The sequence below is a fragment of the Polypterus senegalus genome, chromosome 9 (assembly GCF_016835505.1).
Source record: "Polypterus senegalus isolate Bchr_013 chromosome 9, ASM1683550v1, whole genome shotgun sequence".
NCBI classification, from domain to species: Eukaryota; Metazoa; Chordata; class Cladistia; order Polypteriformes; family Polypteridae; genus Polypterus; species Polypterus senegalus.
The window spans coordinates 128,835,235-128,898,727 of record NC_053162.1 but is presented as its reverse complement, the minus strand read 5'-3'; the positions used below and the strand labels follow the sequence as shown (position 1 = coordinate 128,898,727).

Genomic DNA, 63,493 nt, shown 5'->3' with positions numbered 1-63,493 from the left:
CTGCGGCACTGGATTGTGCACTTTTGTGAATATAAATAATTGTAAATAAACGTGTGTGTGGTGATCAACATCATGTCTACCTGTCTGTGTCCGGGCTGTACCCCACACTGTACATCAATAAATCATTCTTAAAGAAATTTTAAAAATCACAGCATCATTCATTTGTAATTCAAAATGGGCATGCATACAAAAGGCAACTCAACTCCAAAAATCATACTCGATTCACCAATAACAACCACCACTCCATAGAAAAGTGGGTTGTAACACCAGAAAGTTTGAAAACACATCTATACACAGCTTTGAACTTTTGTTAAAAAAATCTACCAAACTTTTCACTTCTAACACCCATATCTATCTCAGAGTGCATTTCTTATATATAAATATTGTCACACACGTTAGCATGGGAGGCAGCTAAAGGGTCTAAATGAGTGCAATTCCAGGCCAGACCAGGAGGTGGCGGAGTGCACTGACATTTTTTCTCACTTTCCTTTTCACAGGAAATTCTGCCTGGCCCTAATGACGTCATGTCTGGTTCTGGACCCTTGGATGATGTCATTTCCGGTGAAGAACCCATGACCGAAGAGACTTCCTGTTCTGGCCCTTTTGATGACGTCACATTCTTTTCTGGCATTTAAAGCTGCCATATTTGACTAACCTAATCAGTTCTGTTTTGGACTCTGTTCTCAGCACATCAGTGTTAGCCATTTACCCATTTGTACAGGTGGCTGTCCCAAACCTTTTTATGACTCTTGTGTCTGCTTTTGTGACAATATATATTTATTTCAAAGAATCTACAGTACCCTTCAATGATCCTAGGGGAAAGATGGGAAAGGGACCTTTCAATTAGCATCTCAGAGTGGAACTCAGCCATACACAAAATGCAATCTAGTTTTATATGTGACAAACATTCTATAATTTAATTAAAAATCTTCCACCTATCTCATATATCTCATTTAAAATGGTCTAAAATGAACCCAAGGCAAGATCCAGCCTGTGAGCATTTCTTGGCTCAACATTACCAGGTCATATGATATAGGAATGCACTAAATTTAAAACATTTTGGACAAAATATTTACATACTTGTCAGCCTTGTTGTCACAATCACTCCGAATAACCTATTAAAAGCAATAATTGGTGTACTCCTAGTTTAAAGTGTATAGGGAAAAATCCATTGTAATACTCTACACCACACTACAGGCACACTGACTTATCTTGCTCAACTGGATGAATTTAAACCCACCTTCTATAACTTGGTGGGTAAGTGATGTTCTATATTATCTTAAATCAGAAAAAGTCAGATTATCTCTTAAAGGTTATGTCAGGCAATAATTAATTAAAGCTGTTTTAGATTAAGCATGCTGGGCCTGTGATTGACTCACTTATGCTGTTAATAGTTATGTCTTATTTAAAAACTTATTTTTTTTTTTTCTGCTTATATGTGACTCTTCCTTTTCTCTTTGTCTTGGGTGGGGACTGAATCTTGTTTTTCTTCTTTTTTCTTTTTTATTACTACCACTCTTTTGTTTTCACTGTATTGATTTTTAAGTAAATGGTTGGATTCTGTTGTTATTTGCTTGAATGACTAGTATGCTATTCTCAAACACTGCTTTTTTTTAAATAAAATAAAAGTTTCTTTCATTGTGAATTTCTTAGAAAAATACCCATAACATCCACAGCATTGTGCAAGCTAATGGTGAGCCATTCAATGACAAAGGCATGAAGAGGGCAAACAGGGCATTCTTGTCTTGTACCATGCCTTACAGTAAAATAGTCTGACATCAACATAATCTGTGTGATTTGATATTTCATGAGTAAAATGCAGTTTTTTCATTCAAGCTATGATTTTGGCACCTGCTTCAAGAGAATATAAAAAATAATCTGAATGCTGAGACATCACTAAATTAAACTCACAGTGAAGATTTAGAACTTAGTGTTCACCCTTAGTGAGCCTGGCTTGGTCCTGTTAAAGTTCTGTTAAATAGACAGTATTTAAGATATGGTAATAAGCATTTTTCAGGGCTTTGTGAAATTAGTAGTGGTAATTTTCATTGTTTTAAATATATACTGTATACAAAAATCTGTGATCTGATTGAGTCCATATTTTTCCCCCATTGTGCAAAGATATTATAGTTTCAGCAATTTCAGAATTTGTTGGTGGTTCCTCAATGCAGTTTGAAATGGTTCCTATTCTGTTAGTGTTACACCTAATCATTAAAGCTGGATTATTCCTGCATTCTTATGGATTTAGTGGTCCAAAGTTCATAAATATCCTATTTCATTTTTATAGTTTTTGGCATGTCATTAATTTTTATTACAGTTCAGCCCCTCTTGCATTTTGAGCGATAAAATTGTCTGTTCGTTTTTGCATATGTTTAATGTGAATCACCTAGTGCAGTAACAGTGGTTTAGCCTTTCTGGCAGAAAAAAATTAAATTCATTCTAGAGTTTGAGTTCTTTTTTTTTAGAGATCAGCAGTGGGTGTTTGTATATTCATCATCAAAAATTTTAAGATGAGATCACTGACATCTAATGTTCTTTTTATATGTTGCTTCTTCATTCTTGGCTTCTCTGATATGCTTTTATAGATTCAGATATAAGATATTACAAGTATAATTAGACTTTTAGCAAAGGTGTGTATGTTAAAATATTAGTATTTAACAAAGTTGTTTGCAAATAAAAGGGGATTAAAATGCCAAAGGCTGTATTGGAAAAGATCTGTAACTACAAGCTTTATAACAAATTGGGTACAAATAAACATTCTAATAACTTTATCACTGTTGTCAAGCATGTGTGTCTGTGACTCTCACGGGTTCTGTTAAGGTATGTAATGACCTGTGGGACTACCACTAATATCGTCCCCTTATCTCCCCACAACACTGAGAATCTGCCGCATGACAGTACCTGATTTTGCCCCATGAGGGCTCTTGAATCTGCCTCTTCTTCTCCAGGTAGAGTAAAGCCACTGGATTCCCGGAAGGCAGCATCAGTTATTGAAGGAAGCTGCTGCTAAACAGAAGTATATTTCTTTTGCTGCAAGCCCAAAGCCAGGGCCAATATAACCTCCATGACGGGCATTACTTTTCTTTATTTTGCTCTGTAGTACTAGGGTGTTGCACTGCGTTAGCCATTACAGATGTAATGAGAAGTCAAGCAAAATGACACCTTTTATTGGCTAACTTTAAAGATTACAATATGCAAGCTTTCAAAGCAAATCATTCCCCTTCTTCAGAAACTGCAATTGCCATCGCAAAGTTGTAGATGATGTATAGAATGTGTCAGGGATGCCAGGAGCGACGACCCGGCTGGGACGCCCTGAACGACCGGAAGAGGGTCTACACCCGCCCTGGATCACGTGCCGGCTGTACTCCCGGAAGCTCTCCGGGTGTCCCTTCTTCTCTTCCTCCCAGCACTTCCTGGTGTAGTGGAAGTGCTGAGGTCCAGGGTTCCCAAGGCATTGGGGCCCCCCCCCGGCGGTGACCACGGGCCCCTACAGGGTTGGGCTTCCAAACCCTCTACCCGTGGCCCCCAAAGCAACCAAGGTGGTGGCCCCCACGTGATCCAGGGCGGGCGTAGACCCTCTTCAGGTCCTTCAGGACATCTCGGCTGGGTCATCGCCCCTGGCATCCCTGACAAATGTCATTACCCACATTAAAGGAGCACAGTCTCCGAAGAAAAATATGTCCACTCTGCTTTTTTAATATAGTTCCTCTGAATTACAAGACCAGTCCAACCTGTCATTGGTGTGGACCCCTAAGCACTTGTAACAGTAACACTTCCACATCTGTTCCATGAATGGTGACTAGGTGTAAAAGTCTCTTTGGCGCAGCAAAAGTCAATAACCAGTTCTCCAACTGATTTATATACACTGTTTCGCCCCCCTTGTCAATACAGCCCATTAGTGCAGAAACATCTGAAAATTTCTGCTAGTGAGCTTGTGTTATAGTATCACAGCAGTCAAAGGTGTACATGTTGAAAAGAGAAGCAGACAGGACTGATCCTTGAGGGCGGTGCTACAATGTTCCTCACATCCATATCGGAGACGCATTTGTTGAGCCTCACAGACTGTGCCTCCTCCCAACAGATACATACTATACATAGGCAAATGTATGCACTTAATTGTCAGCTTAAGTGAAAAATTAAGAAAAATGTACTAAGTAATTGCAACACAAAAACTAACTTAATCAGTTTTAACGCAAAAAGATGCCGATGAAAGAAGAGAAGCAGCGGGCTGCTAGGGTGGAGAAAAGAAGAGCTGCTCAGGAAGAGTATGAAAACTATGAATGCTCAAGCCAAGTGCATTCACTGCACGTTATCGTGCAGTACGCCGTTACTGGTATACAATATTTTTGGTTTTGCTATCGGGGCGAGAATGTAGCTGTGATCTCGGAAGGTAAATATGTTCCAACGTCAAACGCTTTAACTGTATCTGATCGTGTTGTGATGTGTCTGGTGTAACTTATATGTGTGTAAATCAGTGACCGTGGGTCTTTCCTTCTGATGGCATTGCAATGTTCCTGTATACATGTTGCAACACTTTTAGATGATTGTCTCACGTATACCATATATATATATTAGTTGTCCCTCACAGCTGTGCCCACATAGTAGTGAAAATGGACAAACTATAAAAATCAATAGATGTTAGATGTGTATTTAATCGTGTTGAGTTCTGACAGGAGAGCACTTACCCCTTGTGGGGAGAAGAGCACGTGGCTGTGATACCTCTGCCGATGAGCAGGTACACTCTAAAACACACATACTGTAGTTGTGAACTCTCTATCAAAAATGTCAAATGTTACTCTTTAACAATCTCTAGGTGATAATGTCTGCTGAACAAATGGGTATCACTAGCTAAGCGGAGGCAATGTACGCTCCAACATGTGGTGAGAGGCAGAGCGACTTGAACAAAGGCTGGTGTGTGAGTGAGGCTGGCCCTGCCCAGATCCCTACTCCTGAGGTCCCGCAGCCTCTCTTGGATTCACTAAATCTACACATCTAAATCTGTTAAGTAATTCTCTCGTGAAAAGTGGACAGATATACAGACAGACAGACAGACTGATGTTTGATTTTATTTAGAGAGAGATGTGAAAAACACCTTAATGCTTTCACACCTTAACTAGTAAAACTCATTGTTATATTTCACTACGTATCTCAGTAGAGCAATATCACGTGTCATAAAGGGTTATATATATTAGAATTATGGGAGAAAATCTAATGAAATTCAGTAGTTCAAATATTCGAGAAAATAAATAAATAAATGAAATGAAACTATAGGCTAAGCGCCTCAATAGAAATTTTAACCAGGATAATTACCTGTTGTATGTTGATAAGCACATGCAAATAAGAATTTCACTGTACTCTGTATACATTATATTAATGCCCATATAAACCTATTAATGTTAAACACAATTACCCAAGTATAATTATTTCATTAATATATGCAGAATCTGCAGGTGGCTAAGGTGCAAAACACATCCTCTTCAGGGGTACAGAATGAATAAGTGTTATCCTTGAGATTAATCTTCTTGGATGTAAAGCAATGCATATAGAATATCAGTTGTTTTTTAATGTCATTAAAAGAGATTCATTTGTGTGGTAAGCCTATGATCAGAAAAATAAGAAAGATGTGTAATAATTCTTTCACAATTTTTCCTTCTCTCTTGCACTGTAAAATACTTTTCCGTTATCCGACAAATGAAGGATGTGGTCTTTGGCATAGGTTAGGCTTTGGCACGAGGGATCGGAGAGCCCTGTTTACTTAGGAACTGTCCACAAAACTGTTCCAATGCATTTTATGGCAATGGATTCAGAAACGTCTGGAATAACTTTAATGCTGGCACCAATTCTTTTTAGGAGAAGTACAGCTTCAGCCTAAAAACTGAAAAGACCTTTATGATTATTGTACCACTCACAATATTATTGCCTTTTATATTCATATCATTTCATCATTTTATTATTGGTCCATTTTATAAAAAATGTAAAAAAATGTTACCGTGCTTCTTATTTATGCTGTAGTAATGTACTGTATATTCCATAAAATATCATTTTCTAAGCCTGCTTAATCCTGAGCAGGGTTGTAAGGTAATATATATTCACCATTTTTAATTTCACATAATTTTAGGATGTTTTCATTGTAAATCTTTCACTCTTTATTTCTTTACAGAGTTTTGTAGGTTAGGATTTTGGTCAAAAGTAAAGTACGCCTCCAAGTAGCATTGGATTTGTAATGAAATTAAATTTAGTTGTTGTTGTGAGGAAGCCATTTGAGAGACATTAAAAAAGATGAAATATTAATGAAGAAAATTCTATAAATAGAAGGCATTGTAAGATTTTGACAAAGACATATGAACAATCTGGGAATATCTTTTTATTTAATAAGTGAATTTAGTAGGAAGTACTCAAGCAGCAATAGTTGGTAACTTGTTAAGGATAAATTCCACACAAACATTAGGAAGTTTTTCTTTACACAAAGAACGATTAGCTACCAAGTAGTGTGATAGACAGTAAAACTTTAGGGCCTTTTAAAACTTGGCGACATTTTTTTGAAAGAAATAATGGATAGGACTGGAAAGCTTTGTTGGGCTGAATGGCCTGTTCTCGTCCAGCTTGTTCTAATGTTCTAAAACAAATGTTGTGGGCCTGTCATGTAGAGGCTTTACATATACTGTATATGGGAGGTCAGAGCTGGTGCTACAATGACTATGTTTATGTGTCAATATTTGATCAGGACTTTCAAAATGCAACAAGGTCTGGCAGCTACGATGAACTGATAAGAACAAGAATCATTCATTTCTTTCCTTTAAATAAAATATCCCTTTATTTCTAGGACATCTGGGTGTGGAAAAATAACATTTAATGTCATAATTACCTAGAGAGGTTAAAAGTGGATTTATTTATACAAAAATATTCATATTATACTGTATATTGTGTTCGATGTTGTATTAAATAATAAAGATTTTATAATTCAGTGTTACAGGGTTGGTGTGGTAGATAGCACAGTATCATAGTGTTTCTTTTTTATTGCAACCAGTTTGTTTGTTGTGGAAAATGCAATGGAAAAGTCAAAATTAGTGCAGTGAGCTCAAGAGAGACGTCAGAAATATCCATCCATCTTCCAAATCTGCATATCCAAAGCATAGAAGCAGAGAAGCTGGAGCCAATTCTAGCAATCTTCAGAGACAAGGCAAGAAAAATCCTAGAACAGGGCGCCAGTCCATTTACAGGGTGAACACACACACACACACACACGCACACGCACACACACACACACACTCTAGCATCACCAGTCCACCTAACCTGAATATCTTTGGATTGTGGGAGGAAACCGGAGTGTCCTCAGGAAACCAACACAGACAGAGAAGAACATCCAAATGTGAGGAACACCTGAGACACAGGCCACATTCTCCTTACTGAGAGGTAGTAGTACTACCACATGGCATTTAAAACATTTCTAGGCACAATATACATTTCCTTTGAAATTTAAAAAAAAAAAAAAAAACCCAAGGAGACCATTTAGTGTCTGCATGGACAGTTACCAGTTTGTTGTGAATGGATCAGGTAATTCCTGCAACATTATGGCTCAACTTATTGGTTACACTTAAAATGCTTCAAAAGAAGATTCCTCTATTTATTCAAAAATAAAGTCACCAGGTTCATCACATATCACATTACAACAACTGTTATGTCTCATATGTCTCTAATATAGTTATAGTTACTTTCTCAAATCAAAGGCCTTCAATATTTCAGCTTTCTAACAATATAAATGATAATCTACAGGATCTTGGTGCACATGAAATAATCAAGACAAGACCTCTTCAAGGTGCCACAGCATTTTTTTTTTGTTTAATACACATAATTAAAAAAATACAGAAACATTTCAGTTTGACAGCATTATTGTTTTTTCTTTTGTTAGAAAAGGGATACATGTAAGCTGTCATTTTAAGTCAAAATGCTTTATATATCATTAAATGTCCCAAGGCTATACTTTAAATAAAAACTACTGAAACTTGCAAGACTTTCACTCTAACATTCTGTTTGTCTCCTCCAATTTTAACTTTCAAAATCAGACTGAAAGAGAAATGTTTTTCTACCAATAATTTATCAGTGCAACATTTCATATCCTTATGCACATTCCTGTTCTAGTAATTCATTCAATGCTTAGACTTTACTAGTTCTATCTTCATTAAAACATTACAATTAATGTACAGATATCCAATGCCTTCAGATTGAACTCTTTACATATGAATTGATCTTTTTGTAAAGTCAGTGGTGATAATTATATCTGTGTAAGATTCCAGGTATAGGTGAGGATTAAATAATCGATTTGCATCCTCTGGCAGTACCCATGAATTAAATGAACCATGATCTTATAAAGACATTTTGCAACCATCTCTTTTAGGTTTGGCTTTTGCTTTATATTATATGGACATTTCTAAATTGCAATGTGATGTTTACACATTTTATAAATTCCAGGTGCATTTGAAATGTTATAATGCTCCACATATTGCACAAGCTCACCCATGACACCCATGTCAATTTCTAACTTACTGGAATAATTATCATTTTACACCATTAAAGAATCAAATAACAATCTAAGGTTCTGACTCTGCTTGTTTCTGGATTTGGGGTTAGTTTTGCCACTTTACAACCCATCAAACTTACTTGACCAGTTTTTTATATCATAAATTCTGCATAGCATCTCCAAACCTCTGCCAGTCAAAAGATTCAGTGGTCTCTTTTTTTTCTATTGGGATCTTCAGAAATGACCATCTACTGAATACATTATATACTTTTTAGCATTAAACCACGCCAAAGGTCAACAGTTAATACTTCAGGAAATGTTAGTCTGCATAAGGTAAATGACACTAGCAGGCTCTCAAATATAAACCGTTTTTGTTGTAGCAAAGCAAGAAAGATACTGTATTAATGATTCTAGGCAGATCAAAGACACAAAACTGCATAATTTTGTAAATATATTGACAGTAATTTATCAGTGATGACCAGTTTGCCTCCTGTCTGGCTTCAAGAACATCTACCATGGCTTCAGGACTTAGTTTTGTTTAGTTGACCTTTGCATCCTTCGTGGCCAGCCTGCCTTCTCACGACACAATTCAGCTGTGAGAAAGAAGACCGTATAAAAAATGAGTTAAGATTTTATTATCATTTTTGTAATTTAGGAGAGAAATTTAAACCAATATTCTTGCAATTATATAAGACTCAGGTTTTAACCCTGTAACCATGAATATAGCAATCACAAAATTTTGGTTTTATATGACATCATTCACTCTAACAAAAAAAAATCATATCAGAATGAGAATCCGAATCACATTTTTTGGCCAAGTATGCACACATACAAGGAATTTGACGATTTTGGTGACTCTCCAAGTATAAGTTACATAATCGACATATACACAACTGTTAATCACACACTTGAGGTAAAAAAAAACAAGACAGAGAATGTAAATATATATATATATATATGCATGCAAAGTGCAGAGTGCAACTCAGTGCAATAAATGCTGAAATAGACACTGAAAAAAAGTATTAGCAATATATAAACAATATTATAAGACTCTGGGAGGGCCATCCTGATTAAGCTTAGTTAACCATTTGTGAGCTTGATGACCTGTTGAAAAAAATGTTCTTATATCTGATTTTTTTGGCGTATATTAATTTATAACGCCTGGCCAATGGAAGAAGTTCAAAAAGGTTGTGGCCTGGATGTGAGGGGTCAGTGATGATTTCAGATAATATTACCATGTGTGTGCATATCTTTTGTATTTCTGAACTGTAGCTTACTTATCCACATCCATTCAAGGATTTTAATTGTTATTCAAACACTTTGAGAACACAAACATATTATGTGTTGTTTAGATTTCTTAGGAACATTGATCTCTCTAGGTACAAGTGTCCATGATAAATGCATGTTTGTTTTAAATCCTGCTAAGGTCTGTTTCAGTCAAGTATCTTCTTTAATTTTATGTATAACAATAAGGTGAAAGCCGTCAATCATAGTCATAGTGTTATTAGGAGCTTTTCCATTGTTCATAGCTTGAAAATGCTTAATATGTATGTTCAGTGTATACCATGGCTATGAAAGGGATATGTTTGGGCTGCACCACCTGAAAGAGCAGAAAATTTTAAATGTAAGTGTTTTTACATATTATATATATATATACACATATATATATATACACACATGTGTGTATGTGTATGTGCATGTGTGTTTTAAGGATGAGTAATGAGACACAGAAAAAATTAGAGGCAGTACACATTCCGGATTAAATGCCCTTACCAAATCAAATCAAGAGGTTCTCAGTTGAGAAGGTATTGTAAAGGATTAGTAGGCAGCAACACTGTCCTACTACACTAGTTAAGCCTCCTGCAGGGGCTTCTGGGAGATGTAGTGTCTGCAGGAGTCTCTGCAGTAAGTAAAATTAGATGGAAGTGCTTCTCAATATGCTGGTCTAGCATTAGAATGGCTCCCAGGTCTAACCTTATAAGAACCTCTTCAGTCGCACAAGTCAGTAAAGAAGCAGTGAGAAGGGCTTCCCTGATGAAGAGGAGAAGGACGGGAAAGAGACCAGACCAGGTGAGGTAGGCTCAGTGTTATAAAGGCTATCTAGCTAGATTGCTTTGTAATGCCTAGAGTACATAGGTTTTGTTGTTTTGTTTCCATCTTTTTGTACGTGTCTTAAGTACATTATTTAGCTTCAATTTACTGGAATGGTTTTAGCATGTTGACAAAAACAACTGGCCTGAGACCCTTTAGAAATGGTGGCCTTGGTGTGATACCAATCAAACCCTGTTGTACACATATAAAGCTGTAATCAACCTTCCATGAAGAGTTTTCTTTGGAAAATATTGCTTTTGCCCAATGAAAGAAGTCAACCAAGACAACCAACCTAACTTGCGATTGAAACAAAGTGACTGATCACCTCCTGAATCTTCACAAAGCAAATTGACTATGAGTAAGAAAACACCTTAAAATACACATTTTTGTACAGGGTGCTGGTTAATATTAGGGTTGTCCTGTGACATTTGTCATAAAAAAACGGCTCTCACCTTTGAGGAAATCATCCTGAAGACAAACAACCCGAGAACAGATTTCTTTGTTCACTACATACATGCGACGAAGACTGAAGAAAAATAAATAAAAAGAGAAAGAATGTAAGAGAAAGTAAAATGACATTTTCAATCACTGAGTTTTAGGAAAATATTTTGGAATAACACCCATGTCTTTGCATATGCATATGGCCTATCTGGCCTGACCAAAACACACTGGATGATCCTGTTAAGTATACTTACATTGTGAAATTGCTCACATTATGATTACTGTGTTTAATAAAATTCTCTTGGCCTTCAGGAATTTTTCTGGTACAATTTATTATCTTTTTTATACTTTGAAATTAAGAGATATCAAAATACCGTCCTTTCTTGAGTTTAGTTAAATTTAATATTTTTTTAATATTTACTGTGAAGACATTTATTCATTAATATTTGTGTTTCAGTCTGGAAAGTACATACAGTACAAAGCATATTAATTTTCACTTTTAACCTAACATTTAGTCTTGGCTATACTACTCACTCTTATGTGCAATAGTTAATGCCAGAATATGGAGGGGTTTTACAGTACAGGTACCTTTTTATTTTCTTGGGTGTGTGGCTCCTTTTTATTTGTGTTATGTCTATAGTGTTTCTTCTTGCCTTGTGTGTCTTCCTGTGCTACATGTTGTCACACACATGCTCATGGGAGGCAGCTAAACAGCCTGAATGAGGGTAATTCCATGCCAGACCAGGGGGTGGCAGGGTGTACTGATCCATTCTCGCTTTCCACTACAGACAGATTATGAGAAATTCCACCTGCTCTTAATAACATCATTTCTGATTCTGGCCCGATTACCTCATTTCCTGTACTCTCCCTTAAAACCACCATCTTTGCCACATCAAATTCAGTTCTGTTTTGGAGTCGAATCTGTTCACATATGTACTCTTATTTCAATACTTTTGCAGCCAGGAATAATTATACGGGTGACTTCCCCAAAACTTTTTGCGACTCTTTTGTCTCATTTTCAATAATATACATTTAATTTATATTATTTAAAAAATTATAAACATACTGTATATATATATATATATATATATATATATATATATATATATATCTTTCCAGTTAATAAAACTAATTCCAAGGCAGGGTAAGAAAGATAGAGTGTGGTATGGGGTTTACTGGCTGCATCCAAATGTTGCTGAGTCCATTTTTTTTGCATGCAATTGTCACAATGGGATTCTGTCATGCCACTGGGGTATACAATTTGAGTTTGAATGGTTCAAACATTTAAATGTTAACCTTTTAGAAAACACTCAACATCACTTGCGAGCAAGGTATAGTGATGTTGAAAGAAATGGTTACAACTTTATGTGACAGTGTATGCAGCCAACAGTTTGTTTTCATTTAAAATTGTAAAACTATGTGTTAATTAGGAAATATAAGACAACTGAGGTCAGGATAGCAGAATATGGAAGGAGAGGCTGGGGTAAAACATTCAACAATACCTGACAGTCTTTATCAAATTGTAAAAAACAAATTGGTTTAAGGAAAAAAAGACATATTAATATAACAATATATAGGCCCCTAATTTTCCATTGCTAGTGCAGTCCACCTCATAGTCTTTTACAGCCATGTTTCTGTCCTGCTCCCTAGTAACATGTCCACACTCTCTATCCATGTTAGGTAATTTACAATACATAACTGAAATACTGTATACAGCACAGTGCAAAAGACTTAAACAAGCCAATACAATTATATTAACAGTTAGTTATTTGGATAGTATTTTTGTGCTTGTGAAAGTACACTATTAGAATAAATAAAAATGGGCATTGACGTCATAAAATGTTGCAAGAATTTCTTTGAGATAACTACAGTAGGATTACTTAGTTGTGGCTCCCAAATCTTGCCTTAAGGCATCCCACTCACTTCATATATTTGTTAAATTCCTCCACCCTATTCAAATGAATTAGGTAATAATTGGCTAAAACCAGGCAAGCTTGTCATGCAGTTTAACAAATCCATGGGAATACTGGATAATAACCACAAATGCTAAGGTACCATCAAGAAACAGTTTTTTTTTTTTTTGTCTGGCTTTGTAAATCTTTAATGATGATGTTCTGAACTTAAGGATACAATATTTCTATTGGCAATCATAACTCAGAGTTGTTTCACACATTATTAATTATTAGTATTTTTAAAAGGCAGTTTCTTAATTCTAGCTTTCCGCCTGCTGGCTTTGAATTTAATTTAGAAGGACAGTATGGTTAAGTATAAACCATTTTCTTTCCTATTCATCATTATGTTTAAAATTTCATCAGTTACTGTATTTAAAAAACAATATACGTACAAGACCAATAGGATAAAATAAATACATTGAATTTTTTTTAAATATGAACAAAATAAATACTTGTTCATTAAGGAGTTTTTTTTTTTTAATTTTATTCATTTTATTGTAATCATTCCATACAAATCAATCAATTTTTACAAAAAGTAGGATTGAGAAAAAGTCTACCCCCACCCCTGAGAGAGAGAGCATGGCCAACGGAGTAAAACTTAAGGCTTGTAAATATACCTAAATTGATGAGTTTGATAAGCCAATAGAGATGAATGGAGAAGAAACAGAAATGCAGAAATAATTGCTTCCTCTGTGCTTTAAGAGCTTATTCTAAAATATTACTGATTAGATCCTGCCATGTTTTGAAAAAATCTGTGCAGATACTCTGAGTATTTGATTTTTTCCAATTTCAAATAGTATAAAACATGGGTTTCCCACTGACTTAAAAGAGGAGAGTTAGGGTTCTTCCAGTTTAGCAAAATAAGTCTGCGTGCCAAAAGTGTAGTGAATGCAATCATAGTTTGTTTGTCCTTCTGGGTTAGGAGGGATTGTGACACCAAGGCTGTCTGAAAGGTAATTAAACATTTTGGTCCAGAATGATGTTAATTTGGTACAGGACCAAAACATGTGACCCAGTTAGGCTGGCACTTGATTGCAGCGTTCACAGGTTGGATCTTGCCCTGGAAACATTTTGGAGAGTTTTAGGTGAGACAGATGTGCTCGATATATAATTCTAAGTTAAATAATTGTATGCTTTGCGCATATGGAGCTCGAGTGAATTCTCTGCATTGCTATTTTTCTTGTATATCTTGTAAACAGATGGACGCTAGGTGACACTGTTGCCCCTTTTTCCCAACAGACAGACGCAGGAGACAGGTTAAAACACAAAGAAGTTATTTAATTTCTTCTTTAAATAGTGGCCTTCAAGCACCACCACCACCAATACGCGGGTAAGAAAACTGTGTATGAAGAGATGACTCATCTTTTCTGTTGGTGAATTTTCTAGCTATATATATAGACTTACCTGTAAAAGCACAATTTATGAATGCATTGCTTCAAAGGGTAGTGAACAGAGTACATTCTGGTACAGGGATACTGCTCCTCACGGCAGTCTGAAAAACAAAAACTTAACAATTGTATCTTTAACATTACAAAAACAAACCAAATCAAACCATTTCAAAATCTGTTTTGTATTTTACAATATTGTGTAAAACAATTTTAGAAAGCCAGATTGACTGAGTGGTCTTTACATCTCTACAATCTCTAGGATTTTATGATTTTCACATTTACCATGATGGTACTGAATGCCACAAAGAATGGAGGATTTCTAATTACTCCTACTGTCTTTATTATTTTATTAATGGCAGTTTTCTATTCACTAGAGTTAATAATTACAATTTTACCAGACAGTTAAGCAAATTGAATCTAATTTGTTTAAAATAAATGATGTAAAAAGTATCATTATTGATTTGTGTTATACAGGACATGGCATTTCTTTGCAAGTTATGCTCCTTCTCCTAATTAATCAGTCTGAAGGGTGAAAAATTGTATGCAAAAACCAACTGGACATAAATTCAAGGTTTTGGGGAATGTACTCTCTGGATGACCATTCCATATACTGCTAGCAGTGGCAATAGATGAAGAAAAATAATTGTTGGAAAAGACTGTTTTTAACAATCTGTTTGTTAACTTTGAAAGGATCAAAAAAGGTCAGAGACAACTTCTGATCAGATTTGTTTTATACAGAAGTATTGGTTTTGTAAGGTTCATGCATACTGTACTTTATACTTTGTTAATTAGTATTGCCTAATTTTATTTTAGATTCTTTTCTTTTTTCTTTCTTGTAAAGCACTTTCAGCTACATCATTTATTTGAAAACATGCTATATAAATAAATGTTGTTATTGCTGTTGTTGCCCAGATAATTTTGAAATTGTTTAACTGATTTGTGATAATGAAAGCAGAACCTGAATTTGAAGTAAACAGTATAGGTTTTATCAAACTATTAAAGCATACACCTCTTCCATTCAAAAATAATATAAAAATCTATTCAATTGATGGCAACCCCACTGGTGATGGTAATGGAAAAAATCTCATCTTTAGGTAGGTCTTTTACATACAGAAGGAACTACATTTTTTGCATTTCTTTGTGCTGCCCTTCACATAATTTTGAGTTACCTCTACTTACAAGGTCCCAAATCCTAAAATGTAGTAGGCTGCTAAGGCATTCATGTTGTGGAAGAATTGTTGTGGGCAAAGCAGTCATAAATACATTCCACACCCAGGAATTGTTTTAAGAGTTTATTCCTCATAACTTAAGTGTAAAGTTTTGTTGCTTATATCCTACTAAATCACTCCATCAGACATTAGTAAAGTTAAATCTGCCACTGATGTTTCTCCAGCAACTCCCCCAAGACTATTTTTTGTCTCAGAAGAACTTAGAAGAAATTAGAAGTGAGGTTTTAGAGTGGGGTCATGGTTCATGATTATCCAGTCATGCTGGGACTCCTCACACTAAGGAAGACATTTTAAAATATTTTAATTCTCACATCTCTTCCATGCAATGTCTTTTGGATCACATTTGGAATCTGAAGAACAAGTGGTCAGTGCAACAGAAACAACTGCTAGAGCCTCTGCCAAGACATTTACTGACCATAAAAGGAGACTTGTGAAAGATGTTTAAGTTGGGCAGAAAGTAAGACTATTGATGATAGATATCTGCCTGGTGGCACCCTCCTCTTAGCTGGGGCTACCTTACATTGGTCCATGCACCAGTTGGAAAAAAGTCAACCTTATTTCCTATAGAATGGCATTTCATCCAATTTCTAGATTCACTTAGCTTTTAATGTTTCCTTGTTGCATGGTGTTGCTCCACCACCTCTTTGCACTTGATTAAATGTTGTCCTGAAGTATGAAGTTCAGTAAATACTGTACTTGACTCACATAGGCAAGGTAATCGAATGCATTATCTTCTGCACTGGTAAATTTTATTAACTGGTGACAAGACATTCATAAATATTACAATATTACATCAAATTATTGTATAAAACAAAACTCATAATATAATGTGAAAGATAATGAAGATATTAAATAAATAAATAAATAACACACATGAGCCAAGGAAGGGACACTGACTAAAATATAACAATCTCATAATGTCCTGATGATGAACTGTTGAATTGGATTCTCTGTTTTTATTGTGCTTATTAGTAGTAATTTTATTTAACTCCCAATAATTATTATATAGTCATGGAGACACATTCTTTATCTCTACAAACAAATCAGCTTCCAGAGGCCTATTAGAAAGACTAATAAACCCCATTGGTGAGGTTTTTATATTGTTAATGGGTTTGTTTTCCAAATTTGATGATGTATATGATTTTCTCTTGTAATGAATCAATTGCATAATCATTATGAGAGGTAATTTAAAAGTTCTTCATTACTAAAGGTGTCTGAGTAATTGCAGTATTATAACATAACAGCTGCAACATCAGTTTTGGAGTTTCTGTACCATCCTCAAATAATTCTCTAAACTAAGAATCCATCATAAAACAGAGGTCTGTGGTATTATGTATGGGGTGCCACAGTGATCTGCTTTGGTACCTTTATTATTCACAGGCTACATACTTCCTTTAAGCCTGACCATTTCAAAACATAAAATTAATTATAACAGCTATAAAGATAATACACTGGTTTGTCAATAGCACTAAATGACCCTGAAACTTTAAACCTTCTGACTCAGTGTCTTACAACAACAACAACCTTTATTTATATAGCACATTTTCATACAAATAATGTAGCTCAAATTGCTTTACATGATGAAGAAAGAGAAAAAAAAGACAAAGTTAGAATTAAAATAAGAGAACAGTAATTAACTGTAAAAGGGACGCCCGATCCGCCAAAGACTCAGACTAAGGCACGTGTAAAACACAAGAGGACTTTTATTTTTCTTCAGCGGGAGGGCATGTCTTCCCTGTGAACCCCCTAGCCACAACACAGTCCCAAAGCACTTAAAACCAACAACACAACACAATCCAATCCTTCCTGTAGCACCACCACGCCATCCTTGGCAACCTCGTCCTCTTATCCTCCCGATTCTGACTCCAGAGTGGTGGATGCTGGCCCTTTTTATAGCCCACCCGGAAGTGCTCCAGGTGCTTGATCACCTGTTGCTAATTGCACTTCCAGGCAGGGCTGTAGAGGTGTCCAGGTTGGCTCCGGGATCCATGCAGCACCCCAGATCCCCACAGAGTTGTGGAGAACTCCATCTCCCATGGAACCCTCTGGGAAACTGAGGCTCCATCGTCAACCAGGGATGCTGCCACCAAGCATTCCAGGGGAGGTACTGAAGAGCCCTTGGCTGCTCCCCCGGAACATATACAGAAGGAGCATCACGGCTGGGCATGGGACCCAGCCGCCCTTAACATAACATAGAATAAAAGTAAGGTCCGGTGGCCAGGGAAGACAAAAAAAAAAACACAAAAAACTCCAGATGGCTGGAGAAAAAATAAAATCTGCAGGGGTTCCAGGCCATGAGACCGCCCAGCCCCCTCTAGACCTAATATAAATGATCAGTGCTCATTGTATTCAGGGTTGTCATGGAAGGACTTAATGATGACAGTCACGTGGACTTCTGGCCTTTAACCCATCAAATGGATGGGTTATGATTTCCTTAAACTTAAGAAGGACAAAACAGTAATTTTAATTGTTGGCAGCAAAAAAGTGAGGACTTTAGAACTAAACTAGGGCAGCTGGTTATACAAATAAGGCTAGAAGTAAAGAATCTAGGCTTCATTTTAAATTCAGAGCTAAACTTCAAATCGCACATTAAACATATTACACATACTCTTTCACTATAGAAACACTGCATGAGTTAAATCCTTTATATCACTGCTCATAAATGAAGACATGCATTTATCTTTAGCCATCTGGATAATTGCAGTGAAAACCTATTATAATAACAAAAAAGAAATAGGTTGGCTGCAATTTTTCCAAAGTGCACCAGAAAAGAATTTAACTAAAAAGAGAAAATCTCAGCATATCTCACCAGTCTTAGCATCATTACCCTGTGTCCTTAGGAATGCTTTAAAAATACCTTAATTGTATACAACAATCTGAACGATCTAGCGCTTTCTTATATTTTGGACCATTGGTCTCCATATATTCCTAATTGTAATCTTAACTCCTCTAATACTGATTTGCTCAGCATAAAAGAACTGTTCCATTGGCTTCTGTTTCTACATGCCAAAAATCTGGAATACTTTACTATTAGAGATACGCTAAGTTAGTACTATGCTAAGACAGTAGATAAACTCTTCAAAAAACACTAAAAACCCACCTGATCACTTAAGAAATTACTAGCATCCCTAGTATTCCTTTACACTAAAGACAGGAGCAAACTGGTTGTTTTTATTAAAAGTAATTCTATTGGCTGTCTTATAGACTAGTGACTAATCACATTTTTGTGTGTGTGCTTTATTTTTTTTTCTTCTTCCAGTACATGGTGTTGACATTATGCACCAGTGTTGCCCGTCCTAAGTATGCTGCAGATCCAGGGAAGATGAAAAGAGCTTCACAAGAGTATTGTGTTAATAGTGACACACTGATGAACAATAGAATGCCCAGATGGGGCTGGGTGTCTTTTGGACTTGAAACCCCACAGGTTTGTTTTATCCAACATCCCGCCAACTGGAGTTTTTATTTTTCGTTCCCCCCGGTCATTTAACCATATTTCTAATTAAGCAGGACTTTAAGACTCTCTACTGTTATAAATACAGTAACTATTGTTTAATTTTTACTTTCCTTTTGTAACTAATAAATTAGTAACGTAAAGCACTTTGAGCGACTTTCATATACACATAAATGTTGCTGCTGTTGTATATAATTAATTCCCCAAGAAATTCATTCTCACATTCCTTATTTAAATGAAGGATTATGCGTTTTAAAACCAAAGATGATCAAAAATTACTTGAGTGAAACAGGATATATCTCTTTTAATATAAAACTGATAGAAGCATCAGCTGCTTCTGAATCAATCATAGCCACAGTATTCAATCTTTCTTCTAGGCAGCAAGGAATAAAAATGAGTTGGGTTACTGAGGATAGAAATACCCACTCACCTCAAAAACCTCATGTGTAGATAAGCTTATTAGTTTCTCTATAGTGTTGAGATCTTTAGATTCTACTGGGATTGAGGATTTTGGTACATTCTACATTTGCTTGTTTAAATCACTGCAGCAGGAATTTCCATTATCTATGTTTTCAGGGACATTTCCAGCAAAAAGTGAAATAATGAAGGCAATTTTGGACTTCTATGAATAAAAAACGCTCAGATGTTTATCAGGAAGAAGCCTACACCGATTCGAAAACAAACCACAACTATTCGAGTGTTGCTGCAAAAGATCCACAATATATACTCTGTTTTAGCACACTTAACTCGCCCATTAAATGTTCCTATTTGGTTGTTAGTTCAGAAACGTTTAACTAGAGAGTGCTTATTTTTGTTGGCTGGACAGCCGTGGAAATAATCTGCTGCTATTCTGGGATCACACATTTTTTGGTCTGAATTTTTCTTACAATCAATTTAATCTTTCCAAAAAAGTGAACTGAAGACAACAATATATTTCCTAGACTAGTCTTTTATGAACAAATCAATAAAAATAGTTTGGACAGAGCAGTAGTCTGTTCATAGAGATCTATGAAATAAGAATTCTAAAAAAATTACACAAGCCCGAAGCAGTAAGTAAAACAAAATCATGACTTAAAGTTCAAAACACCTCAGAAAAGATGTTGTCAGAGAAACACATCTTTTGAAGCTAATCAGAAGTCTTTCAATTGAAACAAAGGTCATACCATAATAGACTAAATATGGCGAGGCTGAACTTCAAGCACAAGCACAAACTTACCTATAATTTCTGAATATACCTTAATTAATTACCTATTCATTTAATTATCTTTAATTATTCCATTTTAGAATTTTTTTACATTTCACAAGTTGGCACTCATGGACCCCAGCAAGGCTGCCTTCCAGAATTATAATTCTCATGAAACCTGGTGGGTATCCAAATAGAAGGAATGTTTGAGGAATGGTGTCACACACTGCTGTACACACACAAAATCCTTCCTCCTGGGATGCCCATCCATCCAGGCTGATGATCCTTTATGATGGGCAGGCATTTCTATATATATATATATTGTGAACTTTGACCCGGACACAGACAGATGGACATCATATTTTCACCCAACACACCGTTTATTGTACAACTATTTACAAAAGTCACGTGCTCACAAAACCCCAGTGCTTCCAGCACCGATCCCCCAAAGTCCAGGCTCACAGTCCTTTGTGCCTTTCTCCTCTGTCCACTACCGCCCGACATCCACCGCTGACTGGAGGGAGGTGGCCCCTTTTATAGGAACCCGGATGGGCTCCAGCTGCTTCCCAGCAATCAGTCCTAGCCACACCCCAGTGTGGCGGAAGTGCCGGCTGAGCATCCGGAAGCTGTCCGGGTGTCCCCGGTCGTCTTCCCCCCAGCACTTCCTGGTGTGGCGGAAGTGCTGGGCTCCAGGGTTCCTCAGGCACCTGGGCACCGCCTGCCGGTGGCCACGGGCCCCTACAGGGTTGGGCTTCCAAGCCCTCTATCCGTGGCCCCCAACCTAACCAGGACGGACGCCCCCTTGCGGTCTGGAGGAGGCACAAGCCCTCCTCTGGTCCTCCTGGGTGTCCCGGCCGGGGACCACAATATAAATATATATATATATACAAACCGGATTACAAAAAAGTTGGGACACTATACAAATCGTGAATAAAAACTGAATGCAATGATGTGGAGGTGCCAACTTCTAATATTTTATTCAGAATAGAACATAAATCACGGAACAAAAGTTTAAACTGAGAAAATGTATCATTTTAAGGGAAAAATATGTTGATTCAGAATTTCATGGTGTCAACAAATCCCAAAAAGTTGGGACAAGGCCATTTTCACCACTGTGTGGCATCTCCCCTTCTTCTTACAACACTCAACAGACGTCTGGGGACCGAGGAGACCAGTTTCTCAAGTTTAGAAATAGGAATGCTCTCCCATTCTTGTCTAATACAGGCCTCTAACTGTTCAATCGTCTTGGGCCTTCTTTGTCGCACCTTCCTCTTTATGATGCACCAAATGTTCTCTATAGGTGAAAGATCTGGACTGCAGACTGGCCATTTCAGTACCGGATCCTTCTCCTACGCAGCCATGATGTTGTGATTGATGCAGAATGTGGTCTGGCATTATCTTGTTGAAAAATGCAGGGTCTTCTCTGAAAGAGATGACGTCTGGATGGGAGCATATGTTGTTCTAGAACCTGAATATATTTTTCTGCATTGATGGTGCCTTTCCAGACATGCAAGCTGCCCATGCCACACGCACTCATGCAACCCCATACCATCAGAGATGCAGGCTTCTGAACTGAGCGTTGATAACAACTTGGGTTGTCCTTGTCCTCTTTGGTCCGGATGACATGGCGTCCCAGATTTCCAAAAGAACTTGAATCGTGACTCGTCTGACCACAGAACAGTCTTCCATTTTGCCACACTCCATTTTAAATGATCCCTGGCCCAGTGACAACGCCTGAGCTTGTGGATCTTGCTTAGAAATGGCTTCTTCTTTGCACTGTAGAGTTTCAGCTGGCAGCGGCGGATGGCACGGTGGATTGTGTTCACTGACAATGGTTTCTGGAAGTATTCCTGAGCCCATTCTGTGATTTCCTTTACAGTAGCATTCCTGTTTGTGGTGCAGTGTCGTTTAAGGGCCGGAGATCACGGGCATCCAGTATGGTTTTACGGCCTTGACCCTTACGCACAGAGATTGTTCCAGATTCTCTGAATCTTGGATGATGTTATGCACAGTTGATGATGATAGATGCAAAGTCTTTGCAATTTTTCGCTGGGTAACACCTTTCTGATATTGCTCCACTATCTTTCTGCAACATTGTGGGAATTGGTGATCCTCTACCCATCTTGGCTTCTGAGAGACACTGCCACTCTGAGAAGCTCTTTTATACCCAATCATGTTGCCAATTGACCTAATTAGTGTTAATTGGTCTTCCAGCTCTTCGTTATGCTAAAATTTACTTTTTCCAGCCTCTTATTGCTACTTGTCCCAACTTTTTGGGATTTGTTGACACCGTGAAATTTTGAATCAACATATTTTTCCTTTAAAATGATACATTTACTCGGATTAAACGTTTGATCTGTCATCTACGTTCTATTACAAATAAAATATTGACATTTGCCATCTCCACATCATTGCATTCAGTTTTTATTAACAATTTGTTTAGTGTCCCAAACTTTTTTGGAATCCGGTTTGTATATATATATATATATATATATATATATATATATATATATATATAGTAGAAACAATTATTTTAGATGGTGCTTTTATGTCATATTGCGCTCAGTCAAAAGAGGGTTGAGAACTGAGTTTTCTGGATTGTCTTTGTAATATACTGTATTATTGCATTTTCCACATTCTTTTAATTTGATTACAGTGTCTTTTGTCATTATGTTCTGTTTCTTAAATAGAAACTACAAATGTCAGTATGGGATCACACTTCATCTGCAGCCTTGTATAATTATAACTCTGATTAAATAAAAATGAGTATTGAATAGAAAAAGAGTAAAACAAATCCAGAGTGAGAGAGATAGAGTTAACAAATGGCATGCAGAGAAAAAAACCTTCTGGGCCAGACTTGCCAACTACATTGCAGCACAGGCTGTTGCTAATCACTGTGTGCAGTGCCACGACAGCCTTGTTCCCAGGCCAGCACATGTTACATAAATGGAGCAATATCCAACCATAACATGAAATTTCATTAGGGCTTAAGGAACCTTTGATTGCTGGAGGAGTCTAAATCTATAGAAATATTATACTGTTACCAGAATTACCATTACAAATTTGTGCATAAATGCGTTAATATTTCAGCCAATAAAATGTCATAAAGTGTAAGAGAGCTTCCTCTGATACCATCCTTAAACGTTGTTAGGAACCCAATCTAGCTATGGAACACTTTTTTTTGCTTATGAATACCTGCTGTTTCTATCTTTCACTTTCTCTGAATTGCCTTTCCTATGCTTCATACTCTAAGTTCAATGAACTCTGGCCAGAGATATCTGTTTTTGCCCTTTTCTGTAGTTTATTTACTTGATGTACTTTGAACCTTTTCTTACTATAGTTTTGCCATATAAATCTTGGCACTGTCAATGGCTCCTCAGTATTTCTGAGTCCTTTTCCCAGTCTTTGTATTTAAAGGGTCAGGAATGAGGGAGTTACTCTAGGTTCTGTAATAGTTACAACTACAATAAAAGCTTTTTGAAAGCTGATATTAATTTATAAAATTATTTCACAGACCTGGAGAGAGCTGGTCCTCTGCTGTAGCTGGTAAAATATCTGTAGGTCCTGAAAAAAAGAAGTCCACAAGAAATGAAAATTAATTCACAAATTAATGTGAATACAACTTTCAGGTTGAAATAAACACAATTTAGGTATGTATACAAAGGCATTAACTCAGGCATTGATGGTTCAAGCATCTTACCTTTTGGAATATCTCAGTTGTACCGGTATGCAATTAAATATATATGTATGCACCTGCCCTTTTACTAAGACAAACTGAGTGTTTTGTGTTTGGATTGCCAAACTCCAGCACCAATTTCTAACGCAGTAAAGGGAATTCCAAATTAAACACGAAAAATCTTGGTTCCAAAAACTCTCTAATGCAATAAAAAGATTGTATACAATAAAGATCAAAGCTAGAGATGTAGGTCAAGACCAAATGTAAAAAAAAAACTAGAAGGTTACTTTAGCTCCACTGGATAATGTCTGACAGCAGAGAGATTCCATTTGGAAGAGCTGACATTGTTCTGCATTAATGTGAGGGAAGGTGGCTTATAGGACCATTATTGTCTCATATATGGAATGAAATCATACTTGCATGGACTAATCATGTTACCATATTTTTGTGAGGCATTAAATGAGCATTGCCATCTCACTTCATTGCAAAACTTGCATGGAAAGTCAAGCCCCTTAAGGGCAAGTCAATGCTCTGTGGCAAGGATAGCAAGGATTACTAAATGGAGAGCTAATCTGTTTGCTTTATAACCATAGCAGTCTGTCTCTGACTCTGGAGATATGTGCAGGACTTGGCCAAGCCCAGGCATGATCCTCACCTGTGGGTTAAAGGGCGTTCTGTGACAGTGGAGTGTGATAGGTGAGCCATGGCAAAGACCAACGGAAACAGAGACACATCGGAGGTGAGAGTGTAGTGTGCTTTTGGGTCCTTGGAAAATGGACAAATGAAGGTGAAAGCAACCTAGGCAGGTAGGTTTAATGGGAATGCAGTTTTTAAAATTGTTTTTGTTTATTGTTTTGTTTCCTTCTTTGATTTATCCTTTCTTTGTGCTATGTGTAAAATACCTTTTCATGTTTTGAGTGGTTTCATTCTGCAGTTTTCTTGAAATGTAAGACTATTAACTATATTTAGATTTAAATAAATTATTGTTCATTTCAAGAGAGAAGGAAAGAAAAATACCTGTATAGGTTTCTTGAGCTGTAACTACTCCTGACAGGAATGCTGGAAAAAAGACATTAATGATATTTAAATTAATTTGTATTAGTCATATTAAATTTCCTTCATTTTCTAAACCTAATTATTTCAATACATGAACACAAAAATGATTGCATAAAATTAACAAAGCATTTTAAAAAAGTGCACACCATGAAAAAGGTAATATTAAAAAACAAATACAAAATTATTATTATTATTTCACAAAATGTGTGAAATAAAGCATGAGTGCAAAAAATGACAAAAAGTCACTACATTAAAATACAAATTAGAGCGTAAAATAAAAATAGTTTATTAAATTATCTAAAAATGTATGCGTGAAATGAACATCAAAACTTTTGTGTGCACAATTAACATTAAAAATCTAATTATGTGAAATAAACATCAATGACAAAATAGAAAAGACAAGTTAATTAATTCTGCATAAAGTCACTGGGCTGGGAAATCAGCTGAGCACCCTGGCTTTGTGCATGCAGCAGCAAGAGCAGCAGCAGGAGCGATTCCCCCAGGCTGGAGTGACTGTCGTCTCCATTCCACTGTTGCTGCATGAGTTTCCTAGAAAATAGCAGCTGTAAAGCAGACCCTGTATAGGGGGGAGCGCTAGCATTTTTGCTGCCCTAGGCAAAGCTGTGAATGACGTAGCCAATTGTATGAAATACGAGTTTCATAAATGAAGAGTTACTGCTATTTTGCCCTTTGATACTGTATAACCTAAATTTTGCTTGTAACCTGGTAGTTTAAATGTACTATGAATTGGTTTATATGATGACAATTATGCATGAATTTTATGTGGACTATACCATATATGTGTTTAAATGAATTTTTCAATTCTTGGTATATGATGCCAAAAGAAAACTCAATTAGAATCAGTTTACTAAAGATACAAGGTAAAATAATGTAAGCATTTTGGAGTTGTGCATATGTTATTTACAAAAAGTGTAAACAAAATTAAAATAATATATAAATATAACGATGTAACATAGTAATGGCTTAATGGTAGTTTACATTTACAAAGAGAATACAGGTTTTAAAAAATAAATTATAATATGTTTGATTAAAATTCTTTGAAAATATAAAAATACAAATCAATGACATTCAAAACTACATTTTTCTGGACTTCATCTTTGAAAATTTAGAAACAATTACTTTAAAATCCATTGTTTGAGCTGGTTCACACTTCACTGATGAGGTTGCTGAAAATTACATGCATCATAAGGACATATTATACAGTGTGGTCCCCGGCCGGGACGCCCAGGAGGACGTGAGGAGGGCTTGTGCCTCCTCCAGACCGCGAGGGGGCGTCCGTCCTGGTTTTGTTGGGGACCATGGGTGGAGGGCTTGGAAGTCCAGCCCTGTAGGGGCCCGTGGTCACCGCCAGGCGGCGCCCCGATGCCGGTTTATCCCGTACGGTCCTCGGCTGGGGCTGGAGCCCGGCCGGGACGCTTTGGAGGACCAGAGGAGGGCGAGTGCCTCCTCCAGACCAAGTGGGGGCGTCCGTCCTGGTTATGCAGGGGGCCTCGGGTAGGGGGCTTTGAAGCCCAGCCCTGTAGGGACCCGTGGCCACCGCCAGGCAGCGCCCCAGTGCCTGTTTATCCCGGGAGCCCGGCACTTCCGCCACACCAGGAAGTGCCGGGGGGAAGACGACCGGGGAGACACGGACGGCTTCCGAGTGCGCAGCCGGCACTTCTGCCACACAGGGGTGTGGCCACCGCTAAGTGCCGGGAAGCAAAGGGGCCGCCTCCCTCCAGTCGGTGGTGGATGTCGGGAGGCAGTGTTGGCGAAGCTTGAGAGAGGACAGGAGGCGGCCAGGAAGGCACAAGAGACTGTGGGCCTGGACATTGGGGAAATCGGTGCAAGAAGGCACTGGGGGTGCACGTGAGCAAAACTGTAAATAGTATTGTAAATAAACAGTGTGTGGGTGCAAAATATGTTGTCCGCCTGTCTGTGCCGGGGCCAGCGTTCACAACAGAGACATGTACAGTATATCTATATACATAAAATAGAATGACTGTATATCTGTCTCTATGTTTCCTATGCAATTCTAATCCCTTTGACTGATCTGGACCAGATTTTGCATAGTTACTAGATGATAGACTACCAATAAATCTGGACACCCAACACACCCAAACCCAATTTAATTGCCTTGACACATGAAAAATGTATTCACCATAACACCAATACAGAGTAATAATAAGAAAGTAGTATGAATCAGGCCTAATAGCCTAGTATATCTATACATAAAATATGCAAATGTATTTTTATGCACTTAATTTATATATATACTGTATATGTATATATACATACATACTGTATATATATGTACATCTATACTAGGGGGCTTTGCCCCATGCTCGTTTCACTCGCCAACTACCAAGGCCAGCACTACACGCCAGCCACTTCACATCTCTTCTGCTCGCGTATGTGCATTTTACTTTCACCAAACAACAAATCTTTTAATTCTCACAGATACGCCTCTTCAATGGGAAGAAACACTACTTTTCCCTGATGGCAACACAAATTAGACGATCTACAAGTTTCCGATTTAAAGTCTAAATCTGAACAATATACTTGATCTGTTTTCGCTGTTCCATTATTTCATCGAGTAATAATTTCCGTTTGTTTGCGTTAATGTGATCTTTACTATCATTTTTTTGAGACTTTCAAATTTTAATACTTTCGTTATCTCTAGCCTGCTCTGCATGTGTATCGTGCCAACATTTTTGAATTCTTTACGATATTCTACTTTGTCATCTACTCTTTGTCTTTTATTTCCAGCCCTGAGTGTGGTTAAATCTCTTGGCACAAAGTCTCGTCTTGCGGGACATGAAAGTATCTCTCTGAAAAAGTCACATCTCGTCTCAGGCTATAAAGTCTCATCTGGTCCCAGGATTTTTTTTATTATAATAGAGAGATATATTGCACTGTTCTATTTTTCAGTGCACTTTTTTAAGTTTTATGCATGGATTTACATTTTTGCACCATTTTTATTTTTTGTATTTTAATCTTCAGGGCCACCATTAAAATACTTTACACACTCAAAAATGTATTTAATTAGGTTTATTAAAGATATTAAAATACAAACAAAAGCAAATTTCCAGAAATTCAAAATTGTAAGTTCAAATTTTAATGAGCAAGGAAACATAAAAAAGAAACTGTAGTTAAGGCAATTATGAAGATAAAAGTGTTCTAATTCAAAACAACAAACCAGAAGTCAAGACCAGTGAAATCCAATGTTCAGGACAGTTAAAAGACCAAAGAGTTACAGAGAAAAAAGGAGGGTAACAACTAATACAACAGCAAAGTGGAAAAGGCAGCAGTTGTCTAATTAAAATAATCTCAAGTAACTGAGGCTCATGTGACTAGGTCAATTGTGAGCACTAACTGCCAATCAAAACATGCCTATCGAGGCAAAAGATATAATTGTTGGCATGAACTATAGAACTTATTATTGACGTATTCTGTTTTGTGTTATTATATTTTACAAAAACTGTGAAGCAAGAATTGCATTGAATGGTGACATATCACTTGTTCTTCAAACATGCAAATATGAATTTTCATTGTATCCTGCATACATGCCAATCACTCCATTATAACTGAACAGACTGCACTATACCAAGTGTTTCATGTAAGAAAAACTTTGAAAACCTTGAAAAGGAAAATGTCTTTTGACTCCTGTATGTGGCCATGTGTTTTCTGTAGTTTGGTGAGTGCATGATTAATAAGAGAAATATGGAGGAAACTAAAAATAACCCAGATTATCTGATCTTGTTAAATGTGATGAAGAATCAGAAACCAATTACCATTTTTTTTAAAACAAAACAGACCAAAGACAGTAAAGTTAACATTAATGTAGATTTTTATGTTCCTACTACAACTGAGAATGCAGTGCATTTTCCCACTGCCATTAGTCCTTCCCTCCTCTCTGCCCCTAAGATCCACATGGCCAGATAAATTGTTTTCAAGAATGTTGCATTTCATCAACCAAGATACTCTTCTTAAAGAAACAAATAAGGTAAAAGGAACTGGGTTGTCACAAATGGTTTATACACTTTAGCTGGCTAACACTGTGTGAAACATAGTTATAGCTTCTTTTTATACAATGTTGGTTCTGTATATTGAAGGATGTAGGAATGAACAAAAACGCTAAATCTACATTTTAATCAGACAGTTAAAAAAGTAGAATCTGTATTTGCAACGGGCAGTTTTCAAAATTGGAAAAATGTTCTTGCAAACACCATATAGATTTCATTGCCCACTTTTAAATGTATGTGTCTCAGCAGCCTTGCATAGCAACACAATTAGATACTCATTTAAAACATAAAGCAGAAGTTCAATCGATAGATGATAATGAAAAAGTTAATATCAGTTTGTTTTCTAAAAGTTCAAAGTATTGCTATAGATAGAAATAAGCCTAAAATGAGTTACTATTGTGGGCCAAGGACTACTTTGTTATTAAATGTTAGTTGGTAGAGAGGAAATACATGCCTCATGACATAATTAGCAAATTTATCTATCTGATTTCTCATGACATTCCAAGAAAAGCTCTGTTACTCATTCAAGGTAGTTTTTATGCTATGGTTTCTGATTAAACTAGAGATACATCAAGTAAAGAATAGATGGAGGCTTTGTTTTGTTGGGTGGAAGGCATATACCCCACTCTCAAAGATTTCATTGACAAACAGTTTAGTGTGATTTTGTCCCTTGAGAGAAAACCTCAAAGCCTCTGGGGATGAAAGGATGTTTCAGAGAATGAAAAGCACAGATGTAGTGCGCACAACTTGTCTTCTTTTATAATAACTGAATCTCCTAATATTGGCATTTTTTTGTGTTTATAAAGACATGAATAAGCTATTTCACAATGTGTATGTGATCTCAAGATGCAGATTGGTGCTTAGCAAATTTCCTGGCTTGTAAAATTAAATTAGTCTGTAAATTTTTAGCCTGTTGTTTTCTGAGTATCCCATGCCCCATAGGCTCCATTATAAAATGGCTATGCGTTTGTTTAAATCTATAGAAAAAGTTTAACTTTAGAACACAATTTCATGTGGTAAATGTGTATACACCAAGGTTATTATAGTTAACGAAAACTAAAATCAAAACTGACACTATTATTAAAAAAAACATTTTTGTAAACTGAGATAAAATAATTAACAAAACTGAAATGAAAAACTAAAACTAAACGAAACTATTAAAGTAGTGGAAAGACTAACTGAAATAAAATAATAATTTGCTAAACATAATTTTAGTTTTCATTTTTGAATTAATTTTCTTGCTGTTAGTTTTTAACCTTTATAACATTTAAACTCTAAAACTGAAAGCCATCCACCACGATCTGCCCACACGTATTCATCCAGTGAACGGCGGCTGGTGACGGAGGGCGGCTGTTCACACAGCATTTGCGGTGACAGAGCGAGCTGAATATGCGTGTAAAGTGTATGGAATACAAAGCAAATTTATGTGCCGCCTTTGTTTGCACTTGTATATCAAGATGTAATTCAAACGCCTGAAATTGGAATGTGCTGCTCAACAAAAACTTTACCGTATGGACATAAAAATCACGAGTGAGTAAGGTTCAGTTTTAGAACTCCTCGAGTACAAAAATACTGTTTTTTGGAATTATGTCTGTGTGTGTGTGTGGGTGTATGTATGTGCGTGTGTGTGTGTGTGTAAAAACACGATATCTCAAAAACACAACTAGATAGATGGATAAAATTTGGCTTGTAGTTGTTACACTAAACTGTAGATCAGTATTAACTTTTCGGCCAAATCCATTAACCGGAAGTGGTATTTTACCTGAACACATACTCGATTTTTTTTTATTTATGCAGCTGCAGAGTCCGATTTATTCAACTTTACTTTTATAATGATTGTTCAATATATTATTAATTTGGTTTGTTGTTGATGGTTCTTTAATGTACATAATATAATCATTGTCTTGCGGTTTACTCCACAAATATCCATCCCTATATCTGAGTACACAAGAAAGTCTAGGGGAGACCATTCCTTTTTGAAAATAAAATTGGCACTGATCGAGAGACTGACAAGGTCATCATACAAGATCAGCATATTTTTGCTGACCAATCACTTTTGCTTTAAAAATGTCATTTAACAACAAAGTGATACAACTTTGTAAAATTCCTGAGTTGGCAATGTCTCTACTGAACTTAAGGTAGGTGGGGGAAGAAAGTCTGCCAAGTGGTGAAAAGCTAAACATACTAATTTGTTTTTGTATTTATTCTATAATTATTAATTTATCTTTTTTAGTTCATATTCATAGCTCAAAATACCTGATATTGTGAATAGAACCCAGTAGCAGAATTATACTCATATATCATATTGTTTTTGCTCTTAACATCAGCCATATCATTCATATTGCATACCAGGGATTTTTCCTGCTTTGCATCCAAACCTGCTGAGGTAGGCTACTGTGATCCTGTTCTGGATAAGCAGGTTTAGATAATGCATAAATTGTTCTTAATTTCAGATGCTGTCTCTGTCATTTTGTACCTGTCCATACTCTTATTACCTGCTCATGCTCTGCTCATTAAGTGTTTACTGTTCTTATGATGGGCTATTCAAGTCTCAATGCCCCTAACCTTCAAACTACCTGCTTGTTTTTCTTTGTTTCCCTCAATACAGCTAGGTGGGGTCTGCACACTTATTCAAGCCTAAGAGCCTTGTTCTTCCTTAACCCCCGTAATTTTCATGGTCACACCTGTCAAGTCACAGCAGAATCTCTTTTCTTATTTTTTTATATCTTTCCAGGCCTGCAGGTGCAAAATTCTGTCTATAAATTGTTTATGCCTGAGATCAATATGGCTGGTAGAAAATAACAAAGCCCCGTGTTTGAGATTTTTGAATGCAATATTGAAGGCATTCCTGCGGTGGGCTGGCACCCTGCCTGGGGTTTGTTTTCTGCCTTGCACCCTGTGTTGGCTGGGATTGGCTCCAGCAGACCCCTGTGACCCTCTTGTTAGGATATAGCGGGTTGGATCATGAATAGATGGATGAAGGCATTCATTATAAGCACATTGTCGTTGGAGCAGGATATGTTGTGTGTTGAAGACATTTAGAGTAAAAAACCCTCACTCCTTAAAATTCACCTAAAGGTCATTACAAAATTGGCCCATTCTGGCCAATAAAAGGAAAAGAAAAAAGTGCCAACAGTCAGCGCAGATTTGTTCAGCTCAAATGACATAGAAAATATTTAAAAAATGATAAGATTGTGTAAAATTGTTCATATTCAGTACCTAGTTTTGATTATGCTTGTTTTTATCAGACAAAAACAAAACCAAATAGTAAAGTGTGTTGTGTAGTGTAGTAAGCACCCACTAACATTAAACTCATATTATATCCAAACCCATTAAGTGTACAGTTCTGTCTCATTGTGACACAAAAACTAAACTCCATAGTAGCTCTTTCACCAATCTATAATTACTAAAACTAAAACTGAAATTAATATATATAAAAATAAAATAGAAATGTCTTTGTAAAATAAAAACTTAACTAAAACTAAAAATACACAATGAAGGAAAACTAAACTGAATTGCCAAGTAAGGTCAGAAAAAATATAGAAATAAAAACTAATATAAAAAGGCAAAACTATAATAACCTTGGTATACACCAAGTTTGTTTAGAAATAACTGATTAGAAAAACACCAAGCCTATCCATTAAGAGTCCCTCTTTATCTGCAAAAAAATCTTTCAAGATAACTCCATACAAATTTACATGCATATCTATACAAAAGTCATGACTTAGAAATCAATAAGAGTTTATTAATACACATATTCCCAAATCTTCAACACTTCAGAAAGCATAATTATAAGTACAGATTTATTTATTGTTAATTACCTTGGAGTCCACAGAGAAATACTGCAGCTTCAAAAATGTTCATATTGTCGAGTACAGAATATTAGGTAGCAGCCAATGATGACAATCTGAAAAATAAAATTGTCTTTAAATCTAGAGCTGCCATTAAGTATCATACTAATAATCCACAATTTATACCACATGCATTTTTTTGCTGCACTACCACCAATTGTATGGTTCTTTATGTCTTACTATCCACTATTCCATTAACAAAGATAAACTCAGCCCACATGAGTCTTCATTAATGCCATTCTACAGCACTGGGCACTATTTTTTTTATAAATAATTTTTATAAACTTATTTTTATAGGTAAATTTTCTATTCACAAGATTCAAAATTTGTCTTGCCCATCACTACAAAGTGTATGGGGTAACATAAAAATAATATAATTTTTGGGTGTAGTATTCCTTTAAGCCTTGGGGAATTAAGACTGTAAAACATATTTTATATTTACATATGGTTTATTAGATTAGATTAGATTAGATTAGATTTGATTAGATAAACTTTATAAATCAAAAGGGGAAATTCACATGTATACAGTAGCAGAAATATAAAAACATAAAAACAAAGTCTGCATTCACACAAGCCTTCCTGGACTTTATAACAGCAGCAGTTGTACATGGAGATCAGAGAAGATTTTATTACAGTTAAACAAAAACTGCACCATTTCAAAAATATATCTAAATAGGAATGGGGGGACTCTCAGTGCACCTTCAAATCCTTGGAAGGAGATAAAAGCAATAAAGCAGTAAAATTGTTTGTTAAACAATATGTAATATTGGAAATAAACATAAGGGAGTGATAAAAGGAAAAACAGAAACACTGAGAAACAGAGAATTATTGCCTGTTTGAGCCTGACTGCACAGGCATTGAACCCTGGACTGTCCCATGAAGTGGCATGTCCACTTCTGGCTACTGACTTACTCCTAATTGTTTAATTGTCACAGCTCACCTCCAAACTTGATACTCAAACAGATAATGTTGCTTAAGTGAACTTACTCTTTAGTCTTAATGCCGTATCCCAGCCCACACTCTAGGGAGACCTCAAGTACGCGTGTACCCTTGAGCTACAATCCATAATTTATAGGGCCAAGTCTTAAAGACAGTTTAGCATCTGTTGGCTGTCTTGGAGGGAAAAGATGGTTCAAGATGGTATTACTTTTTTCAACTTAACTGTGATTAGAGGGCTGGACATTCCTCTAAAGGTAGCACTGCATCACTCCAGAGGCTGCAACTCTGTTTTACCTATGTTAGTACAATCTTATATAGCACTTCCAGTCCCACACTGACACTTATGCATGTTTTTCTTCTCCAAAATGTCTGTGTTGAGACTGGCCTTCTTTCTTATTTTTTAATGTTCACTTCATGCCTGGCACCTCATTAACAGCCAAGTAATTTCTCAAAACACATAGTGACAAGAGTCATTCTGGTAAGATGGTGGTGTCGGGAGCTAGTGACAGAAAGCACAAAATGAAACAGACCAAGAATGATCATACTGTAACAGTATACAGTGGTGTGAGAAACTATTTGCCCCTTCCTGATTTCTTATTCTTTTGCATGTTTGTCACACAAAATGTTTCTGATCATCAAACACATTTAACCATTAGTCAAATATAACACAAGTAAACATAAAATGCAGTTTTTAAATGATGTTTTTATTATTTAGGGAGAAAAAAACCAAACCTACATGGCCCTGTGTGAAAAAGTAATTGCCCCCTGAACCTAATAACTGGTTGGGCCACCCTTAGCAGCAATAACTGCAATCAAGCATTTGCGATAACTTGCAATGAGTCTTTTACAGCACTCTGGAGGAATTTTGGCCCGCTCATCTTTGCAGAATTATTGTAATTCAGCTTTATTTGAGGGTTTTCTAGCATGAACCGCCTTTTTAAGGTCATGCCATAGCATCTCAATTGGATTCAGGTCAGGACTTTGACTAGGCCACTCCAAAGTCTTCATTTTGTTTTTCTTCAGCCATTCAGAGGTGGATTTGCTGGTGTGTTTTGGGTCATTGTCCTGTTGCAGCACCCAAGATCGCTTCAGCTTGAGTTGACGAACAGATGGCGGACATTCTCCTTCAGGATTTTTTGGTAGACAATAGAATTCATGGTTCCATCTATCACAGCAAGCCTTCCAGGTCCTGAAGCAGCAAAACAACCCCAGACCATCACACTACCACCACCATATTTTACTGTTGGTATGATGTTCTTTTTCTGAAGTGCTGTGTTCCTTTTACGCCAGATGTAACGGGACATTTGCCTTCCAAAAAGTTCAACTTTTGTCTCATCAGTCCACAAAGTATTTTCCCAAAGTCTTGGCAATCATTGAGATGTTTCTTAGCAAAACTGAGATGAGCCCTAATGTTCTTTTGCTTAACAGTGGTTTGCGTCTTGAAATCTGCCAATGCAGGCTGTTTTGCCCAGTCTCTTTCTTATGGTGGAGTCGTGAACACTGACCTTAATTGAGGCAAGTGAGGCCTGCAGTTCTTTAGACGTTGTCCTGGGGTCTTTTGTGACCTCTCGGATGAGTCGTCTCTGTGCTCTTGGGGTAATTTTGGTCGACCGGCCACTCCTGGGAAAGTTCACCACTATTCTATGTTTTTGCCATTTGTGGATAATGGCTCTCACTGTGGTTCGCTGGAGTCCCAAAGCTTTAGAAATGGCTTTATAACCTTTACCAGACTGATAGATCTCAATTACTTCTGTTCTCATTTGTTCCTGAATTTCTTTGGATCTTGGCATGATGTCTAGCTTTTGAGGTGCTTTTGGTCTACTTCTCTGTGTCAGGCAGCTCCTATTTAAGTGATTTCTTGATTGAAACAGGTGTGGCAGTAATCAGGCCTGGGGTGGCTACGGAAATTGAACTCAGGTGTGATACACCACAGTTAGGTTATTTTTAACAAGGGGCAATTACTTTTCACACAGGGCCATGTAGGTTTGGATTTTTTCTCCCTAAATAATAAAACCATCATTTAAAAACTGCATTTTGTGTTTACTTGTGTTATATTTGACTAATGGTTAAATGTGTTTGATGATCAGAAACATTTTGTGTGACAAACATGCAAAAGAATAAGAAATCAGGAAGGGGCAAATAGTTTTTCACACCACTATATATACATATGCATACAGTATATACATTTACATACAGTATATACAGTATGTATGTATGTGTTTCGTTTGGTCTGAGCCAGCAGGTGGCACTGGTATGCAAACTGTACACACAGGAAAAAAAACACATGAGGTATGATAATTTCATTCTTGGAATCATCCTGTAGAAAAAAATGCATGTTATATCTGTGTAGTAGTGGCTACTGTCACCTTTGAAGTAATTTCCTTCCACAACTACAGGATTTAGTTGGGACGGTATGGAAATTTCAAATAAAGCAAAAAGCAGTGATTAGTCAATGATAGTAAATGATCTTTGACATAAAAACGATGTAACAGCCAAAAATTTGATGTTGCAACTAGTGATTTTTATTTTTTTCAAAAATAAACACTTATTTTTATTTTGATACTTGCAACATAATCCAAAAAAGTTCATAGAGTAAAGCATTCATCACATTGTAACATTACCTTTTCTTCTCATTATGCTAAATAAACATTTAGGTGCTAAGTACACCAATTTATTGAGTGTTTCAGGTGTAATTTTGTACCATTCTTGCAAAAAATGTCTTTAAGGTGTACAACAGTATAGTTTCTTCTTTATCGCATTTTGGGTTTAAAATGCACCAGACTTTCTCATTTGAGGACAGGTCAGGACTGCAGTCGAACACCCATACCCTCTTCCTATGCAGCCTTGCCTTTGTCATGTGCACAGAATGTGGTTTTACATTGTCTTGCTGAAATATAAATGGCCATCCATGGAAGAGACGTCATCCTGAAGGCAGCATATGTTGTTTCAAAATCTGTATGTACTTTTTGGCATTAATAGTGCCTTTACAGAAGTGCCCAGGGCACTGACACAAACCCAGACCATCACAGAAAATGGCTTCTGAACTTGTAGCTTATAACAGTCTGGATTGTCTTTTTCTTCCTTGGACCAGAGGACGCAATATGTATTCCTTCCAAAAAAGACTTGAAATATTGATTCGTCTAAACACAATATATCTCCACTGTGTGATGTTCCATCCCTGATACCTCCAAGCCCAGAGAAGTCAAGAACACTTCTGGTCACAATTAACATACAGATTGCTTTTTGCGCAGTACAGTTGTGACAAAATGCTTAAAAAAAAAGCAAATGTAAGAAAACAAGTCTAAAATGTATGAATTATTATTGTCCCGTTGCACTAACACCTATAATGAAGTGTTTCGAGAGGATAGTCAAAAATCACATATGCTCTTCTCTGGAAAAAGAACTGCATCAATTACATTTTACATATCGCTCTAGTAGATCCACAAAGCCTGCCATCACCTTGACAGCAAGAGAAGAAATTATGTGTGAATGCTATTTATAGACTATGGCTCTGCATTTAACACAATGAACCCCAATAAGCTCATTACCAAGCTCAGGGACCTGCAGTTGAGCACTTCATTGTCCAGCTGGGTTTTTAAATTCCTGAAAGGCAGAACCCATTGGGTGGGTGGCCACACTTCATCATTCCTCACTCTCAACACAGGAGCTCCAGGAGGATGTGTTCTTAGCTCTCCACTGTAATACTGCTACTCAAATGACTGCATGGCTGCAAATGATTCCAAAATCATTGTTAAGTTTGCTAATGACACAGCTGTGATAGGCCTGCCACCTAACAACAATAAGACTTACCTTGATGAAGTGGACAGTCTATCACACTGGTGTTATAACAGCAGACAACAGTCTACTCCTGAATGTGACTTTGGGAGAAAATAATAGAGGCACAACCATTCCCTTAGTATTAATAGTCTTCAGGTGGAGAGTGTGGACAGTTTCTGATACCTCGTCGTTCACATCATGGAAAATCTGACCTGGTCCAAGCACATCAATACCTTGGCATGGCAATGTCTTTACCACCTCAGACACTTTAGGAATTTTAGTCTGCCCTCCCAAATTCTAAAGAACTTGTACACATCAACCATTAAAGTATTCTGATAGGAAGTATAACTGTTGTGATGGACGGCTGGCAGCTCATCCCTGCTAGCACATCCAGGCCGCTAGATGGCATCTTCCCTGCAGCATGGCGGTGCCCCGGATTCCCACAGGGCACAATGGGAGATGGAGTTCGGCTTCACAGACCTGCTGGGTGCTGTGGGTGCCATCGTGGGATGCTACAGGGAGACACAGGGATTTTTATTTTCCCTGTAGCTCGGAAATACTCAGTACTAAGTCACAGGGATGGAAGAACAGAAGTACTTCTGGGCTTAAGAAAAAATATAAGCCTTCATCTGACCTGGAAGTGCTATTGAATCACATGGACAGAAGGACAGGAGCATTTCTGGGTCAAGGACTACCCAGCAAGCTGAGCCGGAGTTGGGAGGTAGAGTGACGGAGCCTGCTGGAAGGAGAGGAGGATTATTGTTATTATTATTGATTTGTGATTTGTGCATTATAGTGGTGGAGCTGCTTGAAAAGCACTTTATATTGAAAAAAAAAAAAAAAATATTTCTACTGCTTTTACCTGGTGTCTGGACGTTTTGTCTGTGGGGTTTGAGGAGTGACAGCGCCCTCTAGTGTCACACTGTCTGGTTTGGGAACAGCAAGCAGCACAACCGCAAGGCTCAAAAGAGAGAGGTGTAATCAACTGAAAGCATCACTGTGTGTGCACTCCCTAACTTTCAAGATAACTACACCAAGTGATGTTGGACCTGGGCAAAGAAAATTATCCGTTACACCAGCTATCTCAACAACAGAATCTGTTCTGTGTTGCGGTCAAGTAAACATTATCAGTGCCTAAAGTACATTCAGAGAGACTGAGGAGGAGCTTTTTCCCACATTCTGTCCACATGTTGAATAAGGAAAGTGTCTAGAAATATATGCTAACTCATACATGAAGTTATTTATTTTGATATTTATTATTTAAAATATACTGTATTTATAATTCTATTAATGATTTTTGAATACTTATAAAGTCATGCATTATTGTGACTGTCCCTTTATAGACTTCTTAAAGGCAGTTCTTGGAGTTGAGCAACTAAGCATTTCACTAAATATTGTACTGTATGTACAATTTGTATATGAAAAAAAACATTTTATTTGATTTAATTTGTGAATGTAACTTTGTATTGTGCTACTTGATAAAGCTTTGCCAAAGTACTCCAGAGCCCATGTGGTTATATCACTTATTGATGAATTTATGATTCTTGATGCAATTCTATCTGAGAGACCAAAGATCACTACAACTTAAAAATATAAACTCAACTGCCATACATGTTTGCAACTCTGATTATAGTATCCACAATTATCATCACAAACAACAGCAGTGCACTAAACATTAAATGCACTGTTATGTTGAAATAGTTTTTATTGCTTCGGTGATGCTGACAATGTCATAACAGTGAACAATGCATTCATCCATTCACCAGTCTACTCTGATAGTATTTTTTGTAGGGGATTATTGTTTCTTTTAAAAACTTGAATTGTTAATAAAAAAGAGAAAAATTGTCATATACTGTACATCAGCCAGGTGTGACAGTGCAGGTTGGCCCCACACTCCCTGGTGCTACAGAGATCCTATGGAGCCTGCCACCATCGAAGCATGGCCAAACAAATGAGGACACCACAAAAAGCAAAGGGAAGGTGAAATAGTGCCCAGTGCTTTTATTAATCAACTAAAAAATCAAAACAGTGTCAATTAAAGTGCAGTGCACCTAAAAATCATCAATAAATAAATAATCCATACAAAGTGGAAATCCATGAGATTAAACACAAGAGTTAAAATGAGACTGAAACTAATGCCTCAGTCGGCAGGTCATTATTTCTTCCAGATTTGGACGAGCCCAACATAGCTCTCTCTTTGTCTCCTCAGCTCACCCATAGCTCACTCAGCTGGCAGAGACACTAGCAGCCATGGTCCTCTCCTCCTGACTCCTGTTTTAGCAACCTGAAGTGGCATCAGCCAGACCGCTTGGGATCAGTTGTCCTCCCATCTTTATTCATGCTCCTGCAGTCATCCCTCGTATCCCTGAGGAGGATGCCACCTAAATCGCACCTGCTCATCAAGCATAGTCAGCAGGCATGATCCGCCCCTAGAGTACAAAACCTTTAATCATATGAGGGGCAAATGACTGTGCTGCCTTTCCCCACACTGACTGGCTGGCTGGCTGGCTCTCCGCCTGCTGCTGTTCTTACAGCTCTTCTCCTCTTGTTCTCTATATCCTCCTGTTTCCTCCTTGCGCTCCCCTTTTGTATGCTAGGGAAGTGGTTGCAGGTGCGATAGCCTGATGCTCATCCCAGGCTGATAATTAGACAATCAGACCACCCGCATGTGTTGGCAAGGCAATGAACAGACAGCTGACCACCTCGCACCAACCCAGAGATGAGCCACCTTTTCAGCAGATTCTCACACTTGCTCCACTCCCTAGCACAAGCACATCTTATTTATTTATTTATTTAAAATGGCCACTTCCTGAGCTGCAGACCTGCTATACAACACCAGATACATCCCCTGCCTTGACACAAATTTTATATTTCAACACAATATGCATCACATGATGGTGATGAGATGTAAATCAGGAAGAACACATTTTCTAGCACTAGTTAATGTTCAGTTGACTATCAGAATGGGCAAAATGAGTGAACATAGTGACTCTGAATGTGGCATGATAGGAATAGGAATTGGCAATTCTAACAACTCCAAAATGGTTGTCATCAGGAAAATTCCATGCACAACCATTTCATGGAGTTACTGAGAGTGGTGTGAGTGGTGTGAAAAGCAAAAAAGTACCAATGTTTGACTGTTCCATGTACGAAAAAAGCAGATTCTGTGTCAGAGAAGTCAAATTGGAATCTTGAGAGAAATATCATTATGGTATGCAGAATGTCACCGCAGGATGTACAACCATTTAGACTTTGCCTCAAATGTGCTGCAGCAGTCCAGGACCATGCAGGGTGCTAATGTTGTCAGCAATAAAAACAAGAAAGTGTGTCTCCAGCCAAGTGATTTTCCATCATGCTAATGGAAGGTTCAGAATTTGGTGCAGGAGTCCACAGAGCTGTTATGTTTGGAATCAAAAGTGGTGGCTAGTCATAGGCAAAAAGACTCATGCAAAATTGAATTTTTAGCAAAACTTAGAATCTTGATTGAATGTTTTGCAACCATTAACAGTTTTGTCATTATCAAATATTTTCATCAAATCTGTAGCCTTTTTCTTCTTTTGCAAAAACATGGGGAATTTTATTCTGGTACAGAGCCTGGAAAGGAATCACTTCACTAGTTCTAAAATCCATTGGTCTAGGTGTGTGGCTGCCAGTAAGCATCCAGAAAGATCCTGGCTGTTGGAACCAGAGAAGTCAGTGCAGACGGCACCATGTCTGACTCAAAATGACCAGTGGAAAGGCACAGCACATTGAATCACATGGAAGGAGCCGTGGAAGTTCAGATAGCAGCAGCAGCACTAAAAGGTGCCCAAGGAAGGAAAATATAGTTCCAGCTGTGAAAAAACCCTTAGGATGCAATACTCTTTGCTTTATGCACCAAACAACTTTAAAACCCCCAAAAAATTAATTCATTTTGTGTTTTAAATTTGGGAAATTGCACTCCAAATTAATTTTAGGAGCAATTTAGCAAAACTGTATATAAAAAGAAACTGAGCTGTTTCTCTCTTTACTAGTGGTAGCAGTGTGATGGAGTGGCGATCACTTTCGTGGCATATATTAGGGCATTAATATTTCCCACTGAAGAATGTCTGAATGACAAAGCATTGTAAACATCTTACATGACCAGATTCATCCCTTCACAATTACATTTTATCTACACTCAGATGAATACTTTAAGCATGAAAATGACATTACATAACAAGTAACATATCATCACAGAATGGTTCAGAGGACATGACGGAGACGCTAATTGCGTCAACAACTTGCACAGTCCCTGGATTTCAAAAAACCTCAAGCACCTTTGGAGTGAGGTATAAAAGAATGTTCACAGCAAGACTATGCATAACATGCTAATTTCTGCAGGGTACATTTCTGTTATGCAGAATCTATGTAGAGGCAAATACATTCTGTTCTGAAGGCCAAAGGTGGTGCAACATGCTAATAGAGAGATGTAATTTATAAAATGGCAACTCAGTGCACATAGTACAGTGGATTTAGAGTATAGATTTAAGTACTGAGACACCTTCCCTTTTAGCGCACTTTATTCTGTTGTAGACTTAATTTTAAATAGACGGCAGTTACCCATTAATCTACACTCAATAACCCATATTGACAAAGTAAAAATGTTATAAGAAAGGTTTGCAAATTTATTTCATGTAAGTATTCAGACCTTTAATAAAGTGCTTTGTAGAATTCGTTTTTCACACCTGGATTTGGCTAGTTTCTTCCTGGCAGATCCTCTTGATCCCCATTAAATTGGATGGGAAGCACATAAAAACTGCCACCTTTAGGTATTCCACAGATGCTTTATGGGATTTAAGTCTCTGCTTTGGCTGGGCCATTCAAGTCAGAGATTTGCCCTGAAGCCGCACCAGAGCTGTCCGGGCTGTATGCTATGGGCCATTGTTGTGCATCACTCCAGTCTATGGAGCTGGTTTTATTCACAGACATCTCTTTATTTGGTTGCTTTCATCTACTCCTGTCTGTCCCTGCTGCTAAGAAGATCCCCCATAGCATGATGCTTCAATCACCATGCTTAAAGCAGGTGATGAGCAGTGCATGGTCTTCACCTGATATAGTGCTTGTAGTTCTCCCAAAATAGTTCAAGTTTTGTCTCATCAGACCATTCATCGGTTTCCTTTATGTTCCAAGATTCCTTTAAACTATCATATGCCTTTTACTTTAAGCATTAGAAATGGGTTAATACCCTTGCACTGAACTATACCTCACCAGTGTTTTTTCAAAGATTTTTACAGTGAGTTCCTTAGGCATCATGACTTGGTTTTTGTCCTGAAATGCAGTGTGAATTGTGGACCTTATGCTCTTTGGTCTGTGCCTTTCTAAGCTATGTTTGATCAATTCAGTTTTCTACAGATTGACTCCAATCAAATTCTTGGCACATCTCTAAGTTAAATAAAGCAAACGGGACGCACCTGACCACAATTTGGAGTACTACAGCAAAGGGTCTGAATATTTCAGCTTTTATTTTTAAAACGTTTGCAGACCTTTCTGAAAACATGTTTTCACTTTGACATTATGGGTTATGAGTGTAGATTGATGGACAAAAATGGCAAATTTATCCATTAATAATTAAATATACAACACAATAAAGTTTGCAGAAAGTGAATTGTTCTGAATACTTTCCAAATCCACTGCATAGTGTACTATACTTGAAGAAAAATATTTTCACCATGTTTATCATAGTTGCATCTCACATTTTCAGTAAATGGTGGTATGCAGCAGGCAATGTTGTGGCTCAGATTGCTGCAAGAGTATAGACAATTTAGACAGGAAAAAAAATTAAAACACATTAAAAGGAATGAGCAGAGGTCTATTCGGAAACAGTCAGAAAGTCAAAAACCCAGAAAAACAGTTACAGTGGTGACTGTCAAAGCCGAGTATGCACATTAGAAACAATGCCAGAAAAGACTGGAAAACTATGAACAATTGTTTCTTAGTGGCACCTTTTAACTACCTCCTCCAAAAATGAAATAAACCAGAAAAAAATGTAAAAATTAGGAAACTAAATCATTCATATCACTACCTTAGCGAGGCAGGATATGATGATATTATATGTTATATAATACTGGTGTCACGCTGGTGGTGGGTGTTCTTGCTATAAATAATGCTGCTTCTATTAAAAACAATTCAAAATGGTGACAACCATAAAAACAATATGGCATGGAGCTAACTCCACATTCATAATTATAAGAAAATAAAAATAAATAAAATAAAATGACTAGAAAAACATTCTAGGAAAACGTGGAGGGTCCTACCAAAAACTGATACCTGAAATGAAGCTTGTAATTGCTAATGCTATGAAGATGATTCAAAATTATTTAATGGTGGAAACTACATTCAATTAATATTTTTCAAAACAGCGCAGTAAGGAGTGGGCAGTTTATGTCTGTATATTATAATATTCAAAAAGAGAATGATATTTTACATTATTTTTGTTCATTAAAACAGCTAGTGATGAGTAAAGCCCACCTTGTCTGCTTCGCTGGGTGTTTGGTGAAATCAAAGAGATATTTGTGAAGTTTGCTGAACTCCACAAAATGCGTGGAAGTCAAATGGAGAAGGAGGAACTGAACCAGTTTTAAATGGATTATAATGGTACAATAATGGTACAGTAAGTGTCCATGAGGGCTAGGGAAACATCTACTACAATGTCAAACCAATTTCTGTGTCCAAAAATGTAATCTGAGCTGTGAGGCCATAGTACTAATCGCTGTGCCACAAACAAAAAAAGATAGAGACAAAATGAATACAACAAACAAATTACAAGTGGCCACAAACTAGCAATATGTAAATCATTGTGCTCCCAGAGATCCAATCTTGTGACGCATACTGGCCGTGCCATGTATCGGTTACATGGAACTGGTTCATTCCATTGCTTGAAGTATTTGTGTAGATACCTCACACATTTTTCTTCCATCAAGAAGAAATGAACCCCTTGTAAATAGTTAAAACTCTTTCATTATTATTATTTCACAAGGTCTCCTCTGTTTTATGATGAGAAGATGGCTCCTTTAAGGCTTGTTTAGAGTTTGTAGCTGGGTGCATTGCTAATTATGCATGCAAATTAGCAATGTGGCTCTCTGCTGCCAGCACACAGTGATCTGTGTTATATATCAAGTGGCAGAACTCATTATGGTTCAGCTAATAGACCCCTCAAATGAAAATACTGCAAGCTTTTTTTTTCAAATGCATGCAGGATGGAAAACTGATTCAAGTACTGATTAGGTTGTGAGATCACACATGTGTGAAGCAGATTAGAAATTATCTTACAGTAGGCATGTGTATAAATTCTGCACATGGCTGCTACAGCTCTGTGCTGTTATGTTGGTCTTACAAAGCATTGTGGGACATTGGAAAAAAATGTTTGCCTAACCTAGCCACACGGTAGATTTCCAGAAGAGTACTCAGTGGACAAGGTCACAGGTGAACACATATTGAATGCAAAACATGCTTCAGGAAATGTCACCCATCATCACTAAATATAGTTAACAACAAATGATGTAAAGAGGAAATTATTGATTGTAACACTCACAGAACAGAACTACCCAATAAACTAACAGACACACAACTAAATGTTGAAGCCTATTCATATTAATTACACAGAGTGCACTTCAAAATAAAATATACCTCATACTATACATTTTTCCCATTGTATTGAAAAATACATATGAAACATTTCCATTAACTTACTGACTAACTAAACTAAAGAAAGTTGGTGACTTGTAAGTTTTCTGAGTATCCTCACGAGTAGAACTAGAGGTATATTGATGGCCTTTTTCAGGCATGAAGGTATCGACAACCACAGCAGGCTGGATATTGGACAACACAACAGCAATATCTGATGATTATTCCTTCTCCTTAGGTTCATCTGACCTTTGAGGATCCAACTGACTCAATTGAGGTATAACTTAATCTATATGATACGACAATTAATCTGTAGCCCTAACATCCAAGAGGTCTGCTTTTAGAAGTCTACTCCCCTTCTATAATCCTGAGCATGTACAGATTCACCAATAGTATACTCTCTATGTCTGGACTGTGAATCTCTGTGTAGGATATGGAAGTCCTATGTGTGCTTCACAGCAGACTGACAATTGGGCTGGGTCTCAAGTGCATCCAAACGAGTGCATAATCAATGACCACTAAAAATCATGGCAGGAGAGCCTTTTGGCACACACTGTGAAGTGTTGCGGTGTGTCAAAAAACATCCACCCTATGCTGAAAGTACTCAAGCCCAGAGAGGACTTTCAGTGCTTTCTTAAAGGAGTTCGTATAGATGTCTCAGCTTCATAGTATGGTAAGGAGCAAAGCAAATATTTGCCTCTAGAAATATTGTGAATTCTTGTGCTGGCAATTGTGGTTCGATAGTCATAACAAGAATTTCAGGTTTTCTATGCTGGCTGAAAATGTTTTTCAGCACTTTATCGGTCTTGTCTGTGGTTGTGAAGTCCACATTAACCATGAACACAAACATGTTTTCCCCTCTCTTGGCCCAAAAAAATCTAAAGTGGAGTGGTGCTTGGCACAGTATTTTCTTGTTTTGGCTTTCTGGGATTCTGTTTTGCCTATTTTTGTATTATTATTATTATTATTTATTTTCTTGTGCTTGTTTATTTGTATCGGTGAAGAGTTTGCTCTTAAGGTGAGTCTGTTTAATGTGGCTTTTGGTCTCCTGACAGGGTTGCAGCCTGTCTCCACTTCCTTTTTTCCTTTTTATGGACAAGTCACAGATAAGGACTGGAGAGTGGATACCTTAGAATTACATTTCTGTTGTTTGAGGATCACATACCATAATGACAGAAAAAATGGATCTGGAGTTAAGCATTTCCCAGGAAAATAAATGTAGGTCAAAAATCAGAAAAACTACTGAATGATTGTTAAGATCAAAATGCTATTAAAAAATCAAATTTGAAAAGAACCGAGCCAGATGTCAAAAAACTAGAAAGACCTATAGAAAAACACATGTAAACATTTTTAGAAACAATCTTGGACAAAGTGACCCAGTGCAACACTGGTTTACATATGGTCATACTGCTAACATCACGTGATGCAACTTTCAGGATATGACCACTGAAAAATGGCTGTCTAGTAATGGCAACAGAGCCAGAAAATGGCACTCCCCTTAAGAAAGCAAAATGGTAGTAATTTCAAAACATGACAAAATGTAACATTGGCTCATTGGCAAGGTCAGTTCAAGTTGAGGAGCATGCACTGGTACAGTGCGTTACTGCATCCGCCAGACGACAAAACAACTCAGAATCCTGGTTGGTAACCCCCCAGAGTGATACATGGTCTAGTTCCTCCCCCCAGAAACTACCATCTATCTGCCACAGCCAGGTGTTACATGGGCATCCCTTTGGCTCAATAATGAGGATCCTGTGCGTTGGATCACCCTTAGGGAATCGCGCCACATGGCCTTAGTGCCATAACTGATGATCCCTCACAATTCAGGTAATGTGCCTCATTTGGTACTACGTGAAAAATCGCTATTTTGACACAAAGTCAAATCAGAGGTACCCAAGTATTCTCTGAAGGAGTCCAGTCTTTGTCTCAGGTCACAGGATAGCACTGGATAGCGTCCATGTCTCACAACCATATAGCAGAACAGGAAGCACTAGGATTCTGAAGACTTGGACCTTGTCCTTTTGCAAAGATATCAGGAACGCCACACACCCTTTTCCAGTGACCTCCTGATACCTCTTACTCTCCCAATCCGTCTATTGACTTCATAGAAAGTCACCAGAGACATGAATGTTGCTGCCGAAGTAAGTAAACCTCCTGATAATGTCAACATTCTCTCTGCAGACAGACACACTGCCAATGGCTGTGCCCAAGAGGTCATTAAAGGCTTTGATCTTGTTTTTTATTCAGGACACTCGCAAGCCCAGTCATTCACACTCCTTGCTCAGGCTCTCCAAAGTCTCAATCAGAATCTTGATTAACTCTGCGAAGATCACAGCATCATTGGCAAAGTCAAGATCAGTGAATCTTTCTTCACCAACAGACACCCTACAGCCGCTAGATTCCACAATCCTTTCTAACCCTTAGTCCATGCAAGTACTAAACAGAGTAGAAGCAACAACACACCCCTGATGAACCCCAGAATCAACTGAGAAAAACGCGGAGGTTCTGCCTCCATTCTGCACAGCACTCACAGTACCAGTGTACATGGTGGCCATGATATCCACAGTTGTGTGGGAATCCCACATAGTCTCAAGATGTCCCACAAGCAGCTTGATAAACCGAGTCAAGTGCTTTACGAAAATCGACACAGGCTGCAAAGAAACTGTGCTGATGCTCATGTTTGTGCTCCATAAAAACACTGAGTGCCAGAAAGCGGTTGATGGTAGAGTTCTTAAGCATAAAAATCAGACTGCTCCGGTCACTGGTTTGTGACCAAGTGATCATGGATCCTATTTAAACAACTGCTGATTGTAATTCTCTGGTGAAGAGATTTGAGTGCGTAATGCTTCTCTTCATCTGTAAGCAGGACATAGGTCAACTAGACCATAGTCAGTGTGTCACTTACTTACGGATTCCTCTGACAAATGTTTGTGGTCCTCGCAGCCATCCCTCACAGTTCACGGTAGAGACCATTCGCTGTGACTCCTCTCGATAATATCCAGGGTGCCCTGTGAGATGAAACACCTCCTCCTGGGAACACTAGCTACACCAATAAATCCTCAGCAACCTTCAGGGTCTAGTCACGGAAGATCTCCCTCCTCACATTAGGATCAGCAGTTGCATCCATGTCTGCAACTGCCTCACACAAATGCAAACGTATTAGAATCAGCCTGATCTTGGAGTATGGCCAGGACCAGCCTCATTCTCCTAGTAGGTGGTAATCTACTGGAGCTAAGCTGGATTTTTAGAGTAGCAACAAGCAGTCTGTGCTCAGAATTTACATACTGAGTCTTCTGTAGACTCTGCAGCTCTGTAGGAGTCTGCAGCATCTGCCCACGAGGATGTGATAAATCTCTTTCACCTCACCACAGGTAGTGGAGTACCAAGTCCAATAATGTGGCTCAGAATGCTGGAACCAGGATCCAGTGATCCATAACCCTCTGACCTTTCGCAAAGTCAAGGAACATGGACCCATGGGGACTGACACAATCCTCATAGCCAGCCCTTGCACTGATGTCACCCATGACCAGAGGAGTGTTACCTAGCAGGCACCCATCAATCTCCAAGCAAAGCTGAGAATAAAATGTCAACAAAACATCACTCACTGCAGTTGGAACATACACTGAGTCAACAGTCAAGGCACCCAGAGAGTGCTTTAATCCAAGTCTCATAATATGCTCATTGAAAAGAGCAACATCGGACACCATTGGAAGGAGCCAATCCACCACAGCTTCAGTACGACAGCCATCAGAGCTACCACACCAATCAAAGGTGTATCCATCTAAAGAGATCTGGCCAGTCTCAGGTCTGCACATCTCAGATAGTGCCACCACTGAAATGCCAAGTTTTCAAAGCTTCTCCAACAGCAGAGGAAGATGATCATCATGAGATGAGACAAGATGCTCCACATGCCTACTCGAATCGGCTGCCTCAGATTGGGACCCGAGTGCCATGCAGTGGGTGACACCTCAGTACACATTGGCTCTCTGACAGTTTTGACTCTTCTGCAGATGAGACTTCCAAGAGCTTCCCCCATCCCCGTCATAATGTAAGCGGCCTTCCAATGGGTGGCAGCAACAGAGCTATTCCCGTGGAGAGCAGAAAGGAGGACTGTCTGCCGTTTGTGAGCCGCGTGAAATTATTTTATGGTGGTTGTAGTGCCAGTTCTGTCACCAACCCCCAATATTTCCATGCAAGTTGAAGGACTGTTTGCAGGGCCGAATACAGTATAATGTCATACCCATGACAGGATTTTGGCAAAATATAATGAAAATTTTTACTGTCAGCAAAAAGTAATAAAACATACCAAATAAAGACAACAATTGTCTCAATCCTTGGGTACTGACAAAAAGAATGAGATTGTTACTACAAGTGGCCAAAATGAGATTCCTGCATAAAGTTGCTGGGCTTATCCTCTTCAATAAAACCCCTGTGTGCGTCCAGGTGTCCATGTGTGTGTGTCTTCTGGTGAAGTGCGCATGCACAGGGCCACATGGCACGTGTTCAGTCTCTTCCTGTGCATTCCCTGTGTGTGCAGAGAGACAGACACACACAGGTGCATGCGCGTGAGAGATAGACACACACACACACAGGTGCGAGTGAGACAGACAGACACACACACAGGCGCGCACGAGACAGACACACACATACAGGCGTGTGCGAGACAGAAACACACACAAAGGCGCGTGCGCGAGAGAGAGAGACAGACAGACACACACACACACACACACACAGGCAAGAGAGACACACCAATACAAAGCAGTATTACTGAGAGAGAAAATTAAAGGCAAACAATATAGTGACGTATATTACAGCCAGGGCGGCACGGTGGCGCAGTGGTAGCGCTGCTGCCTATTAAGTTAGGATACCGGATGTTCGTTTCCGGTTCGTTTCCCAGTGCCTCCCTGCGTGGAGTTTGCATGTTCTCCTGTGTCTCTTGTGGGTTTCCTCTGTTGCTCGGTTTCCTCCCACAATCCAAAGACATGCAGGTTAGGTGGATTGGCGATTCTAAATTGGCCCTAGTGTGTGCTTGGTGTGTGGGTGTGTTTGTGTGTGTCCTGCGGTGGGTTGGCACCCTGCCCAGGATTGGTCCCTGTGTTGGCTGGGATTGGCTCCAGCAGACCCCCGTGACCCTGTATTCGGATTCAGCGGGTTAGGGAATGGATGGATGGATATTACAGCCACATACAAGGTCCCTTGCCATTTAATATAGACTGCTCCTACTAATGTTTATGCACTACTGTTCTAGCGCTCGTTATTGTAACGGGCTTAATGTCTAGTTTTTTTATAATGGCATAAGGTGCTTAGCAAAACATGAGGATCTAGAAGTAGAGCAGCTGATTTTTTGGATCACAGGAATCATTTGACCTGATTTGGTATGCAAACAGATTTTTCCCTTGGTGCATTTAAATTGAGGAGCACAAGACATGGCCCACTAGCAGAAGGTTCAGGATACACTGGAGATATTATAACCTCCAACTGGGATGACAACTGCCTGGAAATTCCATAGAAGGTGTTGAAAAATGTTTTTGAAGATAACATTGTCTGTTCATCCCAGATCATGCGTTGCTAAATGCAACCCTCTTCAGGATGGTTTCAAAACAAAAATAAGAGTGTTGCCATAAATAGGATCGTTTAAAATAAATAAGGGAAATGAAGAGAGTAACGAAAGCCAAATAATAAGCACCAAAATAAACCAGAATACAGGTAAAAATCAAAAGCTCATGTGTTTTGAGCATATCACTGGATGACTTGGCACGTGCAACATGAGCACAGTAAGATTTATTTCATGTACATTTTTATTTTGGTTGCTGTGGTCCAATGTTGGTCACTATAGATCGCTATTCTGTCAGAGAGTTTGTTGTCTCCATGAAAACATTAGGGTAAATATTTTTTATTATTTAAATTTTTTTTTTTTTTCTGGGAGTTTTCTCAGTGCAAACTACATGGAATAAGTAATATAAAAAATTAAACACTGCTTAAGAAAACATTTTTTCCCATAAAAATATCACCACCAACCTGGCTGTGAGAAGGTCTAAAAATCCACTTTCCAGGTGTTCACAGCTTTCACATCTGAGCCAGAAGAAGGATAAAAATGCTTGGTACCATCTTTTACTAAAGACTTTTTGGAAACTGAATCCCATAAAACTTCTGATGGATGATGGATGAAAACCTGTAGTTCTCTGGCAGTTCTCCAAGTTCACTCACTTTACTCCTGAACTTTTTAACACATATATATAAATCTCTCTCTTACCTTTTGGAATACAATTATGGTATCTGGATTGCAGAAATATTGAAGTCTGCAGTCCTGTAAAGAAGTCTCTGCATATAGAAGCGACCATACCAGGGTCAAACATGGATGCTCATTTTGAAAACTTGAAGCAGGTTTTGGCTAATTCTTTAACCTAATCTCACTTCAACCTTCAGAGTGGCAGAACAGCAGTAAATATGACTCCAGTATTGAGAAGTGGCAGACTTTGGAATTGGTCTGGGGCCAATGGTAGTCATCACACCTCCAGTCTTGATTCTTATTTCTTAACTTGTTTCTCTGCCGTACATCTTTGTTGCTTGGGGCTTCCTGTGTCTGCTGTGCCTCTCTTCCCATTTTAATCTTTTATGGTGTGGTTTGGATTGTTTTTATTTTCTCACTGTTCTTTCATGTTAGGAATATGTGATTTTTACTTCCAAGTAAATGGAAGTTTGCTGATGACATCAAAAATTCAGATTCTGATTTTGTACTGTTTAAAACACAGAGAGAAGTTCATTTTAGCATGGTGTCTTTTGAAAACTGTGTAGAACTTTTGATTTTTTTGAAACATTGACCTATTTTTTTCTAACAAGTTACTCATGTTTGTCTTGTTATAGGCTCCAGGTGTACAGTTTTTGGTCCAGTTTGTTCAAGTACTTATCTGAATATCCTTCAAAAACCATTTGACCTATGCCCAATGATAACTGTTGTAAAAATTGTTTAACTTAACTGGGATTTTTTCAGTCTGCTCTGTTTAGCAATGGGAGCAGGCCTATTGAAACTCTGAGTAGTTTTTGAGATACATAATTTATTTAAATTTACATGTACATACACACTTCAATTCAGGTTGAAATTGAGTATTACTGAAGTTGTTCACTTAACTCAATTGCATGTTCATTTTATAGTGCATTTGTTTGTGTACATGGTAACTATGTAAGTTAATGTACTTGATTGCAGTATAATAGCTTGAATTGTTCAATTTTCCATTGAGTGATTTCCTGCAGCATCACCAAAGTGAAATCTACATGGAAATACTGCATGTACTAATACTTTCATACCAATTTTTTCATGGTGGATGACTCTCATTTATAAAAAAAATTACTTCTTAGTATTCATATGGTAGATGTCCCATGATGTGTTTTTTATGTAAATACCCATTTTTCTACTTCCAAAATCATATGTAAAAGATCTGTCCAGGATTCGAATTCCCACATCTCCTAACAACTTTTGTTGCTAATTTTGTTGCTTCACCTGAAGATGATGGGATAGAAAAAGAAATAAATAAAAATGGGATCTATCCCAGCTGAAAGTATGATGAGAGTGGTGCTAATTTCAGTAAACCACTGTCAAAAAGTTACTCAACAACCAGCAACTACATCTTTCTTGATTGCTTGAATCTAGATGTTTAACTGAAAGGCTTTTAGTACCATTACAGTATTCAGAAGCATTAAGTTTATGAAACTATTTTATGGCAAGTTAGGTCAGTTCTTGAGTATCATCCTGAGTGTCAATGTGTCACACATCTTGAAGACTTGACCAAACTGTACTGACATTCAAGAATCTGATTTTTAAATGGGTATGCAAGAGCCTGCTGCATGCCTCTCAGATATACTAGCAAACAGTGTAAGAGCAAATTGTATAACTTCTCCTTCATGGCTAGTGATTGTGTGTTTAAAGGCTTCAAATAGCATTAAACCAAATAAAGATTTAAGGACAACCTCATTTAAATCGGTTGTGGTTACTACTACTACATTGTCACCAACTGAGCATCTCTTCAGGGATAATGTAAAAATTTGATAAATTGCTATTTTTTCTGCTTGTTACACCAAAAACTCTAAGAAAGAGATATGCAGGAATTCTACCAAAGGGTGGGTGGATCTGAGTCACCTAAATTTAAGAGGGACAGAAAGATCAAAACAAAGGAAATAGTAAATGGTGCAAACTAGTCTGGTAAAGCATGGTTTCTTACACTATGGGTTGGGTCATGAGACATCTCGCTCCGTCAAGAATTACAAGTGAAGTGAATGAGAAAGGGTAGCTCTGTGTCGAGCCCTGTGACGGGTTGCTGCATGTATGACTGAAACAAACCCCCTACACACAACATTCGACTGAAATTCTCCAAGCAGGTGGGCAACAATCGGAGGCACTTCTACAAAGACACTCCCCCCATGGATAACAATAAGCGGTGATTCTACCAGGGGGAAATCCCTCCCCAGGAAAAAGATCAGCAGCAATTTTCAAGGGGAACTCGATAGCAAAAGTTATGGGTCGCAAAGAGAAGCAATATTCAAAATTGGGTCACGGGAAAAAATGTTTAAGAACCACTGTGTTAAAGTAGTTAAATGCAACCTGACACAGAGTTTGTCAAAACTTTCTTAACCCACCTCAATTTTCAAAGCCAGCACAAGCATCTTCCTATTTTAAACAATCTCAAATGGATATTGCTGTAAACAAAAAGGAATGAAATAGAACACAAAATAAATTTGCCTAGAATGGCATAACTATGAGCAAAAACAGTCAAAGAATAAGCAAAAACTAGGTAAACAAACTAATGAATGGAGTCTGGAATTTTTTAGGCTATCTGAAGAGCCACAGTGGCGTAGCGTAGTGGGGGCGGCAAGGAAATGTATACTTTAGTCTTTTAAATTGAAATACCCAAATAAGGGGGCGGCGAAATTTTCCTCCGCTCCGTGCGGCTGACACCCACGCTACACAACTGAAGAGCCATGTTGTAGAATGACCACCAAGTCCATGAAACTATAGAAAACACACAACAGTACATGCCAACTACAGGTATGTGACTATACCAAAGTGATGTCATGTTGTACCATCCATTTTGGGTCCCTGGTAACAGATAGATAGATAGATAGATAGATAGATAGATAGATAGATAGATAGATAGATAGATAGATAGATAGATAGATAGATAGATAGATAGATAGATAGATAGATAGATAGATAGATAGATAGATAGATAGATAGATAGATAGATAGATAGATAGATAGATAGATAGATAGATAGATAGATAGATAGAACTTTATTTGTCCCCAGGGGCAAGTACTTTTACATATGTGTACATGAATATAAGGTCAGCATACACTCACCTAAAGGATTATTAGGAACACCTGTTCAGTTTCTCATTAATGCAATTATCTAATCAACCAATCACATGGCAGTTGCTTCAATGCATTTAGGGGTGTGGTCCTGGTCAAGACAATCTCCTGAACTCCAAACTGAATGTCAGAATGGGAAAGAAAGGTGATTTAAGCAATTTTGAGCGTGGCATGGTTGTTGGTGCCAGACGGGCCGGTCTGAGTATTTCACAATCTGCTCAGTTACTGGGATTTTCACGCACAACCATTTCTAGGGTTTACAAAGAATGGTGTGAAAAGGGTAAAACATCCAGTATGCGGCAGTCCTGTGGGCGAAAATGCCTTGTTGATGCTAGAGGTCAGAGGAGAATGGGCCGACTGATTCAAGCTGATAGAAGAGCAACTTTGACTGAAATAACCACTTGTTACAACCGAGGTATGCAGCAAAGCATTTGTGAAGCCACAACACGCACAACCTTGAGGCGGATGGGCTACACCAGCAGAAGACCCCACCGGGTACCACTCATCTCCACTACAAATAGGAAAAAGAGGCTACAATTTGCACAAGCTCACCAAAATTGGACAGTTGAAGACTGGAAAAATGTTGCCTGGTCTGATGAGTCTCGATTTCTGTTGAGACATTCAAATGGTAGAGTCAGAATTTGGCGTAAACAGAATGAGAACATGGATCCATCATGCCTTGTTACCACTGTGTGGGCTGGTGGTGGTGGTGTAATGGTGTGGGGGATGTTTTCTTGGCACACTTTAGGCCCCTTAGTGCCAATTGGGCATCGTTTAAATGCCACGGGCTACCTGAGCATTGTTTCTGACCATGTCCATCCCTTCATGACCACCATGTTCCCATCCTCTGATGGCTACTTCCAGCAGGATAATGCACCATGTCACAAAGCTCGAATCATTTCAAATTGGTTTCTTGAACATGGCAGTGAGTTCACTGTACTAAAATGGCCCCCACAGTCACCAGATCTCAACCCAATAGAGCATCTTTGGGATGTGGTGGAACGGGAGCTTCGTGCCCTGGATGTGCATCCCACAAATCTCCATCAACTGCAAGATGCTATCCTATCAATATGGGCCAACATTTCTAAAGAATGCTTTCAACACCTTGTTGAATCAATGCCACATAGAATTAAGGCAGTTCTGAAGGCGAAAGGGGGTCAAACACCGTATTAGTATGGTGGTCCTAATAATCCTTTAGGTGAGTGTATGTGTAATATTGCAAAAAAAATATAATATTTAAATTTGCAAAAATGTACAAAAAACAAATTAATTATGTTTACTACTTGCTATAGGTGATACACTGTTGTACCTTAGCTATGTATCATGCAACCAAATTGATTGTTTTTTCTAAATATGACAAGCCTTTATATTAACACACACTGAAATTGCAATAAAAATGTGTTGAGTTTTGTTGGGATACGCTTCACCTTCCCAACAACCCTGTCCTGGAAAAGCAGGTTTAGAACATGGATGGACGGATGGATAACATAACATTCTCAAACTTGCTTAACATAGGTATAGACTATCCCAGCAGAACCAGACATGAGACAGGAAACAGCCCTGAACACTTTAGCGATTTATCCCAGAGCCTTCTCATGCAAACGTACCCACGCAGGGTCAATTTAGAATTACTAATCAATCTCATAAGCACATCTTGGGGAACACCTATTCATACACAAGAAGAACATGCAAAACTCCACCTGGATAACAACTAGAAGTAGAATTCAAATCCAGCACTACGCACTACACCTTCATGTCACCCAATAGATATCCTATGTAAACTAAATCCAAGTTTTATCACAAGCCCACACCTCCAATTGTTTGGTCATGTATGATACTCAGCAGGCCTTGTGCAATGTACCTCACTGTCACAGTGGTAAACACTGTCAGCCAATGCACCTGTCCGTGTTGCTGCTTGCCATAAGGGACACAGCTGTGCCACATCCTGCCATGAGGAGGACCAGACACCTTTACCGTACTGTACTGTCAGTGGTGTAAGCTATGGTTAACAGGTAAACCAACGCTCTACAGACCATTGGCAGGACTGCCATGAGTCATGTGGCCGCATCGCAGCCTGCTGTGAGAAGAACCTGTAGTCAGATTTCATGGCTTTTGTAGCATCCAGTTTAAATGCTATGTTATATGTGTTACTGAGGTTGCGATCAAGGCATGAAGGCCCATGAGTCTGCTAGTCTTTGCTTTATAAACAAATAGCCCTTTGCATTTTATATACGTATACAGATTTACTCAGTTGTTAACTGTATGCTACAGCTGACAGCTTGTTTTTTTGAACCAAAAACATATATTGTAGATTACATTTCACATCAGTAAGTGTATCCACTTTGCTTAAGGGATTTAGTGACATTATTTAACATATTCATTTGGACTAAATACATCTTGACCAAACCAATACAGTAACTTATCTCTGTGTTTGTATATTTAAGCACAAGAAAAAAAAAAAAACCTAACAAATGTAATCTTGCTTTTCTATTTTACTTTAAACATTTCATATTTGTAGGAATGGCATCACATACTCCTCTTTCTGTGTAGATATTTCTTGAAGATATTGGCTTAAATCAATTGGAATAAGTGTATTATTTACAAAAGCTTACAGAACTTTATATAAAAACTATATGCTTGATTGCTCAGGGGCATAGTGTACAAGAGTTATTATAGCATGTTTACATTTTTGGCCCAAGAAAAACTACACAAGAAGAACTATACTGAAGGGTGATCAACATGAAAGTGCAAGAATCAGAGTACTGTTCTGCTGAGAGTAAAAAAAAAAACTTTATAAATAAAATATATAATCAAATTTATCTTTAAATAAAATGAAAATCTTAAAAGAACTTACCCTCCTTATGTCCTTAGAGTGCTTGTTTTCATTAATTTATTGTGGTTCTCTTTCCCTGTGTTCCAGCACTCTTCTAGTTGTTACTGTGTTTGTCTTTTGTTTTCTCTCTTCCACTCTCTCTCTCTTTCTTTTTTCTCATCCTGACGCAGTCTCTCTTTTTATGCCAACACTTTCTGTGGGGGAGGGGAAATAAGAGAATTGAAACAATAAAAAAACTAATTAAAACAATATGTGAAAAATTCCAAGGCCTTTCTAAACCACAGAAAGCAAACATATTACATTTGGGAGAGGACTCAGTGCAACATAAATGCAAACTTGAAATGATTTTTTTTCTGCAATAGTGGTAGTAAGAAGCAAATAGATGTACATGTTACCACAGTGCTACCAATCTAAGTATACTTTTCTTTCTTTTGACAGCAAGTAGATACCATCTCTGACCTTACAGTATGATTTGCCATCTTCATAAACATCATAAGCAGCATGAATTTAATGAATCCTAATGTATTGTACTGTATAAACTTACTTAGACATACAAAGATGGGGATGTTTAATCACCCAGCTCATCCGTTTAAAAAAGAACATTCTATTCTGATGAGATCATTTAAATGACCTTATACAAACTCCGCACAAAGGGATGATTAGTGCCATTTTAAGGAGGTTTTAGTTTAAACAAATTGTACTGATGTCATTCCCTATTCACTTCCACTCTTCCCTCCCTACATAGTTCATTTAGCTTAAGACTTAAATCGGGAAGTAATTAATATGGTATAGACTGTGCCAAAAAAAAGAATCATTTTTTTCTTTACTTTTATTTATGCTTGTTTTGCTATGAAGGAGGACTGGGTCCAGTAGTGCAAAACGTTAAGGAAGGACACTTACATGGCAGTGTATGCGAGGGTGAATTTTTCAGTTCGAGCTTAATGTTGAGAACTACATGTTAGTCCAGATTTAGTCATTTTCATTTTATTGGCAAGGCAGTCAATAAAAAAGAAGTTAATATAACTAAAAGAACTACAGTTTTACAGGGTTAAGTTAATCTCTGGATCCATCTCTTTTTCTTCTTTCGGGTGCTCCTGTTAGGGTTTGCCAAGGCAGATCATCTTATTCCATATCTTTCTGTCCTCTACATCTTTCTCTGTCACACCCACCGCCTGCATGTCCCCTCTCATCACATCCATAAATCTAATCGTAGGCCTTCCTCTTTTCTCTTGCCTGGCAGCTCTATTCTTAGCATCCTTTTCTCAATATACCCCATATTTCTCCTCTGCACATATCCAAACCAACACAATCTCGCCTCTCTGACTTTGTCTCCCAACCTTCCAACTTGAGCTGACCCTCTAATGTATTCATTTCTAATCCTATCCATCCTCATCACACCCGATGCAAATCTTAGCATCTTTAACTCTGCCACCTCCAGCTCTGTCTCCTGCTTTCTGGTCAGTGCCTCTGTTTCCAACCCATATAACAAAGCCGGTCTCACTACTATCCTAAAACATTTTATTCCTCTCTTTCTGCCTTTCAATCTCCTCAGGCTCAGAACCCTACAGCTAACAGATCTATCGGATCATTTTAGAAGGTTTGTCAATAGTGACGTTTTCTCAGAGGATGCAAATGACTTCTTTGAATCATTATATAAATGTACATCACGAAACACACAGAAAACATGCAATAACAGCCCAGCAATAGCTATACTTGAACAAAATCAGTCTTTAAAACTGACAAAAGTAAAACCAAAATTTGCCCATGAGAACATTACACAAGTAGAAGATTTAAAGTGATATTAAGAAAACTTAAGTATCAAATGTGCAAGGATCAATCAATTGTAGGATCTCTCCCTGTTTTATATATAGACCCAAACATTCTTGCAAACTTAAAATAATTCAGCTTCATTTTGCATGTGAGTCACACTTCAATAAAGTGTGAGCCAAGTACGCAGATCTATTGTTTTGGATGGTCCTCACAGGTACATATTGGATTATTTAATGTGATATTTGCATATTTCACTGATTAAAAAATGAAAAAAGTTTTCTCCATCGTGTAACATTTTTAACTAACACATTTTTTAGCTGTCAATTACAGATTTTTTCATTGTTTACATATTATCATTAATGAAATATATATTATATTAATGACAATTTGTTTGAATTTAATATTTTTTAATATTAAAATCTATGTTTAAACCAAAACAAGTGTTTTATTTCTTAATAAGGTCAGAATACATCTGGAATTGAATATTGTGATGAATCATTGCAGCAGGTAGCAGTACATGAAGCTGTTATAGACTTGTCCGGATCTAAAAGGAGTACTTCTTCATAACGGCAATAGCTATTGCTCATTTTGTGCATTTGAAAGACAATTATGAGAATTTTGTAAATCTTCTCTAAAAACTGTACCTGCAATGAGCACCATTGGTTTATATGTGCGGACCTGAAAGTTCTGGGTATTTTGTTGGGTCAGTAGTCAGGACATATAAAATTCCCATGTTTACTTTGTGAGTAAAACAGCTTGGGACAAAAAACATCATCAGGCGTAGCTTAGTTTGGTAAAGTACTACTACCACCACTTCTTATTAAGCTTGGTTTAATAAAGCAGTTTGTCAAAGACCTATTAGAAGATGGCGCATGCATGATGCATTTGTGCCAAAGGTTTCTTGGTTTGTCTGTGGCTGAATTGAAAGAGGGCATTTTTGCTTGTTCTGGAAAAAAAACAGATTTCTAAAGGATAATTTGATGGTGTGAGGAATGACCAGGCTTGGGTATCATTTGATACACACAAGCACATGGGATGCAGCTACTGTATATGGCTCGAAAGATGGTAATTCCACACCAGACTAGGGAGTTACAGTGTGCACTAACTCCTTCTCTCTTTCTTCTGCAGACCACTCGAGGGAAATCCCGCCTGGGCCTGTCAACATCACTTCCAATTCCAGGCCTGATGAAATCACTTCCGGGTTCAGGGCCCGATGATGTCACTTCCTCCAACTGATGATAAAACACCATCTTGTTAACAATAAATTAGTTCAGTTTTGCACTCAAGTCTGTAAAGTCATATTGATGATTTTTTTTTTTTTTTGCTTTTTCTTTTCCCATATCAGCAAGTATATGGGGTGGTCACTCCAAACCTTTTTCTGTGTTTATCTCTTTAATTCACACATTCAAAAACTTTATTTCTAATTTTTAAGGTAACAATAAAGATCCAAATTTGTGAAAAAATTATTAGTTACATTTAAGGAAATTGCTTATCACATGAGTCTCAAAGTTCACTTTTTAGCTTTGTATATGGAATTTTTCCCTAGAAGTCTTAGAGCAGTGAGTAAAGACAAGTTTAGCAATTCCATCAGAATATAAAGGACGTGGAGAACTTCCGCTAGACAGTTCATAGGGATGCACCAGACATACTGTACAAATGAGGAGCCACCAAACAAGGCTTTGGATCAAAGAAACGAAGAAGCAACATGAACTAAGTAGTTATATTTAAGTCAATGAATTTGTATTATTGTTTTCTTTACATGTGTGTTTAAAATATTTGATTAGAACAGTATTGTGTAAATGCATACATTGTGTAATTTTATTACATTTAAATTTTAAGTATTTAATTGTAAGTACAATTTTTGTGGCATGATGGAAACATTATATTATTTTTTTAATTGAGGGTCTTAATTGCAAATAAGAAAAACAATTCACAATTAAAAAATTTTTTATGGGTTTAATTTTGTAGACTTTTGTAATATTAAAAATATACATACATTTAAATGCATGCACATCGGAGGATCTCCTCATGGGCTTAATCAAGGTATGTAATACTCTGCCAGGATGAAAGATGGCACTGTCGCTAATGTTATATTCTCCCTCTCTCCAAGCATCACCAAGAAACAGCCTAGTGAGGGCACTGAGCCACAGCCCTTCCAGTGCCCCAAACATAAGAATTCTGGCTGCCAGGAAGGAGGTGTCATTTTGGGAAGAGCAACCTGATCCAACTGCTAAAGCTGAATCTTGTTTGTTTATTTGTAAGCCTGAAGGCAAAAGGCCTAGTGCCATGAACTATTTGTTTTTTGGTTAAACGTTTTGTTTAATTAAATGAGACAACCTGGTTGGCACCCCAAATTTTATCACAAGACCTGTCAATATATACTTGTGAATTCACAAAGAATTAAACAGACATTTTTCATTTTATTGATTGAAAAGCACTCTTCTAGCAAACGATGATTGCATTTCATTTTCTGACTGGTTATTAAGTGCTGGTGGTAATTCAGCATTAATGTTGGACAGGAGCTTTTACGTGTCTTTTATGTGGATCATTGATAATTACGTCCATTTGAAAATCATCCCATTTTGGACATCAATTTAAAAAATAGGGAATAAAGGAAAAATGTTAAATATTATCAGCAATAAATAAAATATGAATTGCTCAAAAAGTACTGTGCTCTTCTGTGCATAAACTGTAAATGCAACCATTTTATTAAATTTTTAACTAATAAATGTTTAACATAATACCAGTCTTTTCCTCTTGTTGTAATAATACAAAGGTGCTTTAATTTCTTTCTCCAGAAGATGGCATCAGGGAGCACAGATTAAAGAATTTAAATGGCATGACATCATCTAGAGTGGTATGCATGTAGAAGTGGAACCAGCTGCTTTAATGTAATGTTATTCCAGATATAGTAATAGTTACTAAAAAGATAAAAATGTATCAAAGAATAGAAATAGGTTTAGCTAGGAAATGCCTCCATGTTTAATGCATGCTGCACAGCATATGCAGTGCAAGCATTTAGAAACTATGGTATGTTATTAATCTAAATGATGAGATAAACATTACAATCAATACAGAGTATCTAGATACATGTAAATTGGAATTAATTTAAATAAAAACTGTGGTTTAATTCATCCATCCAGTATCATAATACCATAATTGCAGGGCCTGCAATCTATCCTGTTAACAGAGCCATTCCTTTATGTATGAAAAGTGTAATAAATTATGTTTGACTTAGGTTTATTTAACACTTGGTTTATTTTGGTTATGTTCATCTCCCAGGTACTATTCTTTCAGCCTTTGTGGCCTGCCTTCTGCCTCTGCTGGAAGAACATATACATATTGTTGTCAAATGAAAGAAATGCAAATGAAATGTTTGGGTGCCAATCTGGCCACCCCGTTTATTGGAATGGTAAATTTAAACAAAAATAACAGGTGCACGATGGTGCAAGAAGGAACAAAGACACAGACTCAGCCGTTAGCTGCAGTAATAAGGCTCTGAAGAGTGGTCACGCTTCAGGATGGGGCTCCATCTGCCGGGCTGCTCATAGCCAGATGAGACACTTCCTTCTGGAAGTGCCTTGCTCTTGTACCCTGTGAGCCTACCGAGCTGCAGATGGACAAAGAGACAAGACAGTCAGTGATTGTACCCCCCATTGTCTTAGGGTGGTAGTGCTTACCTCTGATGAGTCCAAAAGGTTACCCTATAACATGGCTGTGTGACAATACCTACATATGTGATAATCTATTTCTGAGCCCAAAGCACCAACACAGGAATTCAATGTAACAAGAAAAAGGGGGTTTATTAACAAAAGAAGGAATGACAAAGTATAAGGTACCTCCTGACTTTAAGATCAGTGGACCAAGGAAAGGAAAGTCCTATAAACCAGTCCTGCAAAGGTTGCTACTCTACAAAGGATGCACTTGCACATACACCCACTTAGCCTCTCTAATAATAATAATATTATAGATTTGTTAATATGTATTCATTTATTTATTTGTACATGGTTGCACACACATTAAGAAAAATGAGCCTTACTATTCAATCATCCATCCACGCACCTAATTGCTCCACCCTGCTTATTCCAATTACAAGTTTGAGGGCAGAGAAAGTCTACCACAGCAGCATGTGATACAATGCAGAAAAGCTTCACTTCTTGCATTTGATTAAATGTAAAAAGTGCCAGCTGCCATCTCTTTGATTCCTAATGCAAATGTAACAATGCTCCACCATAACAAGCCTGCTGCAACTTTTATGGCTTTTTTGGCTAAGACAGCGGATGGTAGAACTTATCTGTAAGTGTCAGG

The 63,493-nt window shown here is 37.6% G+C and overlaps 1 protein-coding gene across 1 annotated transcript; it reads right to left on the bottom strand.

Moving 5' to 3' along the window:
• Nucleotides 1-8,263: 8,263 nt before the first annotated feature.
• mfap5 (microfibril associated protein 5) lies at nt 8,264-57,578 on the bottom strand. Its single transcript, XM_039763836.1, has 7 exons — nt 57,437-57,578; nt 32,832-32,917; nt 24,947-24,988; nt 23,770-23,817; nt 14,407-14,494; nt 11,062-11,135; nt 8,264-9,111 (listed from the first exon to the last, which is right to left on the bottom strand). Exons 2-7 carry the CDS (start codon nt 32,872-32,874, stop codon nt 9,047-9,049), a joined length of 360 nt encoding a protein of 119 aa, XP_039619770.1. The 5' UTR covers nt 32,875-32,917; nt 57,437-57,578; the 3' UTR covers nt 8,264-9,046.
• Between the last annotated feature and the right edge of the window lie 5,915 nt (nt 57,579-63,493).

Excerpts from the sequence above, each read along its gene's own strand:
- mfap5 (XM_039763836.1), bottom strand. The coding sequence starts at position 32,874 with ATGAACATTTTTGAAGCTGCAGTATTTCTCTGTGGACTCCAAG. Across the intron at positions 14,495-23,769 it reads AGAGGACCAGCTCTCTCCAG|ACTGCCGTGAGGAGCAGTAT; the intron begins GTCTGTGAAATA and ends TTTGTTTTTCAG. Across the intron at positions 11,136-14,406 it reads CATAAATTGTGCTTTTACAG|TCTTCGTCGCATGTATGTAG; the intron begins GTAAGTCTATAT and ends ATTTTTCTTCAG.